Source organism: Spinacia oleracea, chromosome 6, assembly GCF_020520425.1.
Source record: "Spinacia oleracea cultivar Varoflay chromosome 6, BTI_SOV_V1, whole genome shotgun sequence".
NCBI lineage: Eukaryota > Viridiplantae > Streptophyta > Magnoliopsida > Caryophyllales > Amaranthaceae > Spinacia > Spinacia oleracea.
This window is the reverse complement of record NC_079492.1, coordinates 133044578-133106402: the sequence shown is the minus strand read 5'-3', so window position 1 is coordinate 133106402 and position 61825 is coordinate 133044578. Positions and strand designations below refer to the sequence as shown.

The 61825-nt window shown below is 38.4% G+C and overlaps 2 protein-coding genes, 1 long non-coding RNA gene and 1 other non-coding gene across 6 annotated transcripts in view; 1 reads left to right on the top strand and 3 right to left on the bottom strand.

Moving 5' to 3' along the window:
- Positions 1-5403: 5403 nt before the first annotated feature.
- Positions 5404-7689, bottom strand: LOC110791672 (uncharacterized). Its single transcript, XR_002534145.2, has 2 exons — positions 6783-7689; positions 5404-5786 (listed from the first exon to the last, which is right to left on the bottom strand). It is a non-coding gene; the product is annotated as an uncharacterized lncRNA (long non-coding RNA).
- A 14444-nt stretch (positions 7690-22133) lies between these two features.
- LOC130464564 (small nucleolar RNA R71) lies at positions 22134-22240 on the bottom strand. Its single transcript, XR_008924959.1, has one exon. It is a non-coding gene; the product is annotated as a small nucleolar RNA R71 (small nucleolar RNA).
- Positions 22241-52969: 30729 nt separating this feature from the next.
- On the top strand, positions 52970-55184 carry LOC110791671 (probable inactive patatin-like protein 9). Its single transcript, XM_021996439.2, has 2 exons — positions 52970-54076; positions 54647-55184. The coding sequence occupies exons 1-2, from the start codon at positions 53102-53104 to the stop codon at positions 54860-54862; spliced, it is 1191 nt and encodes a 396-aa protein (XP_021852131.2). The 5' UTR covers positions 52970-53101; the 3' UTR covers positions 54863-55184.
- A 3473-nt stretch (positions 55185-58657) lies between these two features.
- LOC110791670 (peptidyl-prolyl cis-trans isomerase CYP71) overlaps positions 58658-61825 on the bottom strand; it is an 8742-nt gene continuing 5574 nt past the window's right edge. Inside the window, exons 11-15 of one of the 3 annotated variants that reach the window (XM_021996436.2) lie at positions 61636-61825; positions 60103-60256; positions 59808-59948; positions 59242-59335; positions 58658-59126 (exon numbers count right to left, since the gene is read on the bottom strand). The exon at positions 61636-61825 is cut by the window's right edge and continues 34 nt beyond it. In XM_021996436.2, the coding sequence (XP_021852128.1) occupies positions 59865-59948; positions 60103-60256; positions 61636-61825 (428 nt within the window). In that variant the 3' untranslated portion in view covers positions 58658-59126; positions 59242-59335; positions 59808-59864. Of the gene's footprint in view, positions 59336-59807; positions 59949-60102; positions 60257-61635 lie in introns of all 3 variants that reach the window. The other 2 variants (XM_021996437.2, XM_021996435.2) reach the window with 2 other exon arrangements.

Here is a 61825-nt window from a genome sequence, read left to right as displayed (position 1 = left end):
CGCTCCCCCAGTTGATGACAGTTCCCCCAGCCAGCCAGGCGCCACAAGCAGTGTTGCCAAGCGCACTAATGCGACCTGACTCCTCTCGAAACTATTCTCCATACACTCCTCTTAACAGGCCAGTCGCTCCGGTTAGTCACGGCTTTGTAACGCCTTTCCCTTATGTTGCAGGTACTCACGCGACTCAAGGAACACCCCAATATATGCAGCAAGTGGTACCGCAGTTTACTCCCCACCAACCTCATGGCATATACCCCCAAAATACCTATTATCAGCATCTCCACGCCAGTATTCCCGAAACCTTCAGCCCACTTGTCCCAGTGCTCAACAGCATCTGCGAGAACACCAATTACCAACTCCAACAAATTATGACCATGATAAACAAAATTCCAGGAGTACCAACACCAATCAAAGAAGCCAGCCTAGATAGTTATGCCGACTCGCCGTACGCCGATCCCATTGATGCAATAGACATCCCTAAACGGTTTAGTCCACCCAATATGCCTATGTATGACGGGACGTCCGGTCCAAGAGAGCATATCCTGACCTATAAACAACGGATGATGACCATTCCAGTTCCCAAATAAATGAGATAAGCCAGCCTCTGCAAAGGGTTCGGTTCGACGCTAGTTGGGCCCGCCTTGAAATGGTTAACCAGCCTACCAAATGGATGCATCACCTCTTTTGCTCATCTCGACAATATGTTCAATCAACAATTCGCCAGCAGCAGGTGTCTAGAGAAGCAAACAAGCGACTTGTACCGAATAATTCAACGCCCCGACGAACCTCTGAAGGACTACATAGCCCGTTTCATTAGGGAGAAAGTGACCGTCCCTGAATGTGATGTCCCAACAGCTATCGAAGCGTTCAGACAAGGGTTATATGGCGAAACCGACCTCTGGAGGGATCTAATCAAATACCCTTGCAAGACGTTCGAAGACGCTCAAGCTAAAGCAATGGCCCAAGTGAGGCTGGAAGAGACTCTCTATTCTCGGAAAGGGGGCAACGACTACTCGAAGACGGAAAGACGGTTGCCCTACCCCAAGAGAAGCAATGATCGTCCTGCTCCTTATTCCCGACCTCAGCACGTAGCGGTGGTGGAAGATGATGACGACTCCGACTGGAAGAACAACCCGGATCTACCTCCAAAAATTAACGAATACTCTTTTTGTGTTGACACTGTAGGTCTAATGAACCACCTTTCAAAGATGGGGAAAGCAGTGCAATGGCCGCCGAAGTCTAGCAAACCTGAGTCGAAGAAGGATCCCTCGAAATGGTGCGACTTCCATGCTGACATCGGCTATACAACCAACGATTGCGTCGCATTAAGGAGAGAAGTGGCTTATCTGTTAAAGAACGGACAGCTAAAGGACGTCATGTCAGACAAAGCTCGTGGAGTCATCAACAAAAACAATTCTAACTCTCCATCCAGACCTCCTCCAACCCCTCCTCATACTAAAACTGTGAATTTTATTGCTGGAGGTTCTGACATTTGTGGTTTAACTTATTCCGCAGCGAAGAGACACGCTTGAGAGAACGAGATAGATAGACCTGCCCGAGCCGTAGCCGCCAAGCATCTAACCCCTATATCCTTTGACGAATCTGATGCAGGGGACATCTCGGATAAACATCACGATGGCCTAGTGATCTCCATTCCAGTTGGGAATTGCATGATCAAGCGCGTCCTCGTCGACAACGGCAGCTCAACTAATGTGATGATGCTTGATGCCCTCAAAGAGATGGGGCTTAACCCAGATACGGACGTCATTAAAAAATCCACCGTGTTGATAGGGTTCAGCGGCGAAGCAAAGACTACCTTCGGAGAAGTCACCTTACCTGTTTACGCTCAAGGGATCAACCAACAGGTAAAATTTTGTGTTATTGATTGCCCTTCATCTTACAACATTATCTTGGGCAGGCCATGGATCCACGACATGAAGGCCATCCCTTCGACGTATCACCAAACCATTAAGTTCCCAACTCGATGGGGAGTTCAGGAAATCAAGGGAGATCAACAAGAGTCCAAAGAGTGCTACAAAGCGGCCCTGAAGCCTTCGGCCACTAACAAATCCTCCTTATAGCAATTACAGTCCAGTCCTGAACCGGTAGGCTACAACGAGCCCAAGTCCGAACAGCTCGATGAGGTCATCCTGGATCCCACAAAGCCAGACCAGGTTGTTCTTATTGGATGCGATGTTCCTGACAACATCAGGTCGGAACTTGTCGCTTTTCTCAAAGCCAACGCAGATTGTTTCGCATGGTCCCATGAAGATATGCCTGACATCAGCCCAGACGTCATCACTCACAAGCTCAGTGTCGACCCCAATCATAAGCCCGTCAAGCAGAAGCGACGAAAGTTCGCTCCTGAGCGCAACCAAATTATCAATGACGAAGTTCAGCAACTACTAGATACAGGGAAGATCAGGGAAGTGAAGTATCCGGACTGGCTAGCCAATGTCGTCATAGTAAGAAAGAAGAACGGGAAGTGGCGAGTCTGCATAGATTTCACCGACATCAACAAAGCATGCCCCAAAGATTCTTTTCCTCTACCCCACATCGACGCCATGGTTGATGCTACTGCAGGACATGAGATGCTCTCATTCATGGACGCGTTCAGTGGGTACAACCAAATTTTGATGCACCCAGAAGATCAAGAGAAAACCGCCTTCATCACGGAGCGTGGTACTTATTGTTACAAGGTCATGCCATTCGGCTTAAGGAATGCCGGCGCCACCTACCAACGCTTAGTCAACAAAATGTTCAGAAACCAGCTAGGTGACACAATGGAAGTCTACATCGACGACATGCTCGTAAAATCCAAAAAAGCCTCGGATCATATCACACATCTCCGACAAGCTTTCGACGTTTTGCGAGAATACAGCATGAAGCTCAACCCCACCAAGTGCTCATTTGGGGTCTCTTCTGGAAAGTTCTTAGGCTACATGGTTACGCAAAGAGGGATCGAAGCAAGTCCTGATCAGATCCGTGCAATCATCAACCTACAATCACCTCGGAACCAAAAAGACGTGCAAAAATTAGCAGGCAGAGTGGCCGCCCTCAACCGCTTCATCTCCAGGTCGTCCGACAAATGCAAATTGTTCTACGATATTCTTAGGAAGAATGAGAAGTTCAGCTGGACCGACCGCCACGAAGCCGCTTTACAGCAACTCAAGCGGTACCTGACGAACCCTCCCCTGCTATCCAAACCAAAAGACAATGAAGAATTACAGGTGTACCTTGCGGTGACGGAGTCGACCATCAGTGCAATATTAGTACGAGAAGAAGACGGGAAACAACTACCTGTTTATTACATCAGTAAGTCTCTACTTAGCGCCGAAACAAGGTACTCTCATCTCGAAAAACTTGTCCTCGCACTTGTTGTTGCTTCCGTTAAATTACGTCCTTACTTTGAATGCCATCCTGTTATTGTTAGAACTAACTATCCCATGAAGTCAATCATGAGGAAACCTGAGTTATCTGGCAGGATGTCCAAATGGGCAATTCAATTAGGTTGTTACGACATCAGGTATGAACCTCGCACAACCATCAAGTCACAAGCTCTAGCAGATTTTGTGGCCGACTTCAGCCCGAACCTCCAACTCGAAGCCGATCTTGAAGTAAACACACTAACCGACGCTGGATCCACCTCCACATGGACCCTACACACCGACGGCTCCTCAAATATACGGGGAACAGGCCTCGGCATCGTGCTGATATCACCACAAGGGGACACCATAGTGCAGTCTGTCTGTTGCGAGTTCAAAGCTACCAACAACGAGGCAGAATATGAAGCTCTGATCCTAGGATTATCACTAGCGCTCGACATGAACATCCGCCGACTTAAGGTACGTTGTGACTCTTTGTTAATTATCAGTAAGATTAATGGTTCGTATGCAGCAAAGGATTCAAAGATGCAGGCTTACTTGGAAATAGCAAAAAGGCTCGTGAACAAGTTTGACTCATGCATTTTACAACAAGTACCAAGAGATCAAAACACCCAGGCCGACGCCTTAGCCAATCTCGGCTCCAACATCAAACCTAAACTCACCTCCATCCCCGTAGTCCACTTAATGTATCCAGCCATCACCAAAGATAACCTGCCCATCACCGAACAGCCCCAACCCACTCAAACGCCCTCATGGCGCGACCCATACATACACTGGCTCAAACACAACACCATCCCACCTGGAGTTACCCACGAAAAGTCCTTCCGCATGAAAGCCTCCAGATTCATCCTCATCCACGGAGTATTGTTCAGAAAATCAGTTGCAGGACCATACCTGAGGTGCCTAGATCATGACGAGATCGAGTCGACACTGCGCAACATACATGATGGCGAGTGTGGAAACCACGCCGGAGGAAGAAGCTTAGCCCACAAAACCCTTACCATGGGATATTTCTGGCCCACCATGAAGAAGGACGCGATCACCTTTGCTAAGAAGTGCGACTCCTGCCAGCGGTTCGCATCCATCTCTCACCAACCTTGTGAAGTACTTCACCCCATCCTATCCCCTTGGCCCTTCATGAAATGGGGGATGGACATAGTGGGGCCATTACCACAAGCGTCAGGGCAGCGTGTCTTCATGCTGGCAATGACCGACTACTTCTCCAAATGGATCGAAGCAGAAGCTTTCAAGTGAGTTCGAGGTACTGAAGTTATCTCGTTCATCAAACGCAACGTCCTCAGTCGGTTCGGTATCCCTTCCGAGATCGTGTGCGACAATGGTTCTCAGTTTATCAGTAACAAAACCAAGGAATTCTGCAGCAGGTATAACATCACCCTGCACACTTCAACACCGAGATATCCTCAAGCAAACGGCCAAGCCGAATCCAGTAACAAAATCATCATCAACAACCTCAAGAAACGTCTCGACGACGCCAAAGGGAGATGGGCAGACGAGTTACCTATGATCCTCTGGGCCGACAGGACGACACCCAAGACGGCGACCAATCACACTCCTTTCTCCTTGGTCTTCGGTTGCGAAGCAGTCATTCCTCCCGAAGTCGAGCTCCCCACAGCAAGAAGTAACTTCATGACTCCAGGGATGAACGACTCAGTCCTGGCTTACGACATCGATACCGCTGACGAACTCAGAGAAGCAGCATTGGTTAGGATTAGGGCTGAGCACGGTTCGGGTAACCGAACCGTTATCGGTTCGGTTACCCGAAACCCGATAACTACAAAACCAGTACCCGAAACCGAACCGATAAGAAACGATTACCCGAAATTCGGGTACCCCGAATATCCGGATATCCGAACAATTATCCGAAATAAACCGATTTTTTTATTTTTGATTAAATTTATAATTTTATTCCCCAATTTTTAATAATGTAGCACTTTTTCAAAAAATAAAAATAAAAATCCGAATAACTAGAAATAACATTCTATATGGCCTTGACTCCTTGCATAAGTACATATTCCATAGCTGATAAGTCCATATTACATAGCTGATTTTATGCCTCATAAGGCTCTAATGACCGAAAAATATACGATCATATGTTATAAAGTATTCAACGCTCACGAGTCACGATTAACTAATTATCAACTACATAAACAACAAATAATCCACATAATTACACAAGATAAAATAAAATGTTCTCAATTAACCAATATTACATATATAATTTGCCACGTAGGCAAGGCAAAAGCTTTAGACATTTCAAGCTTGCTCTTTGAAATTCTGGTACAGAAACACCATCCTCACCAAATTCGCGTTTGGAGGAGCATGACTTGTGGAAGACGAATCATGCATTTCCCCACTACTTGAAAATTCCATATATAGTGCCTATAAAATAGAAAACCAGGCTCTGTCAAATTCAAATCCAACAATATAATCAATATATTTGGCTTTAAAATTAGCACAATTTAACATCTGATTAAAACCAAACAGTATATTCATCCCTTCTGTAAAATACACAAATGTACAACCAGTGAAATTGACTTCCTAAAGACCAAAACAAATCATAAATAACCTTAATCCTCACACATTGATCCCTTCTTAAAGACCAAAACAAATCAAACATTCATTCAACATCAACTAGATATTGATACTTCGCATAAACAGTTGTCACATTGCCCAAGTGCCATATAAACAAGGAAATGGCACACACAAGTCACACAGACACACATTACTCAATTTAGTAAAGATATTTCGGAGAAATGGTATTCCAGAAAAATTTATGACTAACCATAATCATTTTAAGAAACATGGAGAGAATAAAAATAACAGAACGGCATAGTCAGCTGCACAAATGTGAATGTGAATACCCAACTACATTAAGTAAATGTGAATACCCAACTCCATTTTTGCTACGGATATGCAGTTATGCACCACTGCAAGTTAATTTTTAGTTGATTCTCAATTTCTCATGACTTTGTTTGTTTTATTTCTGAAGTTATACTCCACTCTGTAATTTTTTTGCATAAATATAAACTTATTTCTTACTATTACTTTATAAAGATGAAACAGTTAATTAATCAAACTACACTTAAATTTTACACCCAATTAATCAAGAAAATAAAGAATACACTAATTCAAACAACCCATCAATCCATTCGCAAGCAATTGCAACTGAAAAAAAAGAACTTTAAATTAAAAAAGTGGTACTGTGAAAGAAGTAATTCGAGTCATAACAAGTAATTCGCAAGCGATTAATGTATTGGTTCCAATTGGTTTTCTTAAGTTTAAGACAATTCGACGAACTCAGATGATCTCAATTAACAAGTAATTCTCATAACAAGTAATTCAACGAACTTAGTGTCTCAATTAAAGTTTACATACTTGGAAAACTTCGACAAACTCAGATGATGGAGATGGAGAGGAGGAGCGGCGGTCGGGCGAACTCGTTAAGTATGAGAGAAGATGATGGAGATGGAGATTGGAGAGAAGGAGCGGCGGCCCGGCGTCCTCGATTGAGAAAATTCGAAGAGTGAAAGATTTTTGAGAGAGAAACACAGTGAGAGGAGAAGAGCCAGAACGGCGGAAAGGCAAAATGAATTAGGTTTAGGACCTTAGGTTACTCCAGCAGTCTAGCGTTATTTTTTTTTTATTTTTTTTTGAGGGAACCCTTAGAGGGGAATTATATTAATAGGTCAAAAAAATCAACATTCAACACATCATTCGGTACATCGTTAACCCACACTCGCTGCCCAAAATTCCATGGTTGAAAATGAGCTAAATTGTGAGCTACCCGATTACCACTACGTTTGACAAAAGACCATTTAACATTATCAAAGCTAGAGCATAAATCAAGGATATTATCTATCACTAGAGAAAAGCTGTTGTTTCCTTGAGAGCCACCACGCAACGCTTGTATTACCATCAGACAATCACTTTCCATTTCCACATCCCTTACTCCCATCTCCTGAGCTAGCTGCAGGCCCATAGCCACGGCCTTGGCTTCCGCCACCCTAGTTTCCCACTTCTCCGTACCCTGCCATGAAGAGCAAGCCACGATCACTCCTTCACTGTCCCTCATCACCATGCCAATACCTGTGCCAGTATCTCCCAGAACACCCGCATCCACATTCACTTTCGTCCAACCAACATCCGGTTTCGACCAAGTGGTGGGCAACGGCGTGACCGCTGAATTGTGCCTCGACCTCGCTCTCTCCAGCTCCTCCCGGACCTCAAGGCTCACCTTAACTGCATAACTCACCGTATTAGCGGGCTCGACCACCTTATTCTCCATTATCAACTGATTGCGTGCTCCCCATGTCGCCCAACATACCGTAATAAACTCCTCCATATCTGTCGTATCCAACTCATCAAAACACCTATCCCACCAGTCCAACAATGACCGACACCTCCATTGCAAAGCATGGGCAAACCTGGACTCACTCCAAATGGCCCGGGCTAAAGAGCAATCGTGCACGGCGTGGAAGCTCGTCTCCTCCAGAGCGTGACAAACGCCGCAGCTTGGATCAACGGTTGCAATACGTCTGCTGATGCCTTTCTTCGTCGGGAGTGCCTCGAGACAAGCTCTCCAAGCAAAGATTTTAACCCTAGGTAGTACCCCAAGATGCCAAATCTTTTTCCAAAGCGTGGTGGCATTTGATGCAGCCACCTCAGTGCTCGTCCACACATCCTCCGAGATCGCCTTATAGGCCGATTTAACTGAATAGACACCATCCGTAGTTAGATCCCAACATAGCCGATCACCTGGGAGTTGTGTGCTCAATGGTATGCTCAATATCCTCTCTTGATCAACTGGCACAAACACTTGAGTAACAAGTTGGGCATTCCAGTTCCTAGTAGTAGGATCAATCAGCGACGCCACCGTCAAGGTACTCGGAGAGCTACCTCGCGATGATACCACCTTCCTTGATTGTGTACCGGGGATCCATGGGTCCCTCCACACGCGGATATCCTCTCCATTCCCAACCCTCCACCGCATACCTCTTCGAACCACCCACCGCGCCTCACTTATTCCTCTCCATGAATAGCTAGGTAGCTTCCCCAAATCAGCTTCCATAAAAGACGAGTTAGGGTAGTACTTAGCCTTAAGGACCTGCTCCAACAGGCTGCCAGGATGCATCACCAACCGCCAAGCTTGTTTTCCAAGAAGAGCCCAATTGAACAACTTCAAATCCCGGAACCCTAGCCCTCCTTGCTCCTTCGGTCTACACAACTTCCTCCATGCCACCCAATGGATCTTCCTCTCCCCTTGCTTTTGCCCCCACCAAAATTGAGATACCAACGAACGAATTTCATCACAGAAAGAGGATGGGAACTTAAAAACACTCATCGCATAGGTAGGGAGAGATTGGGCCACTGCCTTTATCATTACCTCCCTGCCCGCCTTAGATAGTACCATCCCTTTCCACCCTTGAAGCTTTTTCCACAAACGCTCTTTAACCCCTTTCGTTATGACTTTCTTAGACCTCCCTACCGTAGTCGGCAAGCCTAGATAGCGGTCATGAAGCTCAACCAATCGAACACCAAGCCTCGAGGCCAACTCCTCCCTTCTTCCCGCCGATACACCCTTACTAAACGAAATCGTTGTCTTGTCAAAGTTTACTTTCTGGCCCGATGACAATTCGTAAAGATGTAAAGCCTCTTGAATCGCCTCCCCATCCTGCAACGCCGCTTTTGAGAAAATAATACAGTCATCTGCAAATAAGAGGTGAGAAATAGAAGGGGCAGTAGGAGCAATACGGATCCCTCGCAAAGCCCCTCTCTCCTCCGCTTTCCTCAGCAGATGTGAGAATACTTCCGCACATAAAATAAACAAATATGGAGAGATAGGATCCCCCTGACGAAGCCCACGACCAGGTGTGAACTCTTCCGCCGGCCTCCCATTGATTAGGACCGAAAAAGACACTGTGGACACACACTCCATCACCCTCCGACTCCACTCCGCATCAAACCCAAATTTCCGTAGCACCGCCTCCAGGAAACACCACTCTATTCTATCATAAGCCTTTGACATATCAAGCTTCATGGCCATACACCCTTCTACCTGTTGTAAATTTTTCATATGATGGAACACTTCAAAGGCTACTAGGATGTTATCCGTAATTAAGCGCCCCGGAGTGAAGGCACTTTGATTTACAGAAATTATCCTATCTAAGAAAGACTTCAACCGGTTAGCCAAGACCTTTGACACCAACTTATAAATTACATTGCACAAGGAGATAGGCCTAAACTCACTCATACGCTCCGCACCTTTCTTTTTTGGAATTAGAGCGATATAAGTTTTATTTAGGTAGCTTGGCATAGAGTTACCTCGCAAGACTCCCAACACCGTACTAGTAACCGACGGTCCAACAATGTGCCAATAGGATTGGAAAAAGAGCGGGCACATCCCATCCGATCCTGGGGCCTTGATAGGATGCATTTGGTTTAACGCAACTTTAATCTCCTCCTCCGTGTAGTCAGCTCTCAAGGTGTCATTCATATCTACGGAAACACGGGCCTGGAACTCCTCAAGGGCACGGTCAACCAGTGGTGGTTGTGAAGAGGTGAAGAGGCCTTTAAAGTAATCCACCGCCACCTTCCCAACTTTCTCATCCCCGGAATGTAATACATCCGCATCATCCTTCAAACTACAAATCGAATTACGCCTTTTCCTCCCCGAGGCTCTCTGATGAAAGAACTTTGTATTTCTATCCCCTTCCGTCAACCACAACACCCGAGAGCGTTGTCTCCAGTAAGCTTCCTCATGACGAACAAGACCCGCTATATCACGTAACAAGCTCCGTCGCTGCTCAAGCTGGGCCGTAGATAGCCCCCCTTTATTAAGCTTCTTAAGCTTTCTGCGCTTCCTCCTCAACTCTCGAAAGGTAGCACCGAACGTATCCTCACTCCACTCCTTGAGGCCCCCCGCACACGAGGTTAACTTCGCCTCCAAGTTTCTACCACCGAGCCAAGCAGACTCCACCACCCCCTCACAAGCCTCCTCCGCCATCCAGAACTGCTCAAACCTAAATGGTTTGTCTCCTAATTCTCCTCGAGCACTACCACTACAGAGGAGGAGCTTTATAGGCGCATGATCGGACCATTCTCTATCGAGATGAACCAACAAAGAGCTGGGAAAGCACGAGAGCCAATCTGTCGTAGCCAATGCCCTATCCAACCTACACTGGACATTCTCCTCCGCCTCCCTCCCATTATCGTAAGTGAACTCGTAGCCTGAGAACGGGACATCTCTAAATCCACAACTATCAACCGCACTACGGAAGTTGCTCATTTGCCAGTCAGCCCTTTCTCCACCCCCATTTTTCTCCGATGTGAATAGTATTTCATTAAAGTCCCCCAAACACACCCAAGGCAAAGAACTTTGTGCCGCCAAATCCGATAATAGCTTCCACGAGAGGTGACGATTATGCACCTCCGGCCAACCATAGAACCCTGTTAACCTCCACTCCTCATCCCCCAACCCACTTCTCACTAGCACATCAATATGGTGAACCGACATAGTACGCAGGGCAATATCAATACCCTTCCTCCAGAGAAGAGCCAGACCACCCGCCCTCCCCATTGAATCAACCACTAATCCCTCAAAATCACCCAAACGACGCTGGACACGGACAAACTCACCACTACTCAACTTCGTCTCTGATAGAAAGATCACAGACGGGGCTTCTCTCCGGACCAAGTCCCGGAGGCCGTCAACTGAAGAGGGATTGCCCAACCCTCGACAGTTGATGCTTAATACATTCATCGAGCTTGGCGGGACTGCTCAAGAGCAGCCTCCGCCAACCGCAATCCATTGAACTCCGAGCTAACCACCACCTTCTTAGTTGCACCCTCCACATCAACCATCTCACAATCTGGAAACCTCCCTCTCTTCCCTAGTTCCACGTCAAAACCACCTCCATCTTGCCTTGAAGTACCCCTGTTTCCCGGATCTCTTACTCTTCTTTTCCACACCTTGCCACCCACTTTCTTTTCATCCCCTACCCCCACCGTGAATACCATAGCAGGACTTTTCAGCAGCGTGCTGTCACCTTCCACTTCCCCTGGGAGGCTCACAGTTCCCTCCACCTCCCCAACTCCACCCACCTCTCCATCCCCCACATTCTGTTTAACCACACCCCCATTCTCAATCTCCACCAGACCCTCCACTACTACCTTCTCACCCGAGTTTTGAGATACCGACCTCGTCCTGTTCTGATTAGTCGCGTCTATAGGCGAGGCTGCCACTAGAGTACTCTTCCTCACCTCCGTACGCAACATACTCTCCTTCAAAGGATCCTCCTTTTTTGTTACAAATAGCGTCTTCCTGCATGCTACCACTAGCGTTATTTTTTTAAGAAATATGAAAATTCAGCTTTTCGGGTAATTCGGGTATCCGAATATTTGTTAACGGGTATCGGTTACCCGATCCGTTAACAAAGATTCGGATCGGGTACCCAAACCGAAATCGTTATCGGTTCGGGTACCCTAATATTCGGATCGGTTTCGGTTCGGGTTTTCGGTTTTTTTGTTTTTCAGATAGTTTTGCACAGCCCTAGTTAGGATGGCATCCTACCAGCAAACAGTAGCAAACAGCTACAATAAGAATGTAAGGGTTCGAGTATTTCAGCAGGGAGATTGGGTTCTACGCAAGGTCTTCCCAAACAAAAAGGATCCTCGACACGGTAAACTGGCCCCGACATGGGAAGGTCCCTACCGGATCGTAAGACGGACGAGTCATGGAGCATATGAGTTGGTTGACAAAGATGACACACCCATCCCAAGAAGTTGGAACGCAACACACCTAAAACTATACCACTTTTGAACACTCACATGTTTTTTTTTTGCTTTCTAGTTTATTTTTTAACCGGACAGGTACTCTAGCAGTCGTCACCTATAACATATTGTGGAATCGAGAATATCTCGGGTTGTATGCACTTATAGGCAACCAGAAGTTAAGTTCTTCCCCTCTATCTTTTTCCTTTCCTTTTTACATGATATCACCATTACTGACTTAGGCATCGGAGGGCCGTTGGCACCACCAACAGCCAATCCTCACGCCACCATCTCGTTTTGCAGACAACATCATGACGACATCATAAGTGTATACTTGGGAGAAACAGCAAACATAAGGATTCGACTCGACCTCGTCCAGTATTCTTCCTCGAACTCCCTCTTCCTCTTTTCTCCTTGTCGTAATTTCCTTTCATCTTCATGTCGCTCCATACTGACTTAAGCATCGGAGGGCTGTTGGCTCCACCAACGGCCAATCCTCACGCTCTGCTATGTTGACAGTATGATGCCCACATGGTGAAGGTACAACAAGGAGAAAATAGACGAAACAAAAATATGCAGTACAACATACATGAGAACTTAATTGAAATTGCGTACGTGTATTCAGAGACGCAAAGTGATGAGAAATAAACGTCTGCTTTATTCAAACTTGATTGTATACATTACGTGTTACGAGGCTTACATTTACAATTTACATCTTACGAGTTGGGCCATACAAAATGCCTGGAAAACAACTATACAAATTACAAAACACAATTTAGGCCATTACAAAAACGCCTGGTACACTACAATGTACAATACACATACAATGGAATACAGTTATACACTTTCTACAGTTTACATCTTGCAGATTCTTCTCTGACAGGCTGGAGGCGTCGCCAAAGTCGATCTTGAGGTATGTGCCCAACCTGCAAAAATAACACGCCAACTAAAAAAACAAAACACATTTTTTCCAAACACAAACAAGCAAACACAAGATTGGAAATCCACACAAATATTTACATGACTTGTCCCCTTGGACAAGTCCAAAAACATCCAAAAGACTGCCGCCTTCAAGGCGAAACACAGCCACAAATATTTTTTCGACCTTCCCAAAGGCCGAACACATAAACACATTGTTTAAAAAACAAAAGAAACCATTGTTTGACAAACACAACGTTCAAATACTTAATTTTTTAAGGAGGGGGGACAGAACTACTCCTGATGGTCTGCTGGGCCTGCATTCTCCTCTTGTTCGCCATCGCCTGGTGCCGCCATCGTCTCGACATCGGGGCTGGTTGCAGTTGCACCCTCCTCGACGTCCTCTTCATCGCTAACGACACCAGGGGGGATATAGTCCTCGAGGAATGCAGTGTTGAACTGAGCAATGACCTCGTCAGGAGTCCAGTTCGCATGTTCACCCGCCTTGAACATCTCCATCATCTCGGCCTTCATTTTCCAAGTGTAGTAACCAACACACTCGTAAATCCTCGCCTTGACTTTGGAGAGAGACGTCTTCAGCTCGTCAACTTGGACAACCAGCGTCTCCTTTTCAGCATTCAGCTGCGCGACCTCAGCAGCCCCCTTCTCCTGACTCATCTGCAGTGCCTCAGCCCTTGTCGTCGCCTCCTTGGCCACATCGCCAAGACGACCAGCCTCCTGCTTTGCCTTCTTCATGTCGTTTTTCAATTTTACTATTTGATCTTCTAACATTATGACATGATGACGTGTGGCTAAAGCAGATTGCAGGGACTGTTCGAACAAAAAATAAAATAAATAAAATTAAATTCGGGAGTCACTACACTGACGAGACGAAGATGGCACGCAGGGGACGAAACTACAATAAAATAACAAAGGGAGTTGAGACATACCCTCCAAGCATCCGAGACGCTCTCAACAGTTGCAGCAACTGGGGACAAGGTCTCTTGACGCTCCCGGCTTGACGGCATCCACAGACGATCAACCTCGGGCCAGAGCTGAACCCTTGGCGCGTCTGTCGACCCGTAGTCGTCGGGGAACTCCACTGCAAACTTCCTCTTCCGAGGCGGAGGTGGCAGCTTCTTCTCAGCAGGCATGAGCAAGCTGGTCTCCCCTGTCACCGTGGTGTCCGTTGAAGTCTTTGGCGGCTTCGGAGGTGACAACATGGTGATGGGTTTGGCTCGGGACATATTCCCTAGCGACTCGAGCCGCTTCTTCAGCAGTGCATCTGCAGAGGGAGCCTTACCAGAACGAGTTGAGGGGCCAATTCCTGTTAAACAATATTTATTGACGACTTAGTCTCGTCTCAACGATTGTATTTTTTTTTTTAAAAAAAAAGGGCAACGAACCCGAAGTTGTAAACTATTCCTAACCCATGTTTACCTGTTGATGTCGACATGCTCACAGGTTCAGAGATCTCTTCTTCTTGAGGCTCTTCGCGCTCGAACTTGGTGCCGACAAAGGCTCTGTCCTTTAGAGGAATTCCCAACAGCACATCAGTCTTCTCTATGGCTTCAGCACCGACACCGACTGTGTCGAAGGATGCACCTACAAAAACAAAAAAGTGAGACAAAGTCAAATCAACAAGCCCGAAAACACCAAAAAAACAAACAAATACCTCTAGCCACCCACTCTCCCGTCAAAAAGTCGGAGTCAGACCCTAAACTAGCCAACTCCACAAAAAAGAACCGACCCATCCACCCGCGGTCGTTCGACTTATCCGCAACAAGAAGGGCCTCCCTGTCATCCTTGACATGCAGCAAGTACCTACCAGCCCCATAATTCTGGACCTTGTAGGTGTACACAAGGTCCTCGACCCGGAACTCCAAGTCCAGTTGGCCCGCCAAATGCTTGTAGTCGTTGGTTAAATTTTCGTATGACTGATGATAAGCCTGTCCTTGATCAAGTTCATGAGTATGAACATTTATGTGCTGATATTGTTGCTGAGGGTATGAAAATCTGTGAGCTTTTCCAAGCCAATTGTCTCCTTGAGAAATTACCCCCTTCTTGGCAAACCTATGTCCATTCCATGAAACACAAACAAAAAGACTTTACCCTTCAAGAACTCGTTTCCCACATTAAGATTGAAGAGCAGAACCGTATCCAAACCAAGAGAAAATCTACTGACCATTCTTCCTCTACTGCTAATCTTGTTGAAACTAAAAGAAATGCAGGTTATAATAAGGGACCGAAAGGCAAGGGTCCAAATCAATTCCATGGCACAAGGCAGAACAACAAAAACAAAGAGAAAAGGCAGTTTAAAGGAAATTGCTATACTTGCGGTAAGTATGGTCATTCAGCTAGGGAATGCAGGCAAGGACATGGACCTGGGAACAAGCCAAAGGAGAACAAGCCTTAAGCTAATCTCACTGAAGACATCATTGCTGTTGTTGTGTCCGAGGTGAATCTGGTGAGCAACGTGACTGAATGGGTTGTTGATACTGGAGCAACTCGCCACATTTGTTCGAGCAAGGAAATGTTTCAAGACTATGAAAAAGTTTCTGAAGGAGAATGTGTCTTCATGGGCAACTCAAGCACTGTGAGTGTAAAAGGCAAAGGAAAAGTTTTTCTAAAGCTTACTTCTGGAAAAACTATTGCTTTGCAAAATGTTTTACATGTACCCGATATCCGCAGGAACCTCATTTCTGGTGCTTTACTTAACAAAGCAAGTATCAAGTTAACTTTTGAATCTGATAAACTTGTACTTACCAGAAATGGTGAATTTGTGGGTAAGGGATTTTGTAATGGGGGTTTATTTGTGCTTGATGTTGTGACTGATAATAATAATTCTTCTGCTTCTGTTTATATTGCTGAGTCAGTTTCTTTATGGCATTCTAGACTAGGTCATGTGAATGTTGCATCTGTCAAGAGACTCAAACAACTTAGTCTTATTCCAGATTTTAGTAATACCTCTTTTGACAAATGTGAAGTTTGTGTAGAAGCTAAGCACCCGAAAAAAGTCTTTAATAAGAATGTATGTCGATCTTCTACCCTACTAAAACTAATTCATAGTGACTTAGGCGACTTTAAGAATTCCATGAGTAGAGGAGGAAAACGTTATTATATTACCTTTGTGGATGATTTTTCTCGTTATTGTAAGGTCTATTTATTGAGTACTCTAGATGAGGCCGAAGAGAAATTCCATATTTATAAGGCTGAGGTTGAAAACCAATTAGACCTGAAAATAAAGAGAGTTAGATCAGATAGAGGTGGTGAATATGATGGAACTCCTTTAAAGAAATTTTGTGAAGCTAATGGGATTATTCATGAGGTTACAGCTCCTTATACCCCAGAACAGAATGGAATAGCTGAACGCAAAAATAGAACACTTAAGGATATGATGAATGCTATGCTTATAAGTTCTGGTATGCCTACTAACATGTGGGGTGAGGCAATTCTTTCTGCTTGCTATGTCCTTAACCGTGTTCCCCATAAGAAATTAGATAAAACCCCATATGAATTGTGGAAAGGGTTTAAGCCTAACTTGGGTTACCTTAAAGTGTGGGGGTGTTTGGGAAAAATAGGACTTCCTGATTTCCAAAGGAGTAAGATTGGACCAAAAACCGTGGATGGTATTTTTATAGGTTATGCGTCCAACAGTGCTGCATATAGATTCATTCTTAAGGATGCATCTGGTTTTGGACCAATTCGTGAGTCAAGGGATGTAGAGTTTTTTGAGCATATTTTTCCTATGAAAGTTAATGTTCAAGCATGCTTACCTGTTGTATCTCCACCTTCCATTGTGCATCATGACATTGCATCATCTAGTGAGACTCTAGAACCTAGAAGGAGTAAAAGAACTAGAACTGAGTCTAGCTTTGGACCCGATTTTATTACTGCCTTCCTAATTGAGAAAGAGTTATTAGACGAGCAAGAAGTTGATGCATTTCTCTTAGAAGAAAACCCTAGATCCTATGGAGAAGCTATGAGGTCAATTGATTCAAGTTTTTGGTTAGAGGCCATAAATAGTGAAATTGAGTCTATCATGAGTAATAACACTTGGATTTTGTATGATCTTCCTAGAGGTTGCAAGCCCTTATGTAGTAAGTGGATTTTTACTAAGAAACATACTCCAAAAGGATCTTTGATTAAGTATAAAGCTAGGCTTGTGGTAAAAGGTCATCGTCAAAAGCATGGTGTAGACTATTTTGATACATATTCTCCTGTCACTAAAGTTGCCACCATTAGAGTCTTAATTGCACTTGCATCCATTTATGATCTTGTTGTGCATCAAATGGATGTAAAAACTGCTTTTTTGAATGGTGATTTGAATGAAGAAATTTATATGAAGCAACCAGAGGGATGTGTTGTTCCTGGACAGGAAGATAAGGTATGCAGGCTCATTAGATCATTGTATGGCTTAAAACAAGCACCTAAACAATGGTATGACAAATTTCATCAAACTATTATTTCTAATGGCTTTCAGGTAAATGATTCTGATGCTTGTGTGTATTCCAAACTTTCAAAACTTGGTTGCGTTTTCATATGTCTATACGTGGATGACATGTTAATTTTTGGTACCAATATAGACATAGTGAACGAAACCAAGGCTTTCCTAAATTCTTGTTTTGAGATGAAGGATTTAGGAGAGGCAGATGTGATTCTTGGCATAAAGATTACTAGAACTTCATATGGGATGTCTTTAAACCAATCTCATTATATTGAAAAGATTTTAAAGAAATTTGGTCAATTTGACTGCACTCCAGTGCAAACCCCATATGATTCTAGTATTCATTTGAAAAAGAACAAAGGTAATTCTGTATCACAGGAACAATATGCCAAGATTATTGGAAGTTTGATGTTTTTGATGAACTATACTAGACCTGATATATCATATGCGGTTAGTAGATTGAGTAGATATACTCATAATCCTAATCAAGATCACTGGAATGCATTGATTAGATTATTGAAGTATTTGAAAGGCACTATCAATTGGGGTTTACATTATCATAGAGCACCTTGTGTTCTTGAGGGATATTGTGATGCCAATTGGGTGTCGGATAGTGATGAAATTCAATCTACTAGTGGCTATGTTTTTACTCTTGCTGGAGGAGCTATATCATGGAAATCATCTAAACAAACTTGCATTGCCAAATCTACTATGGAATCTGAGTTTATTGCTTTAGAATTGGCAGAACAGGAAGCTGAATGGATAAGGAGTTTGCTTGCTGATATTCCATTGTGGGGGAAACCAGCTCCATCAGTTTCAATGCATTGTGACTCACAAGCTGCAATTGGGGTAGCGAAAAATCGAGCCTATAATGGAAAGAGAAGGCATATTCGCTTAAGGCATGCTATAGTTAGAGATCTGATCAGAAAAAATGTAATATCACTCGAGTATGTGAAGTCAGAGAGGAATATTGCAGATCCTCTCACCAAAGGCCTTTGTAGAAAAATGGTGCTTGAGTCAGCACAAGGAATGGGTTTAAAGCCTATTGTGGAGTAAATTGTGGTGGACACCCATCTTAGAAATATCTAAGTTCAATGGGTCAAACGAAATCACAAAAGAACTCATGTTTGTTACTACTACCATTCCTAATAATAAAAGTGATGTAGTATTTTTCTAACTGTCATATGCGTAAGGTTGAGCTAAGGCTCTTAATAAGTTCATAGCCTTGTGAAGCTGGTTTGTGACAGTACAAACTTGATGAACTTACCTATGTGAATGTGGGGGTTACGCCCAATCCCCTATGAGAGTCCTTAAGGCTTGGACCACTAGAGCATTCATGAAAATCCGGGTATTTTGTGGGGCACTAAAAAATTACAAATTGCGAAAACGAGTCTTGATTTGAGAAAAGTTGAAACGCGCAAAAGTAGTTTACTAACTTCGTGATAGGTTCAAAGAGAAATCTACCTATAACAACTGTAAGATATTTTTGTATGCGTTGGGTGTTAATTCAAGTCCAAAAGACATTGACACTTTCAAAACAAAAGTCTTCGTTGCCCAAAACGTTCCTTTCTAGTTTTTCCTGTTCTTTTAAATCATGTGGGGGATTGTTGGAAATATAGGTAGTTTTTGCTTCAAAAGAATGAAAATTGTGCTTGTCCCACATTGACAAAAAACAAGAGTATTACCCACTTTATATATCCACACTTCCTTAATAGGTTTGTTAGAAGACTTGAGAGGAGGCTCTAGGCCACCGCACACGCGCGCGCGCGCGCGGGCCGGGCCGGGCTCGGGCGAGGGCGAGTGGCGTGGCGCGTTCGCGGGTGTGGGTGGGGCCCTTTTTACCGCCGATCAGTCCTGTGTAACGGCTATTTTGGTAACCGAATATTTTCCATAACGGTTACAGATCTTATTCCGGAAATTGAGTCATTGATTGATTCTAATTGATTACCGAATTTATTTCCTTCTCGAAATAATTCTTCAGCTTTCCGTTATTTATTGTGCCTTCCTCTTTCACAAAAAACACACAGAAACTTAAATCCTCTCCGAAAATTTTTCCTCTCAAACACATACTCTCTGGTTCGGTTTTGGGCAACGTTCAATCTCGTTTTCAATCTATCTTTTTGTACTACACCAACGAGATAGATGTCGTGTAACCCTGGAGGTTGATTGTCAAGAGGCCGCGTGTACGTAACGGGGCAAATTCAACTTTAGGGCAGTGTTCATACACGCCACGACTTGGTTAAAGATAAGTTTATTCGTTCATTACTAGTCATTGTTCCTACACAGACACCACAAGTTGAGACTAGGATAAGAACTTTATCAACCCACCCAAATAACATACTAAAAAGAGCCTAATATGACCTTCCACCATGATGACCTTAATCCCAAACATCACAAGAAACCAGTAGTTCTCCTGAAATGACGAACAACACACCCACCCAACTAACATAACTAGAAACAAATCACTTTCGTCTACTCGAAACAGGCACACAAGCGCCTGAATTGCACAAATTAAGACCCAGTTGTGATATGTGTGTTTTATATAGTGTTTCACCCCCGTCCCTTAGTACTTTTATGCGTCAAATGAGCTCTTAGGAGCCGTTTTTGGTACTAATATGTGTTATTGAGTGTGCCTTGAGTTTCAGGTTTGATTTTGAGGAATTGGTCTTTTTAGACCCATTTCATGTTGAATTAGGCCACTTCACGAGCCCGGGGAAGTTCGGGACCTTTATCGTCGACTTTCAGGAGCCTTAGATGCTTATGGTTGAGCCCCGAGAGTTAGACTCGGTGATCGGGCGAAGGATATTGAGGATTGCAAATCGCCCTGTGAGCTGAGGGCGAAATGCGACCATCGGGTGGAATTAAAAGAGAATTGAAGCCATCTACACGCGCCCGATCGGGCGCAGTTCGCCCGGTCCGGATCGGGCTCCCATCAGAAGGCAAATATTGACTCTTCGCAAACCGCCCGATCGGGCCGACTGTCGAGCAAATCGCCCGATCGGGCGACGCCAACCTCCAGCAGATTTTCGCGAGCTTCTTTTCCGTTTTTATGCTTTATTTTAGGAAAACTATATAAACTAGCGATGATTATTTTTGAGTACATCTTTTTATTCGAGTTTCTAATTACTTAGTTTATTTTAGTTCTCTCTATTTTCTCCAAACACTTAGTTTTAATTTTAATCAAAGATTCAAGCTTTATTATTCCATTGTCCTTTAATTCGGTATTATTTCTTGCTCTAATTTAATTCATTGCTTTAATCATGTCTTCCATTATGTTAATTGCGTTGTTATTTATTATCATCAGTGAGTAGTTTAATTTCTAGGGTTTAGGGGATCCATGAATTCATGATTGGGATTATATGTGGACTTGATTATTTATTGATTGATTATAATTTCTAGAGCTTATTATTATTGCTCGTCAATTCTGTTCGGCCGAACTATTTTGATTTGAGTTTGATTAACCTTAGATTATGCGCCGAGAGGTATAAATCTGATGTTTTTGGTCTGTGGCTATTAGATAGGAATTATTTCTAGTACGTAGCGAGAGCCCGCTAGTTATTCTATCCTAAGGAATTCATAAGATTCAAGAGATGCATGTTTTCCTAGTTATGATTGTTAATTGATTGTTATTGTCCGTTGTCCAATTCCGGTCTGCATTTATGGTGAACCGCTGCCCTAGATTCCTTAATATTGTTATTTTCTGATTTGATCATTTGCTTTAGTTTAATATACAAACCAATCTAATTCTTGTTACCAGTAGTCTAGATTAGTCTATTAATAGTAGAAGAACATTGTTTCCCTGTGGATACGATCCCTGCTTCCCTTGCTATATTTTTAGTTGGTGAACGTTAGGTTTAACTTTGATAGGAGTGCGATTTAGCCTGTCAAATTTTGGCGCCGTTGTCGGGGAGACGGTTTTATTTTTCTGTTATTAATTATTTTTCTAGATTATTGTTTGTTACTTCTCAAGGGACTCCCGTTCCTTGAGATCGGATCTCACAAATGTTTTCTAGTTTTTACTTGTTTATGCCCAGGACTGTCCATACCAGCGATCTGACTTCGTTCGATCCTGAACCTGAACGGACCTTTCATAGACGACGTAGATTCGTTGAACAGTTGAGGGACGTATAGACTATTCTGACTCTGAATCCGACTATCTGATTAGCAATCTATTCCATACAGATTCAGAGATGGGTGACCAAGCACCACCACCACCCCCACTTGTGCCAAGGCTTACAGACTATTCTAAACCAAGTCTGTCTATGATTCCCAAGGAAATCATGCCTTCTATTGCGGTCGAGAATTTCAAGATCGAACCCCAGCTGATAAACATGATCGAGAGACACCAATTCGGTGGGGAAAAGGGTGAAGATCCTAATCTCCATATTATGTCTTTCATTCAATATTGTGCCACCATTAAGCAGAAAAATTTAACATCGGAGCATACTATGGAGATACTCTTTCCATTTTCATTGAGTGGGAAGGCAAAGCTATGGATTAACAGTCTCAACCGCGCAGCTATGAAAATAACCGATTGGAATTCCTTGGCCCTTGCATTCTATGTTAAATATTTCCCACCTGAGAAGACAGCTCGTCTGAGGGGTCAGATATTAGGTATCTCTCAACAAGTAGATGAGAGTTTGTTCGAGGTTTGAGAGAGATTCAAGGACCTGCAAAGAGATTGCCCTCACCATGGTTTGGATGACTGGTTCCTGGTTCAGCAGTTCTATAATGGTCTGGGTAATGAGTCTAGGTGTCTTTTGGATTCAGCTGCCAGTGGGAGATTTATGAAACTGGAGGTGCCTAGAGCTTTAGAGGTGATTGAGGAGATGGCCATCCATAGTGCCCAATATGGGAATCCTAGAGGCTTTGCCGACCGGGGTGTTAAGCATGAGATGAATTCTATTAAACAGCTTACTGCTCAGCTAACTGCCCTACATCACAAGCTGGATAATATACAGATCGCATCTTCCCAATCCACCCAACAGGCTAGTGTCGCTGCAATGAGTGCCCAATCTGCCAATGTCTGTAATAGTTGTGGGATGCAAGGCCATTATGCACAGGAATGACGGAGCTCTATCGAACAATGCAATGCATTCCAGTCCTACAAGCAAAACAATCTGTACTCCAACTCTTACAATGAGGGGTATAAAAACAATCCCCTACTATCATATAGGAGTACTAATGTCCAGAACCCCCATCAGATTCAACACCCTCCACCACCACAACAACATTACCAACCACCACCACAACAGTCATACCAACTGCGGAGTAACTACAACCCGCAGCCTAGTGGACCACCTGGTTTTCCTCCACAACCTCAACCCACATAGCCTGATCCCATGCTTGTAGAGATGAGGAATATGATGTTGGAATTGCAAAGGTCTCTGAGCGAAAAGGATGCCAAAATCGATGCCCTCACTGCTCATAACAAGATCATGGATAAACAGTTGGCACAAATGGCTACTACTCTTGCTGAGAGACCCCAAGGTCAACTCCCTTCACAGCCCGTGCACAGAGAGTCTGTAAATACTGTCACCTTGCGGAGTGGATATGAGTATGATGGGCCGCCTATGACGTTGAAGAAGAGGTTGAAGTACCTGTCAGTGGTGTTGTGCCAGTAGAAAGTGAGAAAGTGGTCAAGGAGAAGGAGGCTAGCACAAGGGTTGAGAAGAAAGTTGAGATACAAGTTCCACCTATCAAACTTCCCTTCCTTCACCTTCAGCTAAAAAACAAGCTAGACAAGCAGTTTGGTAAGTTCTTAGAAGTGGTAAAGAATCTGCAGGTAACGGTCCCTTTCACTGAATTAATTACTCAAGTACCTGCATATGCTAAATACATGAAAGACATCTTGACTAGGAAGAGAGCATTTAGTGAGGTGGAGACTGTTGCATTTACTGAAGAGTGTAGTGCCTTACTACAAAATAAGTCTCCACCCAAGTTGAAGGACCCCAGGAGTTTCTCTGTCCCGTGTAATATTGGCAACCTTTTTATTGACAAAGCCTTATGTGATTTAGGTGCCAGTGTTAGTGTCATGCCCCTGTCTGTATGTACTAAGTTGAACATGGGTGATTTAAAAGTTACCAACATAACTCTGCAAATGGCTGATAGATCTGTAAAATACCCCCTAGATGTTCTAGAAGATGTGCCTGTTAGAGTAGGTAAATTTTTTATTCACGTTGACTTTGTTGTTTTAGACATGGAAGAGGACAAGCAGATTCCTATTATTTTATGTCGACCTTTCCTACACACTGCGGAGGCAATCATAGATGTTAAGAATGGCAAGCTGACTTTAAATGTGGGGGATGACAAAGTTACTTTCAATTTAACCCATGCTGCTAAGAGTCCTATGGTAGAGGAGTCATGTTGTGGAGTCAATGTTTCTAATGATTACTCCCTCCGTCCCAGATTAGTTGTTACACTTACCTTTGCATATAGTTTTAGGTGATAAGTGGTTGTTTGGTTATCAATTGTTATTTTATTGAAAAAGTAGATGTGGTAGGAGTTAGTGGGGTATTTTTTTAATTGAATGAGAGAGGGTGTGGGGACAAAAAATAATTTAGTGGGAAGAGAGAGACAATATAATAATTATGGGGTCATTCCTAATTTAGAAGTGTAACAACTAATCTGGGATGGACGAAAAAGGAAAGTGTAACAACTAATCTGGGACGGAGGGAGTATTTCAATAATGAATTGGCTCATACTAACTCTAATAACTCCTCGGAGAAAGCACGTGTTTCAAATGGTTTTGCAGGTGGAGGTGACCGGAGTACCAAATCTTTGGCATGGGTTCGAAAGGAAGCACGATTTGATAATGTTGCAACCCAAAAGGCCGAAAGTTCTGTAAACGGTGGGCACCGTATTCATGATCGGGGTCGTGGTCTGTCACTTCCCGCGCCACATAGCTCATCCAAGGCAATTGATTCGACACCAGATGGCACCATCTTTGGTGCCCCCATTCGATGAGTTGTCGTGGCTCTCATCCCTTTCCTTTCGTTGTCTGCACATAAACTGAGATTGTGTAATGGGGACATTGCATCAATCCAATAGGGGATGAGTATTTCATTATCCATTTATTGATTTCGTAGTGTACTTTTTGCTTTCGTTTTGTGTGTTTTAGTATAATTTTTGATCAAGTGGTTGATTCAGTGTAGTCTTTGGTATTGGAGGGGTGTTTAATTTTGTGCAGGTCCAAGGCTCCAAGTTTGAAAAAGTTGAATTTAAGCTGAAACGGAGTAGCCTGCGTATGGCCGGACCCGGATCGGGCGAGGTGCGCCCGATCGGGCGCGTGTCGATTCAAGGAAAAAGTTGGGAAATCGTCCGAACGGGCGACGGTTACCCGATCGAATCAAAGGGCGAGTAAAATGCCCGACCGAGCGACATTCCGCCCGATCGGGCGGTTGGTGATGACGTCAGTTCGAGGTTTTGAGATGTGTTATGGGTTGAAGAGTGAAAAATAAAGGGCATTGCATTTCGCCCGATCCGGATCGGGCGAGCTTCTTCCCGACCAGGCGAACCGCGAATCAGCGTGTTTAATTCACGGGAACCCCTTCTTCCATTCATTCTAATCTTCTTCAACCTCAATCTTTCTCTCTCTTCCTCCATTAAACCCCAACCTCCCAAACTTCAATCCTTCATATCTCCTTCAACTCTCTACCAAATTCAACACAATTTACATCAAAATCTTCCTCTCATCATCCTCTACAACCTATACCTAACCAATTTTAATTTCCTCCACTCTCCACCAAACCCCCAAATTCAACCAAAAACACAAAAAACCACCAAAAATTCAGATTTTAACCATGACTAGCCGACCAAGGAGGAGTTGCACCATGCAACCAAGAAACCAACATGAGGCTTCTACAAGCCGAGCCCGGGAGCCGACACCACCACCTCCTCCGCCCCAATTCGAAGCCGATGAGGACTTCCCGGATGTCATTTTTGCTACGGAGTGGCAACGGGACCGATTCATCCACCTCAAAAAGAGGGAGGTAACCCCTACTCGTTTTATATGTCAAAAATCACTTCATGATATGGGTATTGAGGATGACGTTAAACGAGTATTTTATGGTGTCGGCATGAAAGATATGTATAGTATGTTGCGTCTCACCTTTAGGCGTTTAACTTTGGAATTTCTGAGTTCGTTGGTTTTGCGTAGAGATGGTTATAGAACTGTGTCATCGGTTCATTTTCGCTTGATGAACCGTAATGTTAGCCTGAGTATAGCTGATTTTGGTGGGATTTTTGGTTTGTCCACCGCCCATAGTAGGAAACCTGGTAGTGCTCATAATAACTGTACCATGTGGGGAAAGCTGACGGGTAATGATAATCCCGGTAGTATGCAACACTTGCATGCTTCCAAGACACAACACCCTGTCCCTATTGTTCTCTACAGGTTCCTGGGGTTCACAATTTTTGGTAGAGAGGAGACCCAAAATGTTAGGAGTACTAAGCTAGAGATTTTGGGTGGCTATGTTTTAGAGGGGGAAGAGAGGTATAGAATGAGCCTAACACATCATATGGCCTCCCAACTCTATTCTATAGCCACTAGTACGCACACCACTCGCATTACCGTTGGTGGGTTGATCACCCACATTTCCATGGCCACAGTTAACTTTGTTGAGGCTAACCAAACCCCGATTTTGGGTAGCAACTTACTTGATTTGGCCTATTTTGCTGGACTTCGCCGCCTACGGGGTGAGCATGGGTTGTTTAGGCCGGGTGCCATGTTTTGGATGTTCGAGGGGAACGTGCTTTTCACCTTGCCTGACCCTCAGGGCCGCACCCGTTTCAGACCCGGTCAGGCTCACTATTTATATGTTGGATTTGAGGGTGAGCCGCAGCCTGACCCACAGCCAGAGCCCCACCAGTTCGAGCCCGAGCCTCGCACCTACTTTAGGAGGGGGCGTCGAGGGGATGAGGGGAGGCCACAGGGTAGGCCTACACCAGAGGAGGAGCAGGGGTCCATTCATGAGAGGTTGGGCAGACTTGAGCTCGGTTTCCATGAGTTCGCGACTGATCACCAGAGGACCATGTTCCCTTTCTATGATCAGTATGCTAGGCAGGGCTACATTGCTCCGGACGCTCAGCATCCTTCCTGGTTTACCTATCCCGCGGAGGGATATGGAGCTCCCGATTCCATGGGCACCTTCACACCCACCCACCCACTACGGTGGGTATGGAGCGGGCACTAGCGGTTATGGTGGTCGAGGTGGTGATGATGGTGATGATGGTGATGATGGTCAAGGCCATTAGTGATGCTGAGGAGGATCGAGATGGTTCGATACCCCTTGAGCCAATGAGGACATTGTCTGATTTAGCTTGGGGGGGTGTTTCTCTCACTTGTACATATTAGGTATGTTTTCCTTTTATTTTTGCATTTACTTATTTTTGTGTGTTTATTTTGGTGTGTTTACTGTATTCTAGAGTAGTTTATTGCTTTGAAAAAAAATACAAAAATACGTTCCGATGAATACAATATCATTGCTTCCCTGTGCCCCTTGAGCGAAAATTGTTTTGATTCTTGGTATTCGATGATGAGCAATGTAGATGTGTTAGCCATGATTTGATATTCGATTGCTTTGATGCCTTAACATGAGTCAACTCCGACTAACTATTTGTGGACCTTGTGCTTGACTAGTTGACTTGGTTAGGATGTGTGATAGCTTCCTGGTGTGTCATTGATTTTGAGTATTGATTTGCAACTGTTAGTAGTGTTTCATGACTTATATACATGCACATTGTGAAGGACGAAGACATTTTTCTGTTTAGATAGCCTTCAGATGAATCTGGATACATTTGTTCCCTCCTTTTCTACCCATGTTGTTGCTTGTGCCCTTTATTCGGTGACTAGCCACATTACAAGCCTGTAAAAACCCCATTGGTTACTAGTCGCAAGCCTAGCTTGGGGGAGCTTATAGTAGTGAGGTGAGGGAGTTGTAGTGTGCTACATTTTCAGCACAAAGGGAGTATTGAAAAAGGAGTTCGTCTTATCATGTCTGTTGTTGAAAATGATTTGAAAATGAAAAGAGATGAAAGAACAAAACAAATGTGAAGGTTTCCAAAAAGAAAGAAAAAAGAGAGATTGAAAAAGAAAAGAAAGAGAAAAATCCATTACTCTCATAAAAAGTTCAAAGTATTGTTTCAATCAAGTTTTGCAAATTCATATCCTTATGAGTGATTGGTTACAATTGTGAAAAAGGCAAGAAAGTATGGTGTTGGCTATTTGTTGTTTTGTCATGTGTTGAGTGGGAGAGTTATGGTCATTATATTGGTTGATCATGGTTGTTTTTAGGATTTATGCTCCCCAAAGCCAAGGCTTTAAAGCTCACATTATACCCAAATTTACCGCACCCTTACCTAAGCCTAACATTACAAGCTTTGAAGACCTTCCGACCTTTGTGCATAGAGTCGTACTTATGTGAAAATAGTTGTTTATCAATGCAAGTTATGACATGACGCATTTCGAGTCGACCACTAGGTTGAGTGTATGTTTTTCTAGACACACGAGTGTTGTGAGTTTGGGAGGGCATTGTTCACTTATATGTTGGGAGGAGAGCGAACGGGTACATCTTTTATCCGCCACATAAATGAGTGACGAGTGTGTGAGCACTAGAGTCTTGAATTCCATTGTGCATTTGTGGTTCGCTTTGCGTGACGATTGTTAAGGTGGATTAGAGGTTAAATGGATTTGATTGGTTGACATTGATGCATGCTCATTGGATTTTGCCTTGAATTATATTTTTCATTTTGAAATATGTTGGGGGTGAAGTTGGTCTTGTATTCATCGATGATTTCCTTGCTTAGGGACAAGCAAGGATCTAGCTTGGGGGAGTTTGATATGTGTGTTTTATATAGTGTTTCACCCCCGTCCCTTAGTACTTTTATGCGTCAAATGATCTCTTAGGAGCCGTTTTTGGTACTAATATCTGTTATTGAGTGTGCCTTGAGTTTCAGGTTTGATTTTGAGGAATTTGTCTTTTTAGACCCGTTTCATGTTGAATTAGGCCACTACACGAGCCCAAGGAAGTTCGGGACCTTTATCGTCGACTTTCGGGAGCCTTAGATGCTTATGGTTGAGCCCCGAGAGTTAGACTCGGTGATCGGGCGAAGGATATTGAGGATTGCAAATCGCCCTGTGAGCTGAGGGCAAAATGCGACCATCGGGCGGAATTAAAAGAGAATTGAAGCCATCTACACGGTCTGGATCGGGCGCCCATCAGAAGGCAAATATTGACTCTTCGCAAACCGCCCGATCGGGCGGAATTTGGCCCGATCCGGCCGACTGTCGTGAAGGAAATAATTCCCTTGGTCCAAGTATGCATATAATATTAAGTCTAATAAATGCGGTTCAGTATTAATTAACAAGTTAATAATTCAGTGAGATCAAGTGAGCTGAATGCCTAGCTAGAGGTCGCTTCAGTTCAAGTGGAATTAATGATATTAATCCACAGCTTACTCTTGACTGAACCCGTAGGGTCACACAAATAGTACGTAAACGGATCAAGTATTTAATGGCATTAAATACTCCATCTATGGATATTCGGAATCGACGGATCTTAGTTTCAGTGGGAGCTGAGATCGTCACAAGCAAGAAATGAATACTCCGGAAACGATGAAATTACCGGAAACGGAAATATGGATCGTATCGAAAATATAAATATTATCCAAGTCGTAAATGTTGCCGGAAACGAAAACATGGTACGTATCGGAAAATATTAATGGAAATGGAAATATTGCCGGAATCGGAAATATTGTCGGAAACGGAAATATTGTCAGAATCGGAAATATTATCGGAATCGGAAAATAATTCCGGAAACGGAAATATTAAATATTCGTTCGAAACGGAAATTAATTCCGGAATCGGAAATATTAAATATTGTTCGTATCGAAAATAAATTCCGGAATCGATAATTTAATCGGAAGCGTATCGTACGAATTAGCATCGGACGAGGCCTGCCAGACGAAGGCCCAGCACGAAGCCGGGCCATCGCCCAGCAAGCCAGCGCGCCACAACGCACCAGCCAAGGCTACGCCAGGCCCACCGCAAGGCAGGCCCAGCGCGCGCCAAGGCTGCGGCAGCGTGTGGGCCTCGTGGCAATGGGCTGCGAGTGCTCGCGGGCTGCGCGCGCGCGCATGGCGCCCCTCGTGGGCTGCTGTGCGTGCGTGTGTGTGTTTGTGTTCATATACGAATCCTAAATCTATCAGGATTCGATATATGATTAAATTCCTAATCCTAAAAGGATAAATTAATTAAAATAGAGTTCTACTAGGATTCTAGTTTAATTAATTCGTATCCTAGTAGGATTCCAATTCCCTTTCCATACCTCTATAAATAAGAGCCTAGGGTCATAATTTATAGATACAATTGAAGTATTCTAAAGGTAAGTTTTTGAAAGAAAAATTCAGCCATACACTTGCTACACAATAGCCGAAAATTCCTAGTAACCTTAAGGGCGATTCTAGTTGGTCAAACTTGAGGCGGATCCGGACGTACTGTGGACTATCTACGGAGGGACGACACTTGGAGTCCTAAAGAATTGTTCTTGTTCGGTTCGGGCGCAGCTAGGGAGGGCACGCTACAAAGCGTATGCACCTAAATTATGCTAAATGATTATGTGTAAATAATATGTTTCCTGGCATTAAGGTTTTTCCGCATGATTTATGTTTTGTCATATGTATCATAACCTAACATGTCGAGCAAATCGCCCGATCGGGCGAAGCGCCACCCGATCGGGCGACGCCAACCTCCAGCAGATTTTCGCGAGCTTCTTTTCCGTTTTTATGCTTTATTTTAGGAAAACTATATAAACTAGCGATGATTATTTTTTAGTACATCTTTTTATTCGAGTTTCTAATTACTTAGTTTATTTTAGTTCTCTCTATTTTCTCCAAACACTTAGTTTTAATTTTAATCAAAGATTCAAGCTTTATTATTCCATTGTCCTTTAATTCGGTATTATTTCTTGCTCTAATTTAATTCATTGATTTAATCATGTCTTCCATTATGTTAATTGCGTTGTTATTTATTATCCTCAGTGAGTAGTTTAATTTCTAGGGTTTAGGGGATCCATTAATGCATGATTGGGATCATATGGACTTGATTATTGATTGATTGATTATAATTTCTATAGCTTATTATTATTGCTCATCAATTCTGTTCGGCCGAACTATTTTGATTTGAGTTTGATTAACCTTAGATTATGCGCCGAGAGGTATAAATCTGATGTTTTTGGTCTGTGGCTATTAGATAGGAATTATTTCTAGGACGTAGCGAGAGCCCGCTAGTTATTCTATCCTAAGGAATTCATAAGATTCGAGAGATGCATGTTTTCCTAGTTATGATTGTTAATTGATTGTTATTGTCCGTTGTCCAATCCCGGTCTGCATTTATGGTGAACCGCTGCCCTAGATTCCTTTAATATTGTTATTTTCCGATTTGATCATTTGCTTTAGTTTAATATACAAACCAATCCAATTCTTGTTACCAGTAGTCTAGATTAGTCTATTAGTAGTAGAAGAACATTGTTTCCCTGTGGATACGATCCCTGCTTCCCTTGCTATATTTTTAGTTGGTGAACGTTAGGTTTATCTTTGATAGGAGTGCGATTTAGATTGTCAAGTTGCGTTATAGATTAAGCACTTAAAGACAAAAGGCCTAATCAATTAATGGATCCCCACTACTAACATTCAAGAGTACTAAGCCAACTAAGCACCACAACACCAGAAAAACAAGCATAGAGGTTAACACCATCCAAAACTGAAAATGAGGCTTGAGATTCCAAACCTAAACTAACCCACAACCACTAAACACTAAACCAAATTAACAGGAGAGAGAAAAAGAGGAAAGGGGATCAAACCACTTAGAAAAATCCCTCGAATCGGCTACTTGGACACCAAAAACGGAAGCCCCAACTCGGCCTTTACCGACGATTCTCCTTTACCGGATATCTTTCGACGGGGGCGGCACGGTTGGCTTTTGATGAACTGCCGAACTCCCCTTAATCAAGAAATTTATTCCCTTCGGGAAACCTAAATCAAACTTTACCTTTACCGACGAGTGTAACGATCTCGAACAATAGGCGGCGGCATTCAGAATAGCCTTGGGAGATCATGTAGGGGTTTACATTTAAATACATAACATGATAGCGGAATAACCCTAAAGACAAGAACCATGTATAAAGTACAGATCAAGCATTACTTACGTTTGTAGCGTGTTTTCCCTAGTTCAACGAATCACGAACACGAGCAAGAACTCCAAATATAATGTCATTCCTCTACTTGGTTCACCGAGACGTTCAGATCCGTCTTGAGATTGATGGTTTAGACCTCACTCAAGATTGTTTGCTTTTGGGATGAACACTCTAACGGAGGCACAAAGAGAATTAGGGTTTTCTCTTGCCTTAGGTTAGAACAATGTGTGAATTATAAATCTAAAAACTTAGGCTTTAGGTTATTAGAATAACCTTTTAACCAACCAAGCTAACCGGCCAAAATCGCAAGGCCTTGACCGGCCATCTTGGCCCACGGAAAAAATACGCATAGCAGCGCAGCTAGCAGTTGGGCTGCGGGCCTTGGCTACTGTTGCTGCTGCCCCTTTTGTGCGCGCATGGCCAAGGCAGCAAGGCCATGGGCCCTTGTGCCTTGGTGCCTTGTTGCCTTTCTTGTGAGCTTGCTTTCGTGTTTGCTTATTTAATTATCATTCGAATAATTCATTCATCATTTCGTACTTGACGATCCATTGTCGTACGATACGATTATTGGTTTCGCCTAGCTTACGAATATACGCAATCACGATATACGATTTTACGATCCAATGAAATCGTATAATTATGTTTTCTGGACTAATTTCCTGAAAAGTTATTAAATAAATTTCCCATTCATTTAATCCGATGATCTGTTACATGCCAATGGTGTGACCTTAGAGGATCAGTCAAGAGTAAGTTGTGAGCCTAATTAGGATTAGGACTCACTGATCGGAAGCATTGCTCCAGCCAGCTGTTCCGATCACTTGATCTCAGTGAAATAATTGTTCTTAATTAATCTGAACCTTGGTATTGGACTAATGCACCTTGGGTGAAGGACATATTTCCTTCAGATCAGATTTGAGCCAGAAAACTTCTCCGTTGAAAACCCGATGTGTGCCCGAACTTTTGTGACGAAACCTTCGGAGGTGATTAAACCGATGAAAGAAACAAACAAAAAAGAGAAATACTACAGTAAGAACCGGTGAGAAGAGTCGCACACTAAGTGGAGGGATAAGAGTCCGCCGGCAAAAACCTAGCTCCGACTTTCTCTTCTCTTCCGGTTGAACCACCACTGAAGGAGGGCGGCGACGACAATCTGTAGCTGAAACAGGCTCGCCGACAACCTTATCTTTCGGCCACCAGCGAGCCTGCGCGGCGGTGGCGGCTAGGGTTTTGTGTTTTTTTTGGGAGTTTAATGGCACCAATTCATTAATAATCACTATTATCAATTCTTTGAGCTACCGTTTAATGCGATGAAAATTAGTAATGAAAATATCGTTAATTTGAAACTTTCTCGTTTTAACTTGTTTACGTTAGTAATTAGCCTTATTTCGTACTCTGTATCAAGTTATCAATTCATATATATTTAGTCATATATAAGTACTAGTGTAATCAATATAAATTGGTGGAATTAGTGAGAATCTCACCTTGTAAATTTGAGGTCATGGGTTCGAACCCTATCAACCCTACAAGTACTAGTGTACTACGTATGTATGTTTATGAACAAACGTTGTACGAAGTATGATAGATGCAAAATCTTAATTGTCTTAAGTTGCCAACTGGACAACTAGTCAACGAAATGCAAACAAGACACTATTAACGTTTAGTAAAGTCCCATACAAATGTAAAACTGACCTAGATATGTCCTAAAACTTAATTTTTAGTGTGAAGTAAGCCACCATCAGTGGCGGAGTCAGAAATTTCATATTGAGGGGCGAGAAAAAAAATGAACTTTAAAAAAACATAGTTATATTGTAGTATAAAGGAATTGAACCCTTGATCAAAGAGTCCATATGAGTTATTAAACCAAAAATTATCACTAAGACAGAGCATTTAGAGATTTTTTTAGTATTTACTACTATATATATATAAGTGTTTTTTATAAAATTGTTGGGGAGGGCTGCCCCTACCCGGCCCCTGTATCCGCCTCTTGCCACCATAACCCTACATTAATAAATTAAATAGGGATGAAAATTCAAACGTGTAACCTATCATCTATTATTACTATATACTAAAAGAGACACCATGAATGACACGTGTCACTTCCTGGTGAAAATTTTTCCCGTCAAAAACTCTTTCCTAAAAAGATATATTTACTTTTTTCTTTTTTTTTATTTATATTTTTCTCTCCTTTTGTATAAATGTTTATATATTGAAAAAAAAAATATAGGATTATGAATTATGCCATTATTAAAATTTTGGTAATATTTTAGTCAAACTGTCATATCAATAATGGAAAATATTCTTACTCAATATTTTGGCCAAATTAGCATATTAAATATATCAAATATTTTAGTCAAATCATTATATTAAACATATAAAATATATAATACGTAGTAAGTTAAAATATGATAAAATGGGTACATTCGAGATTATTAATTACGCAATAGATTTAAGGGTTAAATAATTCAATTAAATTTTTATAAAAAAGATAGTCAAATAATAATTTTCAAATATCCGTGCGTGCACGGGACCTAATCTAGTACACTATATACAAATTCGGTCTTCCACCTCTGCTACACAATGGTTAGGCCAAAGCATCATTGACATCTCTCCTAATTTGATCACTACTAATTAATAAGAATATAATACTTCGTAATAGTGAAGTCTCATAAAGTCCCAAACAAGGTCGAAAAGCCATGTACGTGGATATCTCCTAATCAGAATATAAGATATTGTTGTCTAACATATAAAATAAGAAAATATTACTATTTAAAATAAAGTGTTTTGGTTTGATTCAATTATTCACTAGTAAATAAATTACTAATTAATTAATTAAACATCCCCCACAAAAACTATTCTATTACCCTCTTGAAGCATCTATCAATAATTATTATTGATTGTGAACATAGCCAAAATCTTTTGATATGATATTAATATATTATGTACTAGTACATAGTATGTACTTTTAATAATCTATCCAAATATTACAAAATTATAACTCAAGGCTAATCAATCTATTAAACTGCTAATTAAAGTATTAGCACTCGAATTCCTTGTTTCATTAATGTAGACCTTTCTTGTTCTTTGTCTCTAACCTACTCATAATCATTTTAGCTTAGGTACCTTAATTTCTCCAATCTTTGCCATCATCCAATGCATTTGATGGCGAAAGAACTTTCTTAGATGTTCATTCAAAATTAATTATGTACTACGTTGTATACGTACAAATGAAGTTTATGAGAATATCTCTTGGCAGCGTCTAATAATGTCCAATAAAATTTTTACAACATCGTTTATAAATCTAATGATCAAGTTTAAGCTGTAAGTTGTTTTTAAGACAAGATTGTACTCAGTCGTGACTCAGATCATCTTGTATAGTGAAAATTTTAACATACGTTCACTACAAGAATTTGTATCTTTAACGACAACCTAATTACGACGGGTCAAAAGTTCCTAACAACCAAATAATGACGGGAATAGCCGTCGCAAATGTCTTTTACGACGGGTTTACGAGAGATTTACGACGAGATTTTCATTAACGACGGCCCCCTTTTATGACGGGTTCACGACATGAAATCCCGTCATTAATCAACGATTATTGGCCTTTTGCGACGGGATTCCCGTCGTTAATAGTACAACTTCTTGTAGTGGTTTTTGGTTTTTGAAGAGAAGACTACTCCAATATATATATATATATATATATATATATATATATATATATATATATATATATATATATATATATATATATATATATGTTTTAATTTGTTACCGTTTTCGATTTTAAATGTTTCAAAATTTTCTTCAAACTTTTTCTTTTTGGCTTGTCTAATTTTTTAAAACTTAACGCAATTCCATTTTGAGTTAAAGAGAACATACATATTGTACTAGTATACTATTTTATTTACTTTTCTTTCACCAACACATCTACCTTATTCCACTTTTCAGTCCAACATTTCAAAAAAAAAAACACAAAACCAAAAAAAAAAAAAAAACATTCACACACTTATTCAATTTCATGTACTCTTAGCACTATGAATCCTCTTTTGGTCGTACCAATTGCTTGTTGGTTCAGTGGTGATTGGGGCTGAACTTGGTAGGGAGAACCCGTGTTCGATCTCCCGCAACAACAATTAGGAGGGGACTGGAACCTAACCACCCAGAACTCGCCCCGAATTCGGATTAGCCCTAAGTGTGAACCGGATGCTAACACCAAAATAATTCCTCTTTTGGTCGTGTTTGGTTCGTATAAGGGTCATGTAACATGTTCTCTTCATCTTAATTAATTTTTTTGAACTTATTAAATTATTATTTTTGAAATTTAATGATCGATTCGTACTGAACTTTAATTATTTTCCTGCTGAATATCAATTATTTTTTCTGATTAAAAATATTTTACCGATTTGCTATTATATTTGTTCATTGAATTTTACTGACTAAAGCTTGTCATTACTAAACTTAAATTATTTTTACTGAACTTAACTTACTTTTACAGGACTTAAACTATGTTATCAAATATTATTGTTTCAGGGATGACCTCTTTAACTTATTTATGCATTTATTCGCCGTATTTTTACTATTTTCAATTGTATAGATTTATTTGAATTTAACTAAATTTATCCAAACTTATACGTAGTAATATCGTATAATGTTCACATTATTTTGCTGAAATTTATTTTTTATAGACCCATTGAACTTAGGCTATGTTCTGTTCGACTTATTTTGACTTTCAGACAAAATAAGTTAAGATAAGTTCATATAAGTTCAGATAAGTATAGATAAATACAGATAATACAAGTTCAGCAAATATAAGTTTTTTTCAGACATTATTACACACAAGTAAGTTTATTTTAGACAAAATAAGTTTTTCCCAGATAAAATAAATTCAGATAAGTTCAGATATGTTCAATTGAGTTTAGATACTTCAGATAATATAAGTTTAGTCAAAATAAGTCTAATACAACGGACCTTAACTTGTATTGCGCCTGAACTTATAATTACTTTTCTTGAAATAAATGAAAATAGGGTTAACATAACAAAACCTTATTTTAGGAAAACTAAGAATTTGTTTGATATCACTATCGAATTTTCAATTTTGGTTTTTTGAATTTGAGAGCCATCGTGTAAATTTAGGCGAATTATGAGCTTACAATTAGTCACACCCTTAAAGTCATGTTTGATAATTTTGAAAAGAGACAATGCAAAAAAAAAAAAAAAAAAAAACTAGAAATTAACTTTCGTAATTTTTATATTTTTGTTTTAAATTTTCTGAAAAATTGAAATCTAGAAATAAAAAACATAGAAAACCCCCATTTCTGAAAAAATACATTAACATTAATATATTCACTTATGGATAAGAAAAAATTATAAAAAGTTGATATTTAAAAAAAATTCATTAAGACGAGACTAATTAGAGTCCACATAACTATTTATATTTTTCTTAAATATAAATCGCAAAAGGAAGTCAAATGAGTTTGTATGAATAGAGCTAGTGCCAAAATCATATTTTGTCATCTAATAAGAAACGAAGAAAGTGTACATAAGTGAAAATTAGTTGAGTAAAACATGATCTTAGGGACTTAGGCCCAAATTTTTGGCTGCATACCTATGCATGCAATTCTGCATGCATACGAGCTACAAATATTCCGTTTTAGCAGTTTTGTGTGATTTCTCCTTTCTTTTTTTAGTCCATTATTCTGTGTCCTCCTTTTTTTTATTTTTTTATTTTTTTATTTTTTTATTTTTTTTATTTTTTATTTTTAAAAACTTTTTTATCACAGTTGTTTTCCTAAAAAAAAGATCTGAACATTTGAGTAAGATACAAGAAGCACACATAAAAAACACACAAATGAACATTTAAAGTAATTTAATGAACATTCATGTTTAAAAAATGAACATTTCATTTATTTACTTCTATTTCCTATTTTCTCTTTCTATATGCTTCTAATTTTTCTGCTTCCTTCCTTTCGGCTTCACTTTTTATGTACATCGGTCTCTTTTCTCTTTCTATCTGCGACCTTATTTCCAGATTCTTTTCTTGTTGCTTCTGCCTTCAATTCTTCTTCAATTCTTACAACATCTCTTCATACCATATCTTCCATTTCTAAATCAACTTTTTTTTCTTTTATTGCCGCATTCTTATCAACATTTACCTTCCTGCAAGAAAATCATAATGTTTTTAGTTGAACATTATTATGTTTAAGGTGAATATAAGACTTGAGAAACTGAACATCACACAAAAGTGTTTTTTATTTATGAACATATCATAGTTTTATAAGTTGAATTTAGTTGAACATGATTCTTTATAAATTGAACATGAGACTTGAGAAACTGAACATCACACAAAAATGTTCTTATTTGTGAACTATCATCTTCTATAAGTTGAACATGATGAATTATAAACTGAACATGGCAATTTTTAGACAACGCCACTTTTTATATTTTAGTAAAGAATAATGAACATCTGCTTATAAAATCTGAACGTTATTAAAGAATAATGAGCACCTACTTAAAAAATGCTTTTGAAAATATCATACTAGTTTTATAGGTTAAATTTAGTTGTACATAATTCTTTATAAGTTGAACATGAGACTTAAGAAACTGAACATCACACAAAATTATTGAACATATATTAATTTTATAAGTTAAATTTAGTTGAACATGATTTTATATAAGTTGAACATAAGACTTTAGAAACTGAACATCACACAAAGGTATTGAACATATATTAGTTTTATAAGTTAAATTTAGTTGAACATGATTTTGTGTAAGTTGAACATAAGACTTGAGAAACCGATCATCACAGAAAAGTATTGAACATATATTAGTTTAATAAGTTAAATTTAGTTGAACGTGATTTTGTTTAAGTTGAACATAAGACTTGAGAAACTGAATATCGCACAAAAGTATTGAACATATTATAGTTTTATAAGTTGAACGTGATTCTTTATAGGTTGAACAAGAGAGTTGAAAAACTGAACATCACTCAAAATCAAGACTAACAAAGTAGCAAATTAATCATTTCTAAAAGAAGAAAATATTTGTTCAGCGATATTATCAGCGTAAATAGATGAAGCTAATACTAATTACTATGATTAATGAAATTAATACATATCACAACCAAAAGTTAAGCAATGCAACTTGAGTTAACATTTCACAATTACACAAATTACATAATACGATAGATGTTTTTGGTGCCAAACATAATTGATAGATAATCACATCATATATTGTTCAAAAGATAAAAATAATTAACATCACACAAAAGTGTTAAATTTAGTTGAACATGATTTTGTGTAAATTGAACATGATTCTTTATAAGTTGAACACGAGAGTTGAGAAACTGAACATCACACAAAAGTATTGAACATATTTTGCCTAAAATTGAACAAGATTCTTTATAAGTTGAACACGAGAGTTGAAAAACTGAACATCACACAAAAATGTTATTAGTTGTGAACATCACTTTTATAAGTTGAAATTAGTTGAACATGATTCTTTATAAGTTGAACACGAGAGTTGAGAAACTGAACATCACACAAAAATATTGAACATATATTAATTTTACAATTTAAATTTATTTGAACATGATTTTGTGTAAAATTGAACATAATTCTTTATAAGTTGAACAAGAGAGTTGAAAAACTAAACATCGCACAAAAATCTTATTATTTGTGAACTATCATACATAACAACAATCCTAACCACAATACCACCAACAACAACAATATCAAAATTAACAAATGTTGTTCATTCTAATCACACTTATAATTCTTTATCAAATAATCTGTCACCAAATCATAATCAATAATGAATAAATTGCAATTTCTCTATCAAATTAAAATTCATAAAATTGACACTTAAATCAGAAAACTATTTGCAATTTGACTTTATTAATTGACGAAATAAGTGAACTATTCGCACACAAAATTGAATACATGAACATGAAAATTCTCAATCAAATTCACACAAAATCTAGGGTTAACAACTAATTACTTTCAAAAAAATTCGTCCGAAATTAGTAAATTCAAATTTAGTAAGTTATACAAACGAAGGAGATAGAACTTACCAGATTAAGAGAAGGAAGGATTCACGGTTCTTAGTTGAGCATGAGTCAGACAATGCCGAGAGAGACTTCGATGTCGGCGGTGAAAGAGAAACTTCCAGAGAGCGGAGCATCGATGTTCGGCGGTGGAGAATGTCGACCGCCATGGCACAAGATCAGAGAGGCAACGTCGCAGGGGAGGAGAAGGCTCCAGCGACAATATCTATGGCGCAGTGTCGCGTGGATCTAACACGATTGAGTAGCTGCGCGCGGTTGAGGAAGTGGCGGTTGTTAGATCGAAGGGAGGCGGCGGTGAAAGGCGGAGGGAAGGAGGTCGGATTGTTTGGGAGGAGAGAGAAAGAGTGACTTCAATGGAGGAAAGAGAGTTTGAGGTTTTGATGAGAGAGAAAATGGTGAGAGTTTTTGATGAGAGAGAAAATGGTGAGAGGTTAGAGGAGAGAGAAGAATGGTGAGAGAATAGCTGCGTGCTTTTGTTATCGATGAAACGCAACCGTTTAATCGCGTATGCATGTACATATAGGTGCATAGCTATCTATATATTAATAATTATTTAGGGCTTTGTAACTTATAAGACGAGTTCTAAGAAGAAGAAAAAAAGGCTCATAATTTCTTTCTTCTCTAGCCGGGCTTACCCGTACATAATTTACAACCAAAAAAAAAGTTTTGAAATATTATATACTAGATTAGGTCCCGTGCACGCACGGATTATGATAAAAAAAAATTACAAAATATTTAACTAAATATCTCCAAACTACTGCATAATTATTAAAAAAAAATTAAACATACTCATTTATATTTATTCATCTAATATGCATATTATATATGTGTAATATGCTACTTTGACTGACCATATCGAGTGAATATAATTTCTATTATTAATGTACCGATTTGACTAAAATATTATATTAAAAAAAGTATTTAGCAAGATTATTATTACGTGGTATCTATTATTGCCATAAATTATTAACTAATGTTTTTCAATACATATATAGTTTACAAAAAGGGTAGAGAATAAAATAAAATAAAATAAAATAAGATATATATTTTAGGAAAATGTTTTAGGCGGGAAAATTTTACACCAAGAATTGACACGTGTCATTCCTGATGTCTCTTTTAGTATATAGTAATAGATACTACTCCGTATGTTATAAGTTTAGATAAGTCTGAATCAGGGGAAAAATATTCAAATTAGCCTAGCTGTCATTTGGATGTTGATAATACTATTATAACTGACTTTGGAGCCCATTTAATGAATGGACAATTATATAGTAGTTGTTAAACCGTCTTTTAAAATGCTAATTTTAGTGAGGGTTTGTGATAACATTGAGTGTTAAAGCGGGAGATGGAGTGGAAAATGTTGAATGAATATATGAATTAAATAGTGAATTGACGTTGAATGAAAAAGATAAAGTGAAAGAGTTGTTGAAACTGTAAAATAATTCGTATAACAATTATTTTATTTTATTTTAAAACATGGATAAAAGATAGGGATAACACGTATCATTTAATCATGTATGATTATCATTTTTAATTACTAGGTATAAATTAGATGTTTAGTAAATACTAACCACTTTTTCCAAATAAATGAATTACTATTTCATATCGCGGACTTATCCAAAACTTTTTTATTATGTATGAACATTGTGTCCACTAATGACTATAACAAACGTAACAATTTTACAATTCAAAATAACGCAAAGACAATTAAATGGGGACCAAGTAAAAAGTAGTAATAATCCATTATATTGCTTCTTTAATTTAAACCCTAAATTAGTTCTTGGTCAGTTGGTCTCTAACGTACGAATAATCACCACCATCATTGCGTCATCGCCCTACACAATTGATTAACTCCAAAATTTGTGGGTCTTAATTGGATATTAATAAAAATTAGTGTTAGGTACCTCTAATTCCATCTTCTTCATCATCATCATCATCATAATCATCATCCAATGTATCTACCAATTAAAATAAATATAAAGGATTTTTCTAGATATTCATACAATCTTCTCAATTGTTGGTCGGGATTAGTAAGGAAATACATGACAAAATCACACATCGATCAATGTAATTAATATTTAATTAGGATATGTGTTTGTTCACTTTATTTCTACTTATTTCTGGAAAGATAAATCTGGTTAAGGTCAGATAAAGAAAAATAAAGGTTGGCTAACTATAATGTATTATAACTAAAATAAGTTTAATTTACCTTTTTTCACTTATTTTTTCTAAACTTAACTAAACTTATTTGAGCTTATCAAATTTTATTTTAGTTATAAATTGTATCGACTAATCTTTATTTTTTCTTAAACTTATGTGAATGTATCTTATATGTACTGAGTAGTTGCTATAGCTGCTATCATTAATATTAATAAATTAATTAATTAATTAATCCTTTGTGTTAGTTAGAAAAACAAACCTTGCCTTGCGGTTATCAATTTGATGACATTAGAAACTTTATGGTGAAAATTGATTTCGTAATAATATAAAGTTTATATGCTTTAATTTGTAATTTCCGGCAATGGGGGTGGTTACTTGTTGGGTTGTTAGTGGATTAATGGACCACCATTTTTATTCTTTCTTTTTCTAGTGCAAGTTTTGTTTAAATTTTTACTTTAATTTAAGTTAATTACCTTTCGGGTTTTTTTTAATTTGAATGTGGACAAAAGAGATCTTTTAATATATAAAAAAACTTGAAATAAAAAAGGAGGGAAGGAGGAAGGAAACGGAAGAGTTTCCGTTATAGTAGCCGGAATTGGCGGGAGTCGGAAATACGATACTTAGACACGTCGTCACACGTGTGGAGGTTGTACATTAAATTGTACGAAACACGTAGGAAATTACCAGTATATTTTAGTTCAAATACACTGTCTGTCAGTCTATGAGTATACACCAGTTCACTCTCTACTGTCAAAGGGTAATGTTGTCTTTTTAATACTGCTAAACAAGTACCGGCTACTCCGTATGTTTTCAGGTCTACGAGTAGTCGGTAAGACGGTAATTACTCCGCGTCTCTAAAGATTGCCTTATATATTAAATTTCTAAGTTTGCCACATCAAATCGAATGAAGAATCACTTCTTCAAGGAAATTAATTTTAAGAAAAGTTGATTTCCTGAAGAGGTGAAAATATTCCTTGGATATTTCTGAACTTGTCAGAACTTAGTTGAACTCATCTGAACTTATTTTATCTAGAGCGTCACGCATTGGCGGACCCAGCTAAGGGCCAGGAGGGGCACGTGCCACCCCTGAAAAAAAAAAAAAAAAAAAAAAAACTGAAATTTTGATATGTGACAACCTTGAATACCGTATATATATATTAAATTTTCCTAACAAAGACCAAAACCGCAATTTGTCAAAGTGGTCAGCAAAGAATATTGAATTATGTTTCAGTGCCCCTATGTCTCGGGTTTGATACCCACGTTTGGGCATTTTTGCATATTTTTTCCTTCTTAACTTATTTGTCATTTTTTGGGTTCTTTTCAACTAGTTTTCTTTTTTCCTATTGGTCAATGATTTTCTACTATCAATAAACATCAATTGTAATTTTTTTTACATTCAAGCACTTTTTCTTTCTTTCACCTCTTTAATTAGGCTATATTTTTTTTCTTCTACAAAAAGTCCACTTCAATAACAAGAAATAATTTCCTTTACCTACTACGGAGTATTCTATCACATTAATCATCTTCATTTTTGTACATAATTTTATAGGTTTTTAGTGATACATTTACAAAAAAAAAAAGTTCTCAATCAATTTGAACTTTGTGTTATCTAGAATCAACTATACGAATTTAACATCATAAAACAATCTAAGTGTACCCAATTTTTTAGTTTTATAAAAAAAATTATTATATTGTCTTTTTATATACTACGGAGTAGCAACTATATTTTTTGGACTATATTTTTTTTCTTCAAAAAATCCACTTCGATAAGAATAAATACTTTCCTTTAACTACTACGGGATATTCTATCACAATAGTTACTTCATTTTTTTACATTATTTTTGAAAAAGTTTCATTTTTAGTAATACATTATTTACAAAAAGGTTCTCAATCTATTTGAACTTTGTGATGTCTAGAATCAACTATACGAATTTAACACCATAAAAAAATATTTTGTGAGTCACTTGTTTTATTTTATACAAAAATTTTTTTTATATATTTTTTTATACGGAATAACAATTATTCGTATAGCTTTTGTGCCACCCCTGACTCGGGATCCTGGGTCCGCCACTGGCACCACGTAGGATTTTCACGTAATCAAATATATACTTCCTCCGTCTTTTAATACTCGCAACGTTTGTTAGTTTCACGCGTGCCAATGCACAACTTTGATCATTTATATCTTAAATTATCTTTATGCAAAAATTATAAAAAGTTGATATTTTGAAAATACACATTGAGATGAATCTAACAAGATCCCACAAGTCTATGTTTTATCTTATATAAAAAGCACTAAGAATAGTCAAAGTAAATTATATGAATAGTGGCAAAAGTCCAAACGTTGCGAGTATTAAAAGACGGAGAAAGCATATATATATATATAAATATATATATATATATATATATATATATATATATATATATATATATATATATATATATATATATATATATATATATATATATATATATAATATTTATTTCAGATTTATTAAAATAAAAATAGATAAATAAAGATCCGATAAAAGATAAATGAGCACTTATTAAATTTATTAAGAGTCAACTACTGTAAAAAGATAAATTTTTTTAGGACTCCAAAAAGATAAAGGAGAGATTAATAAATAAACAAATACTTAGTAATTTTAATAGGAGTCAACTACTGGTAAAATGATAATAAGAGATACATTTTGTTAGGAGTCTAAATAGATAAATAAATACTTAGTAAAAGATAATATGAAATAAATTTTACTAAGAGTCAACTACTATGCTCTATATAAAACAACTACAAAAAAAAAACAATTTCATTATCGATGGTTATTATGACGGACTCAAATCCCGTCTTTTACATGAAATATTCTACGACATGCTATCTAATTGCCGACATGATATATGCGATGAAGTAGTCAATCATAATGACCCCTTTCACGACGGGTTTGCGACAGAATCACGTCGTAATTGTTCTTTTACGACGGAAAATCCTGTCATCGTTAATACTTGTACCCCATAAAAAGTAACAAATCATGCATCCCCGTTGTAATTTTACTTTATTGATCCGTGCATCGCACAAGCTTAATTCTAGTTCTTATTTACAAGTGGTTTACAATAACTATCGTACAACAAAGTAAAAGTTAACTCAAAATTCTTAAAAATTATCCTTATATATAAAAGTTATCTATTGTTTAGTGATAAACTTTTTTCATTTTAATAAAAATTATTTTATCGAGATCATTAATAATGTATAAAATTAATCATTTAACCCTTTAAAATATTTATCTATCAACTTTTTTTTATATAATATAAAAGTTAGTAAAAACATATTAAAAGTTATAAAAACAGATAAAAGTAATGAAAAACTAGGTAAAAATTATCATGATGTGCAATAAATTTATTATACACGTTGTGCGTGCAAGACCTTTTATAAAAGAATATATGAAGTAATATATATCTAACATTCAATCATGACATAACTATGAATTTTAGAAAAATATATACTTACGGTCGTCAAACCCATGACGTCCCATAAACTTTAAATACGTACGAATGACTAGGCTACAAATCTACGTCTATTTAATTGGGGCTTATTCGGTTTCACTGTCAATTTTCAATTTTTCGGTTTAGTAACTAATATGATTTAGATTGAATCATGAACTAAAAAATAAGCAAATTTATAGTAATCGTGTTAATTTAGAAAACTGACAACAACAAAATTGAAACTACCTTTTGTCACTACAAAGAATTGTACTATTAACGACGGAAAATTCCGTCGCGAAAGGTCAATAATCGTTGATTAACGACGGGATTTCCTGTCGCGAACCCGTCATAAAAGGGGGTCGTCGTTAAAATCCCGTCGTAAATCCATCGTAAACCCGTCATAAAAGGGGGTCGTCGTTAAAATCCCGTCGTAAATCCATCGTAAACCCGTCGTAAAAGACATTTGTGACGGTTATTCCCGTCATTGTTTGATTGTTAGCCCCGTCGCAAAAGTCTTTTGCGAAGGGATTTTTGACCCGTCGTAATTAGGTTGTCGTTAAAGATACAAATTCCATGTGGTTTTCAAATATGGTTTTAGTTTTGTAAAAAACAGAAGACTAGAATAAAAAAACGATATCGAACGGACCTTTAGTTCATTACAAAAAACGATATCGAACGGGCCTTTTAGTTCATTGTTTTCCATTTAAAGTATTTTATTAAAATGCTTTAGTCCTTTTTTTTTTGGAGGATTGACAACTCGATCTACAACATATATCCCCCTGAATTTTTGAATCACACATCGATCAGTAATATGAGTATTTGATGAGTACTAAATATTTTCATTAATCTATAAATATATTTTTTTAGGAAAATTTAACAACCATCAACTATCTTAACTTTGGGGGTCACATTGTTGTTGGTCATTTATTTTATCTCTGTTGTATTAGTGAGGTGGTGAAGTTATTTTAGTAAATTCACTTTTGGTGTTCTAAGTGGATTACTAAAATACCCTCCACACTTATTGAATAGAGAATATAATGACAATCTATCTAATAGGAAAAGTCCAAAGAAGCATTTTAATCGATCTAGCCCCTTAAATAAATTCTTACCATTTTAATCAATCTAGCCTCTTAAAAAAATAAATTATTATCATTTTATTCAATCTGTTTATATGCGTTCGGGTCTATCTAACTTATATGTTTCTTATATTCGCACGCATATCATTAATATTATATTTTTTACATGTTATTTCATGTTTAAATGTAATAACACAAATCTAGTTTTATATTAATCGAAGACCGTTTTAAACTAAACCGCCAATGTTAGGAGCAACACGAGTTAATTAAAAATTTGAACTTTTTTACATATGATCGACCATAGTTAAGACTGGTATCAGTACAACATTACTATAATGCTTGTAAAACATTTAAACAAGTGTAGTGATAGCTTGAGGAGCTGAGTACGACAGTGGTAGTGTAGTTAAAAAAAAAGTGTAGACTAGGAATATTTTAGAAAATCGAGTACATAATTCATTTGGAAACATGAATAAGTTGTTACGGATTACAATGATAACACTAAAGTTTGGCTTGTTTAGAAGAATTTATAGACGACAATTCATTTAAGGTTTAAGATTTTACGGTAATCTAGATTATGGGACTATCGATTTTGAGTGAATAAAGTCTTTGAATTAATTTGGTTTAAGGTACAATATATTATACGGAGTATGTTCTTGAAAAGTGGTTTATACATATTTCAAAGAAGATTATCTTGGATTCTTTTTGCTATTCAAGTAACGGAGTACTAAAATAGTCGGATCGGACTTTAAAATATAAGTGAGTAGGAGATATTTCAATAGCTAATTAACATATGACTATATATTCGTCACTAAAACACATGTGAAATAAAACGAGTTAAGCTAAAGAATGGGGTCTCACCTTTCACATTTTTCACCCTTGAGTACCTATACCTTTTTTTTTTCACCCTTTAGGACCTCAAACCATCTTTCATGTGAGTTAACCAAAGACTAACTCACCGTTAACCACAACCATAATATAAAAATAAAAATAAAACATTTAAATGCATTAATTCCAAACAAAACATTAAATAAACAAACGTTAATCCAAAGACATCAAATATGATTGTTATACTGTACTTCAACATTTAAAACTCTCCTTGCTTGCTATGTCTTCCCATCAACACCAAATAAAACAATAAGAAATCATCCAAAAACTCCATTATCCCAGCAAATAAATCAATAAGATATCCAAATCTCCAATGAAAATTGCAAAAATTATAAAACCCATAAACCATAATTCATCTCAAAATCTAAGACAAAAGCCCATTAACTAAACTAAATAACAACAACGAAATCGACACATAATTTCAGAGAATTTGGAAATGGAGATTTTGACGAAATTTCCATTCAAAATCAAGAGACAACAACCCAAATCACAATATAAAATCCTCAAAATCAAACGTCCCAAAATGAATTTCAACGTTTTCTTGGGTGTAATCGATAGTACTCCGTATATGAATTAGGTTGTTTGATTTTGAGAGGAAAGACATGATCAGATGAACAGAGGAAATGGGGAAGGAGAATTAATTTATGAGTAAGTAATTAATTATAAATGCTTAGTTATCATTGGTTGATGGCTTACATAGTTTTACGTACGAACAAACCGATTGATGCCACGTGTATTTAACCAAGAAGACTAAGCTTTTAACTAAAGGAACTAATCTTTTTTTTTACTTTGGTTAATTTTGGCCGAAAAGTGAATAGTAGGTCCTGAACGATGAAAAAAAAAGTTATAGGTCCCAAACGGTGAAAAAAGTAAAATGTTAGTCCCCATCTTTGGACTTAACTCGAAATAAGACCAAAGATGATTCCATGTTATAGTTGCATGACAACAAGAGGAGTATCCTTAGTTTTATCAAGTGACATCCTAACACTATATTCTTTTATTAAGTGGAGCGTTAAAAGCCGCCCCACATTACTCAAAACCGCCCCACTATTTTACTTTAATATCCTTATATAATGAAACTTTTCTCCCAAATTAATTACCCCATCTATTTTGAAGAGAGAAAGTATCTTCATCCAAACCACCACCATACACCCATAAAAAAAATTATTTAAACCAAGCAATTTTATTTGTCAATAAGTACATTAATCAATAAATTAAAAAAATACTAATTTAATTTTGATTCCACAAACTTATGCATTCTAAGTTTACACCATGGTAGAGACTTATGCATTTTAAGCTCACACCATGGCATAGACTTATGCATTTTAAGCTCACACCATGTCATAGACTTATGCATTTTAAGCTCCTGCCATGGTACGAGCTTAAAATTCATAAGTCTGTACCATGGTACAAGCTTAAGATGCATAAGTCTCTTAATCTTTTCTCCGAAACAAATTACATCAAATTCAACAACAAATCAAAACATTAAATAGTATAGACTTATGAGTTTTGAGCTCCGACCATGGTATACACTTATGAAGTTTAAGCTCCTTCCATGGTACGAGCTTAAACTACATAAGTCTATACCATGGTCGGAGCTCAAAACTCATAAGTCTGTACCATGGTACAGGCTTAAACTTCATAAGTCTGTACCATGGTACAAGCTAGAAATGCATAAGTTTCTGAATATTTTTTTCCGAAAAAATGTCCTCTTGTGAATTTGATGTTCCACCGGTAGTCTCGGTCATGTAAAAATTATTTCACATTATGTTTAGGGTGGGCGGTAAAAAGGGAAAAGGTAAAGGATACTGGTAAATACTAAAATGATGGGGTAAATAAAGGGTATATATGGGTAAAATATTAGGACGGTTTTGAGTAATATGGGGCGGTAAATAGTAAGCCCATACGAAGTACGGAGTACAAAGTAGTCATGTTTAAATTTTAATGGATTGGATCGGGTCAATATTAAATGGACAGGGACATGTCAAATCAACAATATAAAGTTAGTTTGGTAATTGAAAAGGGTCGGGTCACAAACTTTTAATGAGAACCTCCCCGATGCATAAGCAATTAAAAGGTTTTCATGGCACCAAAATTTTACTTGTATACAAGGGTAGGGGTGTAAATGAGCCGAGCCGAGCCGAGCTTTACCCTGTTCATGTTCATGTTCATTTAACTTATGCGAGCTCGAGCCCGAGCCCGAGCTTTTAACCGAGCTCAAAAATTTGTTCAAGCTGATCGGTTCGTTTAAAATATTTTGTGTTCGCGAACTGTTCGTGAACGGCTCATTTATTAATCGAGCCGAGTTTATAAACGAGCTTTCTTAAACGAGCTTTAGAGTATAACCACTTGAAAATCTAACAAATTATAATTATATCTAATAATAAAGATTAAAGTATACATTACTTTATTTGATAAACAAACTAATAATTTAGAAAGAGTCAAAGAGCAATAATTTAGCAATTAAAATTTTATTTCAAAATATTTTTATTCTATTATAGATTCCAAAAGTCAAAAACATGATTTTTATTTATATTTGAAAAACGTATATATGGTAAAATATGATACATAACATAACTAGACGAACTTGTTCACGAACATAAATGAACGAGTTGTTCATGAACATAAATGAACAAGTTGTTCATGAACTTAAATGAACGAGCATACATATGTTCATGTTCAAGCTCGTTTATTAAGCGAGCTTAAAAAGTTGTTCAAGCTCGGCTCGTTTAGTAAATGAACGAACATGAACGAGTTTTAAACGAGCCCGAGCCCGAGTAGTTTATTGACCGGCTCGGCTCATTTACACCCCTATACAAGGGGTTGAACATAATAAGTGTACGGGTGATACCAGTTAGCTGGTAGCACCCTTTCCTGAGGATTTGCTAATAAGACTAATGCAAACAACTTTATTTCTTACCAACCGGTAATATAATCCTTACCAGCCCTTGGATGATATTGGTAGCAGGAATCAGCCCGTGAAGGAAAAGTCAACGGGTCGCTATCCTATGGGTATAGCCCATATTATTCGTACACCTGACCCATGCCTTACTGCCTACATACATGGTCCTCATTTATTGTGAAAATGTACGTAATTCCAATCATTTCACCCAACTATACTCTATGGCTTAAGCATCGGAGAAGAATCCTCAAATCACCTTTGATGATAGTTTAACGTTCTTATTTGTGCAGAATACTACCAAGAGGAAGATAGCAAGGTAAATGACATGACCTCGATCTCTAACCGTTTCTAATCCTTACCGAAACAATAAGAATATTTGTCGTATAAACTAGTAATAGTAACAAAATGACAAAAGATTGTTTTAACACTCCGTATGTAATTTTATTAATTTATTTTTGTCGGGGTGTTAATTTAAGAAGTGGGCGAATATGATATTCTATGAATCAACTGAAGGGTGGAGAGAATAGTCATGGCCTCATGGGAGTAAATTTAGTAATAGTTATAGACTTATAGTTAAAGTGGTCGCTTATATTCGGAAGCACAAGTTGTCCCTCAAGCCTTTCAAGCATGATTGAAAACTAGTCTTCTTTCGCAAATGAGGGAGAAAATAGTATTCTCTCCTAATGGACATATCCAAATCATATGCGTAATGAATTTGGATCTTCATGTGAATTGAAACTCACTTGTATTCTCTAAGTATCTTCATATGAATTGTCCTGCATTTAAGAAATATTAGTAAAAATACCAACTCACGGATTCTAAACTAGAAAAGTTACTCGGACTATCGTCAATTGATTTTAATATAGTTTGAAATGCCAAAAGAAAATATAAATAGGGATGATTATAAAGGACGGAAGGAGTATATTCTATTATTCTAATAAGTGTTTTTCTTATTTAATTTTACAGGCGGTATATGTCTATCAGTAATTAGAAATTTGACTGATGAGTACTCCATAAAAGAAGATATGTAGTACTCGTACTCCGTATTGACCTTGGTGATGATTTGGTGTGCTGCCATACACGGTGCACCTATCATTTATTCTTGTCATGACAAAACAGAAATGTTAGAAATATAATGCATGTCATCTGACAAAGTACTAGTCGTATCTAAAGTGCATCGTTTTGCTACTAGTACTGCATAATTACTCATTTTTCACATTTTACTAATCTGTATAATCTTTTAAAAAATATATAGGAAAAAGTAGTACTCCGTACTACAAAGGAGCAATTAAGGCACCCTTTGATGAAAGACCTAACCTCAAAAGACGAAGATAATGAGAAGGAACCAAGTAGCTAGCTCTTATTTTGATGTCCAAAATTAAAATAAAAATTAAAATTAAAATAATTTTTTTAATAAAAACTCTAACCATAGACATTAATATAACAACATAAACTGCATGACCTACTTATTTATACTCCGTACTAGCAGTAGCCCCTACAAGAACCACAACCCCACTAGCTTTAATAAGCTTTCCCCATAATTAATAACAAGCTTTAATAACCTATTTCAATCTACCTATACCTTATGCCTCCCCCTAGATTTTACTTATTATGATCGAGAAGTGAGAACCCAAAAAATTTAGGGTTGGTATCTTTTTTACAAATGTATCATCCATAAAGTGGAAACACCTCAGCTCAAGTGCTCAATCTCATTTGTTTGTCGAGTGTGCGATTGTGGATGACATTTTTCCTACTCTGCCACCCGTTGGAACCTGATTAGATTTTTTATTTTCTTTTTCTTTTTCTTTTAGGTTAAGTTCGTGCTTTTTTTTTTTTCCTTTTATCTTATGTCAAAAAAAATAAAAGAAAGGGAAAAAATAAATAAATCTCCATCTAAGCTTAATCTTAGTCCTTAGTAGATATGTATATTGGGTGGGTCAAGTCAGGATTGTTGCGGGTTAAAAATGTGTCTAGTCTTAAGTTCACCTTGAAAAGGTTCTTATATGACGGATTAAATTGAGTTCATAATAGACGTATAATAAACAAGCAAGGAGAAATGAAAAATAAAAATAAAGAGTCAACTATAAACAAATGTAAATACGGAGTACAATTCAATCTATACGTATAATAATTTTGTTTTCATAATTATTTTTAAATCCAAAGTAGTGTAGTACTCAGTATAAGCGATCCTTGTTAGCTACGGTTCGTTGGGGATGGAGATTTCCAATTTCCGTTATTGTTGCTCTCCATCTACAACGATTACAAGTGGTAGCAAAACCGACCATAGTTAAAAAGTTATATGAACAGATGAAGCAGAAATGTACATGTGGAATAACAAGAGTTGAAAGAAAGAAACACGTAAGAAGTTGCCAACGAGACAACGACACCCAACTCAGTTAGTCAACAGTGCTATTTCCCTAAACCCCATAACATACTACCATCACCTACTACCTTCATATACTCTTATTTTATTATTATTATTATTTTATTATTTTATTATTTTACATTTCTACACCCCACTAAAAACCAAAATGAAATACAAACAACATTTTTACTTTCTTTTACATAAAATAAAATAAAATAAAATAAAAACCACAATTAAAATAATAAAAACGCACGTCTATCATCAATGGACTATGACTCTCCTCGATTATATATATAAACACCCGACTATGTGTGACTCCCCCCATTTATTAATACGGACTACTCCTTCTTCCCTTCCTTACTTCTTCACCACCAAATATCGTGACCCTCACTCACACTTCCTTTCTCCCTCTCTTTTCTCTCTCCTCTAAACAAAACAAAACAAACTGCCATGGATATGGAGGCTATGGAGCTCAGTAAGATGACAATGGAGATATTCTCCAAGCTTGAGCAACAATGGCTCTCCAACAGTAATACTAATAACGGTATCAACGCTAATAAGAAAGCCAGGATACTCAGTATTGACGGCGGAGGAACCTCTGCCGCTGTTGCTGTCGCCTTTTTGGTCCATTTGGAGGACTCCATTCAGGTGAAAACCGGCGATCATAATTTAAGGATCGCCGATTTTTTCGATATTGTTGCTGGAACTGGTGTCGGCGGTCTTCTCGTTGCGTTTCTCACGGCGGCTGACTCTAATGGCAGGCCTATGTTTACGGCCAAGGACGCCGCTAAGTTTCTCGTTGGAAATTTCTCGGCGATGTTCAAGCCGAAGCGCGGGGGAATCCTTCGTCGCCGGAAAACTCGTCGGTGCTCGAGCGAAAGCCTCGAGAAGGTTCTACGAGGTGTTTTCTCGAAAAACGGGAAGAAGACTCCGATGACGCTGAAGGACACTTGTAAGCCGATCCTAATCCCGTGCTATGACCTCAACACATCTGCGCCGTTTGTTTTTTCACGCGCTGCTGCAAGCGCATCGGAGTGGTCGTCGTTGGACTTCGACCTCTGGAAGGTGTGTCGCGCTGCAATGGCGACGCCGTCGGTGTTTGAGCCGTTTGAGTTGACGTCCGTTGACGGTAAAACGACGTGTAACGGCGTTGATGGAGGTTTAGTTATGAATAACCCGACGGCTGCTGCGGTTACTCATGTGTTGCACAATAAGGTTGATTTTCCGTCGGTTAACGGAGTTGAGGATTTACTAGTGTTGTCGTTAGGTAACGGAACATTGAGTAGTGGAAGCGTGAGTGGTAAAAACGGAGAGTGTTCAACTGACTGTGTGGTTAATATTGCGGTTGACGGTGTTTCCGAGACAATTGATCAAATGCTAGGCAACGCTTTCTGTTGGAACCGTAACGATTACATTCGTATTCAGGTAATTTTCGTTTATTTTCAGTCATATTCATGGTTGTTTACGATTTAATTACCATTAATATCGAATTTGTTATGAAGAAATCGATTAAAACATTAACCAGTTTGGTAGATAGGTTAACCATTCGAAATACTACGACATTAATAAACTCAACAGTTATGTGTATAATGGAGCATGGAGTTATAAATTTGGATGAGACAGCAATTTATATTTGAGACCGACGACGGTCGACAACTTTATCAATTATGTTATGTGTAATAATTGTGCAATAGCATAATTCACGGATTTTCTGTTTTAAAATAATTATGCCGACACTTTTGCTAAAGAGGAAAATAGAAAGCATAAAAAGAAAATACCACTGTATTTAATTTTTATAGCACATTGTTTATTTATACTGTTGTGTCACTAATGGTATGTCTTTTTCAAACAAAACAAATGGTATGTCAGTAATTTATACATGCGTTTTAAGTACTGATTCGTAGTACTATGGTAGATGAATGTAATTGAACGTGTTGAGTACTGTAAATCTTGAGTGCATTTGTACTAATGTCGGTGTTAAAATGTACCTTACAGGCAAATGGTCTTGGAGGATTAGCACCAACAACAATGGAAAAGGTATTGAAGGAGAAAGGTGTGGAGTCCCTAACGTTCGGCGGAAAACGTCTTTTGGCGGAGTCGAACGGGGAGAGAATCGAGGCATTTGCACAACGCTTAGTTACTGCATCAGGGAAGAGCAGTCTGCCACCTAGTCCTTACAAATCTCTGAGTCCAATGCTTGATGGCCGTTAATTAAGGCGATAAATCACATTTTGTTTATGAATCCTATCTGTCATTAGTTAGTAGTGTTTTTTGTGCCCCGGAAATGGTGGTGGTGTAGAATATAGATGCAGTTTGTAATATGAAACCTACCTCAGGCTTAAGTTACCTGCTACTAACTCTTTACTCTTGTGTATGCCATACTAGTACTAGATGTGTCAAGTCTATGACCTATATAATACTCTAAACAGAGCCTCTGTAAGCTCTATCTAACTATGTAATTTAAATTTTCTTTCGTTTTTTTGTAATCGAAGCGAGAAATTTAGGGTCAACCAGATCCAGATTAGTAATCGAATTCCCTGTGTCTTTCTCTTGTGTTTCCGCTGATTTGATTCAGCTAGATCACGTAAATTGTGGATTGATTCTTGGGTTAATAAACCCTGTTTTCTGTTGCATGTGTGACGAGAGTTCACAGAATCACAGCTCAGGTGTTACCGTGTTATTAGTACTATAAATAAAGGCTTGATGAAGACCAGTCAGAACCAAATCGATGCGTTCAGTTAATTTTAAGTTATAATCTAGGTCAAACGGTTGAACCCTTTGTTGAAGCACACTTTCTTAGTTAAAGGTAATATAAAATAAATATTGTATACCGGATTAAAAATTACGGAAATTTCATGAAATACCCCCGAGTTTTACCATTATTCACCAAACGCCCATCAAGTTTCAATAATTCATAAAATACCCCTCACAAATGACTTAATACCCCAAATACCCTTTCATGACGTCATCATCCTTAATTAACTCAATTAACATCTAATTAACCCATCCATTTACCCATTTTTCCTAACTAACCCATTTTTTTCCCTAATCAACACATCTTCGATCTTCCTCTCCCTTCTCCACCGCCTCTTCTTCCTATGCCCTTCCTTCTTCCATGACCTTTACTCCATGGCTACCCCACCTTGCACCGCCCAAATTACATTTCCCCTCTCTTCTACTGCACCATTGTTGTTGCTACTATTTTAGCAATTCAATTCAATTTAATATGTAATTGGTAATTAATTAATTAGTTGAAGAATTTGGTTTCTGGAGCTTTTGACGAGGTGGCTTAGTTTTTCCAATTTGGCTTGACAACAAACGGTTGCGATTAAGGATTTGTTTGTTTGTTTAATGGAAACCTTAATTGGTTAGAGACTTTTGGTTTGCGAGTTTCTGATATGTGAGTGTGAATTTTTGATTAATTTGCCTCCATGAAGAACTTTCCCACCTCGAAAGGTTGACCCATACAAAGGAGTTATCTACTTAGCTCCACCAACACACTCCACTCCGTCACCATCTTCACCCCTTACAACCTTCGCCAGCCATTTTCAGAATTTGAGCCTCCCGCAACTTTTTACAATTTTTCAATTTAATTGATTTTGGCAGTTGGTGAGGAGGAGAGGTTCAACACAGAGGTTGGAGGCGGCGACAATGTTGTTGTTCTTGCTATTTGACGGAGTTTTGAGGGAGATGTCGGAGTTGTTGATGGAGCTAGATTTGTCGCGGTAGAAGAGAGAGAAATGAGTTGGTGGTGCAGCCGAAAACCGAAGAAAACCAGTCGCCGACCTCTCTTGCTTCCACCGTAACTGCTAATGTTGTTATTGTTGCTTGGCGACGACGGTGGTGGCTGGAAAGTCGACAGCCCTCTCCCTCGCCGGAAAATCAAACTCCGGTGGATTTCTTGAGGTGGGCGGTGGGTTAATGGAAGAAGGAAGGGGAGAGAGAAAAGAAAAAGAAATGGGTGGGTTAATGGGTTAATGGGTGGGTTAATGGGGAATTAGGTGGGTAATTTGGAATTAGGGGGATAATTAAGGAATAGGTGGGTAATTAGATCGTAATTGGTAGTTAATTAGGGATGATGACGTCATGAAGGGGTGTTTGGGGGTATTACGTCATTTGTGAGGGGTATTTTATGAATTATTGAAACTTGATGGGCGTTTGGTGAATTATGGTAAAACTCGGGGGTATTTCATGAAATATCCGTAAAAATTATCCGAATAAAATGTAAAAATTATCTATTTTTAGTGATAAATTTTTTCATTTTAATAAAAATTATTCTTTTAAAATCAGTAATATTGTATAAAGATAATCAATTTTAACCTTTTAAAATGTTAATTCATCATTTTTTTCATAATATAATCAAAATATATTAAAAGTTGCAAAAAAAAAGGTAAAAATTATCTCGATATACAATAACTTTATTATATACCTTGTGCGGCACAAGATTGTTTATGGTAGAACAGCAAGTTGGTAGATTGATTAAGGTCCGTTAATTACGGGAAAATAGGAATCAATAAAAGATATTTGTTTTCTGCAGTTAATAAAGCAGTAAAGTGGGCGTCCCTGTAGATGTAGCATGTAGTACTATAGTACTAGTCCAGTACTTAATGTGTTAGAAACTGAAAAATGGCCACATCTTGTCAGATATGTCTGAAAATTACCTCCACATTCCACAGCGTATGTCTCCTTTTGACTTGGATTAACTTTACCGTGAATATGCAGTCTTTAAACGAAAAAGAGATTCAACAAGCACTCATCATAACCACCGATGACTAAAATTACCATGTTCATAAAGAACCTCCTTAGACCCGACTACCCGACTGATAGTACGGGCATTATCTGAACCTCCTTAGACCCGACTAATAGCAAGAGAATACGGGCATCATCGAGTTTGCCCGTAACACTCTTCAGTCTTCACTCTTTGTATAGGTCTAACTGTCTAAGCTTCGGAGTACTTAGTATTAGCTGACTTGAAAATATAAGGAAAATGTTACTTTATGGTTTTACAGCAAGTACTAAAGTGAAAATGGGGAGGAACAGATAATTTGCAGACTTAGATCCGATCTTAATCTTCAACTAGTACAACATAGGATCCTTGTATCAGATTATCAAGATCTATGAACATAAAAACAACAACATGGGCAGCTTTATTTTTATACCAAATATATCTGAAGGAGATCATACAGTGTGATTAGCTGTGGGAATCAGAAGCTTCAATAAGATTTTGTAACTAATAAATACTTCTTCTACGGAGTTAAGAGACAAAACAAGGCAACATGTGATACCAAATGTGAATGCTGCTCGCCATGATAACAAAAAAAAAAACCTCCGACTGTCGGTTTCAAAAATAAAAATTAACTGTCACATCGCCCCAATCTGATAAAAAATGTCTTCCTCTATTAGAAGTAGGGGTACGTTTGGAAATCTAACCATAATATCTTTCGATATCTTTGAATATGGTACATGGGGGACTATTGTTTCCGTAACAAATGAAGTTGTATAACATCAAATTTGTGATTCTAGATTTGACAGGATTTGGTATCCCATAATGAAAAGATATGAATCTTGTACAGGGGCCAACCATATGTATCACAATCACCCCAAAGATATTTCATTCGACGGTGAAAAGGAAGGTTGGAGGGGACAGGGATTTAAGCTGGGTTACATGTCTTCCTCAATCAAGTACACCGACAGCTCGAATATACGAAAATCAAATAGAGTTTGATCATCTAAGCATAAACCTATAGGCTATAGTTGAGTTCACAACTCTGCTAGTTTAGCATGGATAGCTTGCTAAATGTAATATATCAGAGCAAACCTAACTGGAATAGAATATCTTATCTTATCTTATCTTTTCCGACGATATGCATGCATGATGCATCCCTGGTTGTCTACAATCTTCACATACCTCCTCGGAAACCTGTCTAACTTCCTGGATATGCTGGGGGGAGGGGGAATCTACCAACATAATTCAGCAACATAATAACATAACTAAAACTAGCAACGTCACAAATACATCTAGATAACATGTCAAACAATCCAAGTTGTTTGGTTAAGAACATAAGAAACATCCTATTACACAGTAATATATCATTCAATTTTCATACCCTGGCATGAAACTGGATTACATACAAACTTGAAAGACACCTAAGCTTAAAAACGCACTTTGCGTTAAAAGTTCCCCTCTAATTCATTGTATGAAAAGTACTGACTATTTAAATCTCTAACCAAGAAAAACACAACCTTCATCTTAGCACACTGATGCGAGTTTGATTTAGATAAGTTGCAGTTGTCCACCTCCGATCATTAACATATACAGTAAACGAGTACAAATAACCATCTTCTAATCGATGTCTTGATCCATGACAATAACACAGAAGTATCCTATATCCCAAGAAAATCCGCTTTCACTATTAGTCGCCAGTGGTGTTGCCTCTCATAAATAATCAAATAAATTCATATTTGTGTTCATGAACTAGTTGCCACAAACAAACAAAATCCCAATAATTCAGCAAGGCAATAATGGGAGCATCAACAACCTCACAGCTGCCAACAGCTACTGGATAACAATTTTGGTAGCAACCACTTACCAGAGTTTAAACACTTCAATGCAGCTCAACTTATTTCTTTATACTTCTTCACACAGGACTTGCCATAAGAAACATTTTCTCCGTCCAAAGGCAGCTGGATGGGAAAACAAGAAACAATTCATCAAATATTGCAACCAACATTAACAAATAGAAAATGGGTAAAATCATGGATGATATTAAATAAAAGCAACCTTTCTGGGATCTTTGTCCAAAAAAGCAGATATCTTTACAAACTTTAAATTGAGCAAATAGAGCCTTGCTTTTCTACTCACTAAATACTAGTCAAATAAGCAAAATAAGACAACAGGTCAACAGCACACCCCCCCCCCCCCCCCCCCCCCCTCCCCCCAAAAAAAAAAACAGAAATGAACAACCATCATCTTTTTAGATTCACAGACAAATTGAGTAGAAGGTATAATAGCTTCAAAACCATCACAAGGGCCCTCCTGGAATCTCTTTTAATGTAAACCTACATGCAACCAGGAGAATTTTCTACTCATTCAAACATTGTCTTTCAGCACACGCCGGCACAATCTTATAGCTTCAAGGTGGATTACAATCAATACCTGGTGTTGACAACTTGCAGCAAGTATCAGCCATCATCCATTTCGTAATAAGCTTTCCTAGGATTTGGGTACTGTTACACTAAGAATCTTGACATCTTGGTATGGCTTGTCATCTCGGTCAGTCTTCACTTTCTCTAAGGCCTGTGTGAAAGTGAGAAACAAAATGATTGTTAAATTTAACACTATAGATGGTTTGTTATGTTAGGGTAAAATAAAAAAATCATAACAAATCATGTGTGCTCAAAGCCTCAAACAACCATCAGTACAGGAAATTGACAAGAGTGTCCAGTCATACCTGTACAACGTCCATTCCTTTGACGACTCTACCAAACACTGTATGTTTGTTATCTAGCCATGGAGTGGCTACCGTGGTTATGAAAAACTGTGAACCATTAGAATTTGAACCAGCATTTGCCATAGAAACTGTGAAGGGCCTGTCATGCCGCAAACTGTAGAGCATATGCAAATGATACATCGTGTAAATGACAAGATACTAACATATTTCAGTTACAAAAAAATACATGAGTAAATGAGCACTGGCGGTCTGGTGCCCTGCATCCATGCATCCATGATACATAATTAAAAAGTATCTTCATTGTGACAATGTCAACAAAAAAGTTAATTTTAGAGTCCAATCTTCAAAATCAATTATCACCACCACATAAATAAGCGCAGAGATAGAAACTATTTCCTTCATAACTTCAACAAAAATATTGTATTGAATATTCCCCTTGTTTCAAATTATATAAAAGCCAATTCTTTTGTTTCATAATTATATACTTTAGAAAAAAATCCAAATTTGTTAGTTAAAATCCAGCGGTAACCTTAAAATCCTTTAAATCCTAAATCTGTGTGCATTACAAAACCAGTGCAGCACATAAACAGACAGTTATGACTATGAGAAGGCGAAAACAGAGTAGAATCACCTGCAGTAAACCTACGGAATTATTGAGGAATAACCTTCTGAGAGTCTTATATAGGGTTCAACAGTTAAGTAATAAAGAGAACGTTTTGTCCCTCCTCCCTCCCTCTTTTTTATCAGGGTGGGAGGCAAAAAAATTAGCCAACAAAGCTTCAGGAATCAACTCTTTTCAACTAAATGTTCCACTTATGAGCAGTGTATAAAAAAGCGCAAAGCGCACTAAAGCGTTATGAGTCCTAGAGCTTAAGCGCAAAGCGCAAGCGCAAGGCGCAGGCTTCATCGAAGTGAAGCGCACTTTTTAAGAATTAAAGATTTTTACTATTATGAATATATATCTTACTAAAATAACCACAAAAATATATAAACATCAGATTTGCTTCCAAAAATATATTACTCCTTGCTTTAACAAAAATAAAGCATATAACATAGTCTTTATCCAGAAGGTAGAAGCTAGGGTCGGCTGTTGTGACGGTTGTCTTCTCTTTTCTTCTTTTTTGGACTGTTGGTATATTTTCTATTGTTAAGGATTAATAGGGAGTGGTCCAAAACACAATAATAACATATAAAAAAGCTTTCAACGTAAAGTAATAATAATAATAATAAAAAAAATCAATGAAGCGCCAAAAGCGTGCTTATTGCACTTCGCGGGCTTCATGCGCTTAAGCGCGCTTCGGCGGGCTTAATCACAAGAGCTTTGCTCAAACCTAATTAAGCGTTTTGCCCTAGAGCTTCGAGCTTCAGGGCTTAAGCGTGCTTTAAGCGCGCTTTTTTAAACACTGCTTATGAGTCCTTTTCTAGATTAATTAGAAAAAGAATGATGAATAAATCTACTAGCAGCCCATACACATGAGAAATAAGAACTGGATTCTGGATGAAGTCAGAGATACCAACATGCATTAAACATACCTTTTGTGAAATTCATCCTCAAATTCCCTTCCCCAAATTGATTGGCCACCAGTTCCATCTCCAAGTGGATCTCCAGTCTGTACCATGAAACCTTTGATGACACGATGGAAAATTAGATTATCATAATAACCATTTCGACAATGCGTGGTAAAGTTCTCCACAGTTTTTGGACATTCTTCTGGATAGAGCT

Bases quoted from the DNA above. Each gene is read 5' to 3' on its own strand.
- LOC110791671 (XM_021996439.2), top strand. From the start codon at position 53,102: ATGGATATGGAGGCTATGGAGCTCAGTAAGATGACAATGGAGATATTC. The intron at 54,077-54,646 runs GTAATTTTCGTT...TGTACCTTACAG, and splicing joins ACGATTACATTCGTATTCAG to GCAAATGGTCTTGGAGGATT.